We start from the raw sequence: 72,089 nt of genomic DNA on the forward strand, positions 1-72,089 counted from the left end.
TTTAAAATACATTTCTTGCATAGAGCCTATTGATATTTTGCCACGCCGGAGCCCCATTTGAAAGGATTTGTTGCCAGGGACCTCCATAGAGGATTTGTGTTGTTAAAATGTTTCAAAAATATAAATATTCAAAATGTGGCACATTTATTTCAAGATTTTCTTTCTGAAAATAGCAGATCTACAAGCAACACGTTAATATCTATCAGCTATTTTCAAACAGCTGATGTATATACAGTAGGGTTAAAGTGTTTAACCTATTAAGACCCTCAGAAAAAGAAAAGATTTGAGTTACAAATGTTCGCTTTAAAAAATATATATATATTCAAAGATTTGCACAACTTTTCATGATTTTTCAAAAGCCAAAGAAATCTAAAATGACACAGATGTGTTCCAGGTCTTAATGGGTTAAACTGATTTTGATGCTATATGAACTCATTTTAGTGGGGACCCCCTGGAACCCACTCGGCACCCTCAGGGGTCCCCAGGCCCCACATCTTTTTCTTTATTATTATTGTCTTCCTTTTTTTCCCTTTTTTTTTTTTTTTCAAAGAAATGCCACATATGAACCATCCAATAAACCCCACATTGGAACTGCATGGTGAGGGGTCTCTATAGCAAGTGTTCCCAAACGTTTCAGGCCACGACCCCCCCAAAATAATCATATTTGAACCGGGGACCCCCCACCCTGACAAGCACTTGGAATTGTAGGAATTTAGTTTAACTCGATTCCACAGATAAATATTGTTTGTCATTGTTTGCGTAGCTCTTTCTTACATAATATTTGACATTTTGGCCAATTTGGTATTAAAAAGGTCTTAAAAGTCATTAAATAGTAAGTTTAGAAATGTGCAGATATACCCTGTATACACTTATACTGTATGTTGGTTTGTTTACTGTTGAGTGAGAAAACAATGTTTATTAAGCTAATCATCTGGGGACCCCAGTTTGGGAACCACTGCACCTCCAAAAGCAATTTAGCTTCTGACCATAAGGGGTGCCACAAATGCAAAAAGTTTAACCTTATGTTGTAGAAACACTATTTCCGCTGCCACTTCCTCACTGAGGGAGTTGACTTATGTGCCTGGACAAGTGACTCACCCTGGGCAAGACCTGGGCTGTTGGTTGTCTAGGAAGTGACAACCGGAAACGGTTAAATTTTGGCGGAAGTACCGCCCAAGGAAACGACGTTAATGCTTTACAAATCTGTTAACATTCTCCATGAATGAAACGAGTGTTGTGATTGGTCAAAAAATATAGTTTCCGGGGGAAATCCTGCCCACTCAGTAATTCCTAGACACTCGCTGGTTTAGGTCGTGACCTAATCTGAGTTCCCAGAAGTTTTCGCCAGCTCTCGCATACAAACGGGAGGGGCGAGGAAACAGTCGTGACCAGGCTCTTCTCTTGGCAGATGAGTGAGGCTGGGACCGAGGCTACATGTGAATAGGAAAGTTACTAGTCTGAAGGAGAAGTGCCTCAAAAACTTAACCCATTAAGACAAAAATAGGTTATTTGTCATGGTAAGAAGGGGGCCGGACTAGACAAGCATTTGCTTCTTTCTGTCCCTTCTTGAACAAATGTTTTGAAATTGTGATGATGATGATGTATGGAGTTTTCTGTACTTTTAAATTGTTCAAGATAAATAAAGATCAAATCAAATCAAATCAGAAAAGACCTGAGGCGATTATTAAAAATGTTTTCTAAATCCTAACAGTTTAAAAAAAAAAATTGAATCTTTCAAAAATAGCAGATCTACAAGCTCATAGCGCGGAACTCGGTGCCGCGCTATGAGCTTGTATATCTGCTATTTTTGAATAGCCAAAGAAATCTAAAGTGACACAGATGCGTTCCAGGTCTTAATGGGTTAATGTCAAGCCTCGCCCCATTACGAACCTCTCACTCCGCTTTACAGCTCCGAGATGAGGTTCCACTGCGAGCTCTACCGGAATCAGTGGAAATCGCTCATTTATTCAGCCTGTGGCCATGTTTCCCATTCAACCCGGAAAACCCCCCTACTGTACGTCCGTGGGCCAGTACTGTTCCCGGTTCGGCTACAATGGGAAAACATGGAACACAGGCTGACTAAATAAGCGCTTTAAACGGGTTGTTTCGTGCCGGTCCAAAAAGTTAGGGTTCCGGAACATTCCTCAAACATCTAGCATTAGTCTTTTGGATACGATGTGGCGAAAAAAGGTAATCCGCGGCGGTCGTTAGAACCTCATCTCGGAGCTGTATAGCGGAGTGAGAGGTTCGTAATGGGGCTACTGTATGTCAAGCCCTGCTCAGGTCCTGACGGCTGCACCCCACAACTTACACAGCCCTAGATAGGCCACCCGGCCTGGCAGAGATGTGCCCTCCACAGAGCTCACATCCAAAAATATGCATGCATTCTTCAAGTTGGCCCATGGGGAGTCCTAGGAGCCTAAATTATGGGCATAACTTCTAGCCATAATTGTGACTAATATCCTTAAAAATGCCTCTTACATGCTTTTCTCTTATGGTCACCGCTCATAAACCTAACAGTGTTTTATCAGCGTGCTTTGTCATGATTTCATGGCTAAAGCAGGGAGACGCAACACAGCCTCCACCTCTCACAATGACGCTGTGCTCCAACTATAGTACATGACCCATAGAGTCCTGAATGCTCGTTGGACTTTGAGAGTGTACGACATGGGACCAGACGGACCGGACCCGTAAGGGTCCCGTTTGTACACTCTCAAAGTTAAACGAACACTCTGGGATCTAAGTAGGTGTTAAGTACATTTACTCAAGTACTGTATTTTAAGTAAAGTTTTGAGGTGTTTCTTACTTTACGGGAGTATTTTCCAATTTTCTGTACTTTTACTTCTACTCCACTACATCTCAGAGGAAAACATTGTACTTTTACTCCACTACAATTATATGAACACTTTAGTTACTAGTTACTTTGTAGATTTTGATTATTATTACAAAACTCATTAACCACTTCTTGAGCTTGTAGATCTGCTATTTTCAATGTTTTTTTTAATACATTTTGGACTTGTGAAATGGGACATTCCGCACAAGTGAGTGCTTTTACTTTGGGTTCTTTTGAGTACATTTTGATACCAATACTTTTGTACTTTCACTCAAGCACATTTTGAATTGCAGACTTTTACTTGTAACGTGGAGTATTTCTACATTGCAGTATTGATACTTTTACTTAAAGTAAAGAATGCGCAAGTACTTTTACCACCACCACTGCGGGGAGTGTGGAGGGAGGCCATTACTGAGTTAATTTAAAGGGGCGATGGAATGCCCTACATGGCCAAACATGGAGAGAGAGCGGGGGAGAGAGAGAGAGAGAGAGAGAGAGAGAGAGAGAGAGAGAGAGAGATGCCCATGTATGTCACGACTCTCTCTCTCCCACACACACTCTCTCTCACAGTGGTGGGCCCCTATTGTGTTGTCACTCTTCATTTTGACATCAGTACCGGGCGAACGGAGAGAGAGAGCAGCCTGAACAAAACCTCTCTGTCTCTCTGTATGCAGCAGCTGCAGCCTCTACCGAGGTGCACCACTACACCACGATGCACCATGACCTAGTGGTGGAGGAGGGAGGAGGAGAGACTGCATGCACATGGACCCCTCCAACCCGGCCCAGGGTGAAGGGGGGGGGGGGGAATCGTTTAGAAGGTGGGTGTTCTTTTTTTTTTTTTTTTACGTTTATGTGCTAACCCATTAAGACCGGGAACGCAGCTGTGTGTCATTTTTAAGATTTATTTTTTTGGCTATTCAAAAATAGCAGATCTACAAGCTCATGGGAGCTTGTATATCTGCTATTTTAAGTGCAAATCTTTGAATATATATATTTTTAAAGCGAACGTTTGTCACTCAAAAATCTTTGCTTCTGGGGATCTCTGGAACAACATATTTTGAGATATTTTTGTTTTTTTATATTTTTTATATTTTTGTAATGTTTATATGTTTTACATTTTTTGTTTTATATGTTTTATATTTTTTATATTTTTTTATATGTTTTATATGTTTTATATATTTTATATATTTTATATTTTTTTATGTTTTATATGTTTTATATTTTTTATATTTTTTATGTTTTATATTTTTTTATATGTTTTATATTTTTAATATTTTTTATATTTAAAAAAAAAAGGATTTAGAAAACCATTTTTAGAATCCGCCTCAGGTCTTAATGGGTTAATGTCACAGCTGTTACGGTGTATTTGTCCTCATTGGCTGAACGTGTCTGCTTGTCTTCTCTGCGAATTTGTGGAGAATTTGGAATGCCAGTGCTGCTGCGTGTGGTTGTTCCCGGACCCCCCCCCCTCACCCTGCGTCACATGGACTGTTCCGTTTCGCATCTGAGGAATCAGACAGTTCTTCAGAGCCGTTCATGCCAGGCAGCACGTAGTGCCCAACTAACAGGACATCTAAGGTAATATTAGAGCCTGTTATGCTTCTTCTTTCAGTGTCACTGTGATCATTATTATAACATTCTGTGTGGAATATTGTATTTATTCAAGACAGTGTTCATAATCGGCACTTAATATTATACAGTTTCAAAACAATGACACAGGCTACTTTTGAAAGTACTTTGTTTATGCTGTGTGGACACAAGTGAACGTCATTATTATTATTTTTCCATTATGACATGTAAGCAAACATTGACTGCTTTCCCTCCTTATCCCGTTGTTTATTGAACACATTTATCTAATGCACCGTGAAGCACATTAGATCCAAATCACTCTCAGTGTGCTGTCAGTCAGTTTGACTGCTCTCTACGCTGATGTAATTTTATGGTTCTTTTGTTACAGATAAGAAACATGGATAAGAAAGAGCTGAGCGAGCCGGTGAATAATGTCCCTCTCATTAAAGGTATTGCACACACAGCCTCTCTAAATGTTGATTTGACAGATGGAACTGGGGGGTGAATGACATGGCAATATTTGACTTATCTGATGATGGAGACTGTTCTGCCCTTTGACATTGGCTTTAAAACATGAAAATGAGATATAGGTGTCAGTCAGTACTCATGGAAATGACAGCGTAAATGTCTAAACTTTGGGAGCTCACACTTTGTGGGAAATTAGATTTAAGGCAATTCTTGGAAGGCTATCCTGGTATCGATTTATTTTTCTCGGAGGAGAGACTGTCTCCTAGCATAGGGGCCAACACAGATGCTTTTATTAGCTGCGACACTGTGGCTGTGATTGATTGTTGTTAACGCCACTTTCAATATAGAGAAAACAGCTTTTGATATACGGAAAACAGATTTTTGATATACAGATAACCAGTGGTGGAAAAAGCACTACATTTTTTTTTACTTAAGTAAAAGTAGCAATACTGCAGTGTAGAAATACTCTGTTACAAGTAAAAGTCTGGTCATCAAAACTTACTTGAGTAAAAGTACAAAGGTATGGGCATCAAAATATACTTAAAGTACCGTAAGTAAAAGTACTCATTGTGCTGAATGTCCCATTTCACAGGTTCGACATGTATTAAAAAACTTTGAAAATAGCAGATCTACAAGCTCGATGCGACGCATTGTGAGCTTGTAGATTGGTTAATTTCAAATGGCCGAAATATATATATAGGGCTGAAGTGCTTAGTGTATGTTTTTTGATAGTAATCAAAATCTGCAAAGTAACTAGTAACTAAAGCGGTCAAATAATTGTAGTGGAGTAAAAGTACAATATTTGCCTCTGAGATGTAGTGGAAGTAGAAGGAGAAGTATTGAAAATGGGAAATGCTCCAGTAAAGTGCTCTGCAGTACTTGAGTAAATATACTTAGTGACTTTTACACCACTGCAGAAAACATCTTTTAAAATACATAAAACTGCTATGATAAAAGGTTGAAATAGGGGGTAAAATTGGATAAAGGTGATGTAGACCATGTCAGACGTGTGGCTAAACACATTTTGTGTGAAGAATGAATTGGCAGCGCTGCCCTGCGATGGAACAGAACACAGGCTGTGTTCACAGCGTGGCATGTTTTGACCCGAGGTATGCACAGCAATTTCCTTTTGACAGAGATATGGCTTCAGCCGCAAATTACATATCACTCACATTCTGCAGCTGTAATCTGATGCCAGGGCTAATATTCTCCTCATCAGCTGCTGAGGAGAGATCAATGGTAGAATCTGAACCGTGCTGACACGGCCGTCCTCCTGACAAATTGGGGAAATTGGAAGAAGATTAGTTCCGCTTTTTTTACCCTTCAGCATGTTATGTGCTAAAAATACCTAGTACTGTACTTAAGTACAGTTTTGAGGTACCTTTACTTTGCAAGAGTATTTCCAATTGTCTATACTTTTACTTCTACTACACTACATCTCGGAGGCAAATATTGTACTTTTACTCCACTACAATTATTTGAAAACTTTAGTTACTAGTTGCTTTGCATATTTAAATTATTACATTATAAAACATACATTAACCACTTTAGCCCTATTTTATACCTAGGCTATCTGAAAATAGCCAATCTACAAGCTCACAACTTGTCGCATCGCGATGCGTTGTGAGCTTGTAGATCGGCTATTTTCCCCCCAAAAAAATTGCTTTTACTTTTGGTAGCCTACTTTTAAGTACATTTGGACCAATACTTTTGTACTTTTACTCAAGTAAATGTTGAATTCCGGACTTTAACCTGTACAGAGTATCTCTACATTGCAGTATAGATACTTTTACTTAAGTAAAAAATGTGAGTACCTTTTTCATCACTGCCCTTCAGCACATTATATGCTAAAAAGACCTGTTGTAGGGCTGCTACCGTTGATGATCTTCTTATTCTATCCATTACCTTGTTGAAGCTGATTTTTTTTTTTGATAAAAAAAATAGCCAATCAACAAGCTCATAACTCGTCATGGTGTGACACATCGTGAGCTTGTAAATCTGCTATTTATTTATTCGTATCAATTATTTCATTATTAACCCATTCAATCCGGGAACGCATCTGTGTCATTTTAAGATTTCTTTGGCTATTCAAAAATAGCAGATATACAAGGCAAGCTCATAGCGCGGCACCGAGTGCCGCGCTATGAGCTTGTAGATCTGCTATTTTAGAAAACTAATGAAATTGTTTGCAAATGTTTTAATTATTCTTTTTTTAAAGCGGACATTTGTAAACCCTTTTAAAGGGTTAAACTGGATCTTTAAAAACAAAAAGAATAGAGTAATTCAATGTGTTTGGTTGACTGTAGCACCTCTACACTGTGCAGTAAATGAAGTGTTGTTGCATCTTCTGTCTGTTAGTGTCTCTGAGGCTGTTATAAAGCTCAATGACCCAGCTACTCTGAGGGCTATTTTTAGACGCTGTGAAATCCCATTATATTGTCTGTGTCACGCTTTGACCCTTTGAACCCAGACATAATGGCCGTGTCATCCAAGATTAAAACACAAATTGACACGTTTGGTTGCAGTGGTGTAAAGTAAGTACTTTTACTCAAGTACTGGTACTTAAAGTACAATTTCAGGGTAGCTAATTTTACTTGAGTATTTCCATGTCTTGATACTACTTCTGCTACACTACAGAGATACATGCTCTACTTTTTACTCCACTACATTTATTTTTGCAGCTTTAGTTCCTAATTACCTCTCAGATTTAGATTATTAATAATTCATCAAATTATTAATTAATTATAAAAATCTTCTAAATATTTTCAAAAATAGCCGAAGTCGGAAATTGGGCTTAAGTGATTAACGATGGATATTTATAATCCAATAACATGATACATACGATTCTGAAATGGCCATTCTGCATAATATTAATTTTGTAAAAGTATCGCAGCGCATTGTGAGCTTGTAGATCGGCTACTGTGAGCTCACACTGGCTACTTTTGTACTTTTACTCAAGTAATTTTTTAATTGCAGACATTTACTTGCAACAGAGTATTTATACATTGCAGTATTGATACTTTTAAAGTAAATCATTTGAGTTATTTTTCCACCACTGGGTAGCAATTACTACTATTAGCTACCGTTGACAGAGACACACACACACACACACACACACACACACACACACACACACACACACACACACACACGCACACGCACACGCACACGCACACTCACACAGACGGCCTCTCATGCAGCCTCTCTTCAGTTTTGCATACGCATGTATTTGCACAAAATGCACACACACTCGAGGGCATTCATCTGTCACACACAGCACTTACAGTTAACCCACTCACATTCTGACGCACACACACACACACACACACACACACACACACACACACACACACACACACACACACACACACACACACATATATGTATGTTACTATACTGGTGAGGACATACAACATTTAGCACAGCATTGAAAGTAGCTGAAAATAGCCTAAAATAGGCAGATCTATAAGCTCATAGATAAGCTATTTTCTTTATAAGGAAAAACTCTAACCCCAACTCCTAAACCTAACCTCTAAATCAATCTTAGCCGTTAACTTCCCCTGATTGTGAACCTAACCTTTTTCTTTTTTTTTTTACTATAAAACCAACCTCTTGTGAGGACACAGGGACATTGGTCCTCAAAATATTTCTCAGATGCTGCTGTACTGGGGATAGGCTCTATGCACAGCAGCCATATTGGGAATGAATTGGGCCCCTTCCTTACTTCCTTCACAGGTGTTACCAATAATACTAATTAAGGCTCCGTTCCATTTAGTGTAGCTTACTTATTTTCAAAGACCCCCATAACTCTGAGAGTGTACAAATGGAACCAAATGGACCCTTACGGGTCCATTTGGTTCCATTTGTACACTCTCAGAGTTACACACCCACCATAAGGGGCCATTTGGGAACCAAAATGGAGTGTTTCTAGTGAGCCAACATGCACGATATCAGCACCCTGACCAGAATGGAACAGAGCCCTTCATTAGTATGATTGGTAACACCTGTGAAGGAAGTAAGAAGAGGCCCAATGTCTTTCCAATATGGCTGCTGTGAATAGAGCCTATTGGCCCTCACAAGTATAGAAATACAAGCACGCACGCACGCACGCGCGCACACACACACACACACACACACACACACACACACACACACACACACACACACACACACACACACACACACACACACACACACACACACACACACACACACACACACACACACACACACACACAGTCAAAGCCCTGTAGACAGCAGATCCTGAGGGCTGAACATTCTGCCCTCTCATCTTCAATCTGGCACACAGCAGGCCAGTCATGTGCTTGAGCCAGGGGGGGGCGCCACCAGCCTCCAGCAGTCTCTACACACACACACACACACACACACGCACACACATTTTAGATATGTCTATTAACATAAGTGTGTGTGTGTGTGTGCGCGCGCTATATCCCTCACAAGAGAAATGGTTTTATGGCTAAATAAATATTTGTAGTTAGACTTGCAATTAGGAGAAGTTTCAGATTTAGAGGTGTGTGTGTGTGTGTGTGTGTGTGTGTGTGTGTGTGCGTGTGTGTGTGTGTCTCCGACAGCGGTGGAAAAAAGTACTCAACTGTTGTACTTAAGTAAAAGTATCAATACTGCAATGTAGAAAGACTCCATTACAAGTAAAAGTCCGGAATTCAAAAGTACAAAAGTATTGGCATCAAAATAGTTATCAAAAATGTATATCATGTCTAAAAATCTTTTGAAAATGCCCGGAATGTATATAGGGCTGAAGTGGTTAATGTATGTTTTGTAATAATAATCAAAATCTACAAAGTAACTAGCAACTAAGGTTTTCAAATAATTGTAGTGGATTAAAAGTACAATATTTGCCTCTGAGATGTAGTGGAGTAGAAGTAAAAGTACTGAAAATTAAGTAAAAACACCTCAACATCGTACTTACTGTAAGTAGCAGCACTTGAGTAAATGTACTTAGTTACTTTACCCCACTGGTGTCTGGTTGCGTGTAGGAGAGAGGGTGAAACAGCTGTTTTCAGCACTAATATAGCATTTCACAGTGATGTCACAGACAGTGTGATGATGTGTCCATTTATGGTGTAAATACTTGACCTGTTCCGTCTCCTGTTTTCGCCTGCAGCCCAAAGGTTGGGCCTGTTAGCTGTAGAGTGAGCTCATCTCTGTTTCTAGCCGCAGCAGATTAAAGAGGGATAAAAACATCCACTGGGTATTCATGCGAAGCCTGCATGGGACTTCTCTCTCCAAGCCCTAGAAAGCACAGTGCATTCTCTGTTTGGCCCATTGTTCAACCTGCTCTCTGCTGTGTCTGAATCTGTGCACGCACACACACACACACACACACACACACACACACACACACACACACACACACACACACACACACACACACACACACACACACACACACACACACACACACACACACACACACACACTGCACCAGTGGTGGAAGAAAGGCTCAGATTTGTTATGTTTTAAAATTGTGAACATTTGTGCAAATCTTTGAATATATATATTTATTTTTTAAAGCGAACATTTTTAACTCCAGTATTTGCTTCTGGGGGGGGGTCCCTGGAACAAAATATTTTTATTTGAGGGTCCGTGGCCATATCATTTTGGGGGTCCTTCACATGGAACAGTTGGAGGACCACCACTGATATAGCAACATACTGTTAGATATGTATTTGGCCGCGGACCCCCATCTCAAGCATATTTTGTCCCAGGGACCCCCCCCCCCCCCAGAAAGAAAGATTTGAGTAAAAAAAAGGTTCGCTTTAAAAAAGAAAAAGTATTTTCAAAGATTTGCACAAATTCTCATGATTTAAAAAAAAGGCAGATCTACAAGCTCATAGCCGTGCTGTGAGCTTGTAGATCTGCTATTTCTGAATAGACTCAAGGAATCTAAAATGACACAGATGCGTTCCCGGATTAAGACCTGGAACTGTGAACTTTTTTAGATTTGAGCTAAAAAGCATTATTTTACACTTTGGGCTATTCAAAAATAGCAGATCTACAAGCTCATACCGCGGCACCGAGTGCCGCGCTACGAGCTTGTAGATCTGCTATTTTTGAAAAATCGTGAAAATGTGTGCAAATCTTTGAATATATATATATTTTTAAAGCGAACATTTTTAACTCAAATCTTTGCTTCTGGGGGGTCCCTGGAACAAAATATTTTGATGGGGGTCCGCGGCCAAATACATATAATTTTGGGGGTCCTTGATATGAAAAAGATTGAGCACCACTGATATAGAAACATACGTTTTTCAGAATACTGTTGGGATTTAGGAGACATGTAGAATGGGCTTCAGGTCTCAAAGGGTTAAAGCAGTACTCTAGTACCGGCTTGACCCTAATGCTCATTAGAAGACGACACCATTTCTGTCTCCTCACGCTGTGTCTCATTAGTGAGCTGTGGACACGTTCAGAAACCCGCCTACCAGTGACATCACCAAGCTAATAGAAGCTGCAGGCTTTCTCTATCTGGAACGTTAGCATGCTGAAATAGAAGCCATTGTGATGGATGATGATGTCACTGGTAGGCAGGTTTCTGAACTGTCCTCCTCCTGAGACACAGTGAATAGACAGACATGGTGCCATCTTGGAAATGGTGGTCCTTTAAGTAAGAGTAGTAATACCACAATGTAGAAATACTCTCTTACAAATAAAAGTCCTGCTTTAAAAAATAAATATTAAGTAAAACTACAAAAGAATTGCCATCAAAATATACTTTTAACCAATTTAGAACGGGAAATAATCGGTGTCATTTTTAGATGTATTTGGCTATTCAAAAATAGCAGATCTACAAGCCCATAGCAAACATGTGTAACTCAAATCTTTGCTTTTGGGGAACAGTTTTTCTGAAAAACGTATTTTCCTTGACCCAGAAGCAAAGATTTTAGTTACAAATGTTCCCCTTAAAAATATATATATTCAAATATTTGCACAAATGGTCAGCGTATAAAATTAAGTAAGTACCAAAAACATTTAGTGGTTAAGTACCAAAAGTCAAAGTGCTCAGTAATAAGCAGAAAGTCTCATTTCCAATTTGTCAAATTATTTTCAAAAATAGCCGATCTACAAGCTCAGGTGTGACGCAATTGGTTAATGTATGTTTTGTGTTAATAATCTACATCTACAAAGTAGCTTGTAACGGAATAAACAAGGAATTGTATTGGAGTAAAAAGTACAACATTTGCCTCTGAGATATGTAGTGGTGTATAGAAGTATAATAAAGTATTCAAAAAGGACATACTCAAGTAAAGTAAAAGTATCTCAAAATGATTTGAGTAAATATACTTAGTTACCTTTCACTGCTGCTGTCGGGGCAGAAAGCTCTTATCTCCATATTCTCAGCATCAAAAGTAGCAGATCTACAAGCTCGACACGCGGTGTGAAGCGGCGCGTAACGGTTCAGAGCTTGTAGATCTGTTACTTTTGCAATTTATTTTTATTTAAATCCTGAAAAGTAACTGTTTTGGACATGCAGTATGAGGTTTCCACCCAGAGACAGAGACAATATAACCGTCTATTTCTATAGGCTATTTCTGGATCAGCAATTAGTTTTATGTAATAGGCCCCCTTTTTTTTTAACCCTTTAAGACCGGGAACGCATCCGTGTCATTTTAAGATTTCTTTGGCTATATAAAAATAGCATTTTTCTATGCTATTTCTTTTTTAAATTGTGAAAATGTGTGCAAATCTTTAGGTTGAATATATATATATATACTTTTTTAAAGCGAAAGTTTTTAACTCAAATCTTTTTACAAATTGACTAAAAAAAAAAATTCTTGTAAATCCTAAGTTTTTTTTTCTATTTTTTTAATTTTTAATAATTATAATTCTTTTTACTTATGTTGCTCATTATTATTATCAATGGTTTTCAAACTTGTTTTTGTGTCAAGGACCCCCAAAATAATATGTATTTGTCCGCGGACCCCCTCCCATCTAAAAATATTTTGTTCCAGGGACACGATTTTTCTAAAAAATAGCAGATCTACAAGCTCATAGCGCGGCACTCGGTGCCGCGCTATGAGCTTGTAGATCTGCTATTTTTGAACAGCCAAAGAAACCTTAAAATGACACACGTGCGTTTCCTTCCCGGCCTTAAAGGGTTAAAACACCTTGGGAAATGATCTTAACATGTCAGCCCTGGCTAAATTTAATATTTAGGACTGAGCCAGAATGAACGGTCTAGAGAGCAAGGGGTCTATGACGTTCTTCAGCCCAATAAGGACCCCCCTAGCTGAGAGCGAGATGAAGCAGGGACCCCCCCACTACATAAATACAGTATAAAGCATGAAATTGTGTTGAGGATTAATATTTTTCATAGATAGCTTCATAGACTTGTTTGAATACGTCATGTTGGATTCATGTTAATGTGTATTTTCAAACAGTGAACCACTTAAACCCTCAAAACTTGTATTTGTTCTGCTCTTTTTTCCCCCTACACCAAGCCTCTTTGCTAAAAAATAGCCGACTCAGCAGACCTCGAGGCCAAGGAGGCGCGCCCGAGCGCCTCCAGGCGCGAGTGCATGTGACGACCGGCCGATGGTCTGCTAGTCGACTAAGCACCGTCCTAGTTATGTACCGATAGGCACAGAATCGTAAATGATGTTGTGGGGACTGCATTTGCCCTCTATGGTTTGCCCCAACTGCCACTCGCTGCACTAACATAGCCCGCCAGCCCGCCCCCTCAGGCTCGCCCCCTTGTGCTTCGCGCGCGCGCGCGTGTGTGTGTGTGTGCGCGCATGCATGTGTGCGTGCTCGTTGGTGCGCGTGTGCATGCGTGCGTGTGTGGTGTGGGACTCATGTCTGGCTTTTATTGCCCTCTAGCGTTGGTTCTACAGAATTGCCTGGGGGGCGGACGGGCGGTGAAAATAAGCGCTTCTTTTCCAATCTCCCTGGAATGCCAATCTCCCTGTAACATATATATATATATATATATTTTTTTTTAAAAGGTGCTTGTCGATTCTACAAAATGTCGTCTAAAACAGTTTTTTGGAAAAACATATGTTGCTCTCTGTGGTGCTCAAACATTTTCATGTTAAGGACCCCCAAAATAATATGTATTTGGCCTCGGACCCCCATCTCAAAATATGTTGTTCCAGGGACCCCTTCCAGAAGCACATATTTGAGTTAAAAATGTTCATTTAAAAATATATATATTCAAAGATTTGCACAATCTTTCACCATTTTTCAAAAATAGCAGATCTACAAGCCGCGCTACGAGCTTGTAGATCTGCTATTTTTGAATAGCCCAAAGAAATCTAAAGAGACACAGATGTGTCCCAGGTCTTAGTAATATTGTGGGTCTCAGCTGAGAACGTTTTGGTGGACCCCCCCCTCTGAACTGACCACTCCTCCTTTTCTGTTGTTGTTGTTCCTCTCTCTCTCAGAGGAGCTGAAGCGCTCCAACGATGTGGGCTCACCACCAGGGGGCGACCAGGAGAAGGTCATCCAGCGCTTGAACGACCAACTCCGGGAAGCCCAGGAGCTCGCCGGTTCCGAAAGACGCACGTGCATAGAGCTACAAGGTAATGCAAGAGGCTCTTAGATAGCACATAGCCATGTTGAAAAGACATTGGGGCCTCTTCCTTACTTCCTTCACAGGTGTCACCAATGATACTAATGAAGGCTCTGTTCCATTCTGGTACAGAGACAGAGTCAGGGTGTTGACTCACTGGAAACTCTCTGCTACACCAGTGGGTCTCAAAGTGTGGTCCAGGGACCCTCATGGTTCCTTTTCTTTTTTTTGTTTTGTTTTTCCTATAATTTTTATCCCGCGATTTTGTAACCCTTATTTTTCACCCGGTGCCAATTTTCTAAGTGATCCTGGGCGCTACACTCCCCTCACCAGCCTAGGGAGGCCAGGGCCGAGCTCATGCCTCCTTCAATGCATGAGAACCAACTGACCTTCTTGTCACCTGACAGGGGAGAGTTTCCCTGGTTGGACGTAGCGCTTGGAAGGAACACGTTATTCCAACCAGTTCCTTTCCCCTCCATCAGGCGCCCCGGCTGTCATGGGGGAGGCAGTACAGTGACCAGGATTACTACATGTTTTTGTGAGGGTATTAACTACCCTGGGAGACACGGGGAGAACATGCAAACTCCACACAGAGTAGGCCCTTTCGCCAACCCCACCATGGGTATGGGCGCTGATGACGCGGAGGAGAAGACACGCCCCCAGCACCCACAGCGTCCCCGGCGGGAATCGAACCCAGGACCTCCTAGCTGTGAGACCCTCATGGTTCCTTGAGGAGGGGGTTCCAAATGGCCTCTTATGGGCGTGTAACTCTGAGAGTGTACAAATGGAACCAAATGGACCCGTAAGGGTCCATTTGGTTCCATTTGTACACTCAGAGTTATGGGAGTCCTTGAAATTAAAAACCGGAGAACCACTGTGCTATAATAAATGGAACCTTCATTCGTATAAGTGGCATAAGCTGTGAAGGAAGTAAGGAAGAGGCCCAATTTTTTTCCAATATGGCTGCTGTGCATAGAGCCTATTCTCTCACTCACTCGCACGTGCATGCGTGCCCTCACACACACACACACACACACACACACACACACACACACACACACACACACACACACACCCACACACACTGACATGATGAAAACCTTGACCTTTACGTCCATATAGGTCACCTGGAAGACGAAAGACACGAGAACAAGCAGCGAGCAGACGAGTCTGCAAAACAGATCAAGCTTTTACAAGGTTAGATTGTTTTAAACTGTTGTTGTAATAATAATCAAAATCTACAAAGTTACTAATAACTAAAGTGTTCAAATAATTGTAGTGGAGTAAAAGTACAATATTTGCCTCTGAGATGTAGTGGAGTAGAAGTAAAAGTACTGACAATTGAAAAAAAATCCTCAGAATTGTACTTAAAGGGCAAGACCACTTTGGTAGAGGTTTGGGTTGTGTAGTTACCTTGCCATGATGTAACTCCAAAGGTGGGCAAGAAATCAAAAATAATTGCTCCATTGATTAGAAATTGATCATTCAAAATATGCTCCTCATTGACTTACATTGTACGGTAAAACAGCTCTCAAAGTCACTATTTTAGCACAAAAACGAACGCAGACAAAGTTGATTCAGACAATATAGAACATCACCAAACCCAGTACTGTTTTTTATAAAAATGCCAACTTCCTGTTGATTTTGCCATTTTTAACAAGTAGAAAACCTGGACGGCGGATCCGGATCCAGATCTTCAAATAGTAAAATATATTGTCTGAATCAGCTATGCTTGGGTTAATTTATGGGCTAAAAGAGTGACTTTGAGAGCTGTTTTACCGTACAATGTAAGTCAATGAGGAGCATATTTTGAATGATCAATTTCTAATCAATGGAGCAATTATTTTTGATTTCTTGCCCACCTTTGGAGTTACATCATGGCAAGGTAACTACACAACCCAAACCTCTACCAAAGTGGTCTTACCCTTTAAGTACAGTACTTGAGTACATGTAGTTATTTTCCACCACTGCAATTGATGATAATAAACATTGTCTCGGGTGCGTTGCAGGTCAGCTGAGGCAGCTCCAAGATGAAGTGGGAGGTCTCAAGCAGCAGCGCGACGACGCCGCCAACGGCTCGCGCAGGGAACTGCAGGGCGCCCAGGACGAGGTGAAGTCGCTGCGCCGCGCCCTGGAGGCGGCCGCCGCCGAGGCCACCGCCGTCCACGGTAACCTAGCAACCGTCACCAAGGACGTGGACAAATGGCGTCAGATCGCCGGCAAGTACGAGGGTGACATCGCGGGCCTCCAGAGTGACCTTCAGCAGCAGAGCAAACAGTGGCAGAAGACTGCAGAGATACAAGGTGCTACACTGGTCAAATACACTGGAAGCTGACACACACACTAGTGTTGATTTTGACAGCAAATTTCGATTCAGTTTTAGTCATAATGTCATATGAGATGTTTTACCGTTAGTCTAGTTTTAGTCGACTAAATGTCATCAGATTATAGTCGACTAAATCTACAGTTGATTCAGTCGACTGAAATGTATGTTGATTCTGATTCTGATTCTGATGTTGGCGGTGCCTTGATGGCGTCATAATGGCTGATTTTACACTTGGTTGCATGCTGAAAATAGCAGATCTACAAGCTCACAACACGTCGCGCTGCGACGCTTGTAGATCTGCTATTTTCAGAGCATGACACCGAGCGCAACCAAACATAAAATGACTTGTCTTTTAGTTCTACTGGATCTCTTCTCCTCTCGTCCCTCACTAACATTTTAGTCTAGTTTTTATTTGTTGATGAAATTGTCAATATATTTAGTCCTAGTTTTAGTCGTCATAGCCTAGTTTTCATTTAGTTATTATTTAGTCAGTGAAAAAAGTTAGTCGACCAACATTTTTCGTCATAGTTTTAGTCGACGAAATCAGCACTGTGTGTCAATGTATTGTCTTAAAGGGGCACGAAACCGCAAACCGTTTGTATTCCAGTTCAACTTTAATATCAGATTAAAATCATGGCAGGCTAGTAAACAACACAGCTGCAGCTAATCACATTAAAATATAAGAATTAAAATAAAATACACGCTCCTTTCGACATCCACACACTTTATTTTTCGGTAAAGGTAGGTGTGACGACTTCGTTTTGATATGGTTCAGCACCACCAGATGTCCTGACTGTATTCATAATTTGATAATTTTTGATTAGCCACAGCTGTGTTGCTTACATCATGGTGTGTACTGTAAGGTCAGCCTTTTAACCCATTCAATCCGGGAACGCATCTGTGTCATTTTAGATTTCTTTGGCTGTTCAAAAATAGCAGATCTACAAGCTCATAAAAGTTTGAGAACCACTGATATTATTATAGCAACGTACGTTTTTCAGAAAACTGTTAGGATTTAGAAGACATTTGTAGAATCCCCAGATGCAAAGATTTGAGTTACAAATGTTCGCTTACATTTTTAAAAATAATATATATTCAATGATTTGCACACATTTTCACGATTTTTCCAGATCTACAAGCTCATAGCGTGATGCCGAGAGTGCCGTGCTATGAGCTTGTAGATCTGCTATTATTTCAATAGCCAAAGAAATCTGTAAATGACAGATGCGTTCCTGCGGTCATGTTTTTGCCCTGCTGTAGTTTTTAACCTGAAAACTACATTTGACTTCATTTACATGCCACTTTTGATGAGACCATCTACTAAATACATAAAATGTAAGCATAATATGTATATCAATGATGTCATGGAGATAGTATCATAAGGTAGTGGTATTTTCTAGTTAAAATGTTAAATAGCTCTATATCCCATAGTTCTCATTGCTATAGTGTTAGTAATCATTGCTATAGTGTTTGTTCAGTAACACCAGGAACACCATACAATTGAAGCTGAATAATGGGTTATCCCAGCCGAAAATGTCTTTTCTGTTGGAGACCCCTGTTACTGAACAAACAGTCCTACTCCCAAAATGATATGTATTTGTCCGTGGACTCTACCCCCCCCATCTCAAAATATGTTGTGAAGCAAAGATTTGAGTTAAAAATGTATATATATTAAAAGATTTGCACACATTTTCACAATTTCATTTTCAAAAATAGCAGATCTGCCGCGCTACGAGCGTGTAGATCTGCTATTTTTGAATACCCAAAGAAATCAAAAAATGACACGAATGCGTTTCCTGGATTGAATGGGGATTGAACCAAAACATATCACTTACAGTTAGTCCAGGGGCCAACACTGATATTTTCACAAATTGGTACCACCTAAGGTGACCGTAAAGTTTTTGTAATTTTGTCTTCCTACATGTCTCTAGTTTATATTTTGGTATGATAACCCTTCTAATCTTGTAGCTTAATGGCAGTTATCACTACCTACCGGCTAATGTATCCGGTAGGAGACACAAAGTAGAATCTTTGTGTCTCCTACCGGAAATACACCCGGGCATCAAATTATTGCGACAAAAAACAAAATATATCCATGAATTCAAGGCTTCATGGGGTGTGCAATTGATAACTTCTCAGATTTTTGGTGTTTGCAAAAAGACTGCTTTCCATAAGCTTGTAAAAGTTGACCCTCCTTCGGTCTAGGGTGGTCATAGCTGAATGGGTAGAGAGTCCCCCTGGGAAACTTGAAGGAGGAGTTCACCCAAAAAATGATTTATTTTCTATCAATTGCACACCCCATGAAGCCTTGAATTCATGGATATATTTAGTTTTTTGTCGCAATAATTTGATGCCCGGTTGTATTTCCGACACAAAGATTCTACTTTGTGTCTCCTACCGGATACATTAGCCTTTAGGTAGTGATAACTGCCATTAAGCTACAAGATTAGAAGGGTTATCATACCAAAATATAAACTAGAGACATGTAGGAAGACAAAAAATACAAAAACTTTACGGTCACCTTAGGTGGTACCAAAATATGGCTTGGCCCCTGGACTAAGTGTCTTTTTAATGTTTCCCCTCTAGCAGGTGAATTGCAGTCGGTGAGCCAGGAGTGCTCTGGGCTCCAGAAGGAGTGCTCCGGGCTCCAGAAGGAGTGCTCCGGGCTGCGCTCGGAGAAGCAGGACATCGTGAACAAGTATGAGAAGGAGCTGGGAGTCCTGCAGAAGGAGGGCGCCGCGCTGCGGGCTGAGAAGGACGAGCTGCTCAGGTACGGGCGTCTCGCTTCGCGCCGCGTTCCCAGATTGTAGAGCAGCTTAAGTTTGATGCTTTTGTGTGAGAATGGTCAAGTAGGGCGAAAAAACACAAAAAAGTTTAAATGTGGAGATAAGAGGTTTCTGCCCGACAACGATATATCACCATTATTGTGGCCAATTTTTGTTGGCGATTAACAATATTATGGTGATAATCTAAATATGCTTAAAACTCTTAAAATGCCACTTTTGTTAAACACTTGCACCACAGTATCCACATTCTGGGGGGTAACATTAGCCAAACAGTACTGGGCCAACTCATGTCCAGTGTATGATGGACAATTTCACCATCAATTAAAATCTCTGTGATGTGATTATTGAGAGCGTTTCTTTTGTTATGGTGCTAAACGATAATAAGGATCATGGTCCCATCCTTATATCCTCAGGAGCCACCAGAAGGAGAAGGCCGCCCTGCAGGGTGACTCTGCAGCTCTGAGCTCTGACAAAGACTCCATGCTGAAGAAACAGCAGCAGCTGGAGAAGGACCTGGCCAGGTCAGTGTTCTAAAGCACTGGTTCTCAAACTTTTTCATGTCAAGGACCCCCAAAATGATATGTATTTGGCCGCGGACCCCCATCTAAAAATGTTGTTCCAGGGACCCCCAGAAGCAAAGATTTGAGTTACAAATGTTCGCTTAGAAAAATATATATTCAAAGATTTGCACAAATTTTCAAGATTTTTCAAAATAGCAGATCTAGAAGCTCATAGCGCGGCACTCGGTGCCGCGCTATGAGCTTGTATATCTGCTATTTTTGAATAGCCAAAGTATAAAAGGTCATCATTATTCTGATGCTATATTTACACATTTTGCTGGGTACCCCCTGGAACCCTCTTAAGTACCCCTGGGGGTCCCCGGACCCCACTTTGAGAACCAAGGTTCTAAAGCACTGGTTCTCAACTTGTGGGTCCCATGATTTTTTTTAACATTTTCAAATGACATTGAAGTGACATTTTAAGGATTACGGGCTACGACCTGAAAAGGTTGAGAACCACTGTTCCCAAACCATGGCTTTGGTACTTGCAGACCCATCTTTTATGGGTCACGAGTACAATTATTTTAAGTTTTCCTATATTTCAATGAAAAAAAGTATATATTTCAAAAGATGATTTTTTAAAATGTTTTTATTACAGATATAAAGAAAAACCTAAATCGTTTTTTTAAAACAATTCTATAAATTAAAAAAAAAAATCCTTTGGGAACCTGTGCTAAAACAACACTGTCATACACAAAACATGCATGTTAAAGGTCTTTTTTTTGGAGGGGGGCGGGGGTTATGATACTCAATTACACCCCAAAAAACTGAACTTTGAACATTCAGTGGATTTTCTGTGGTCTGGGGGTTTCTGAATAATTAGGCTAAACAAAGTGCTGGGATTGGCCCCTTGACTTTGATGTCATAGTCCCGTACAGTTTGTGACCTGGGTGGTGCTTGTCCTTGATGATGCGCTGGGCTACACACCTCTTTTTCTACAGTTCCTGGAGCGCGGGGAGCTCTCCTCACATTATGCACTCTACATTACATACAATGTACTACTAGGCAAACATAAATAAGTAAGTAGCCTTGGGAAACAACGGTTCCCGAGCCATGTGGCCCCTATATTGTACTTTTACGACACTACAATTATTTGAAAACTTTAGTTACTACAGTAGTTACTTTATCCCCTTTAGCCCTGTTTTATACATAGGCTATATAAACGATTGTTTTAATCGTACATAATTCCATTTAGGTTCGCTATACCTTCTCCCAGAGGGCAGCATTACGAACTGTCCATGTAGAACATGGGTAGCATCACTGACTATTTTCTGAGCCTGTCTTAGCGTGGCCTGCTCGTAAATAGACTGCAGAGAGGGGAGTTGTCTTACTCCTATGATTTTCCCTGCAGTCTGCACCAATCGGAGCAATTTGGACCTCAGTTGCACTGAGAGGTTGCCAAACCAAACTGTGATGCCAAATCTGACCAGACTTTCCAAGACCGCTCGGTAGAACACTAACATAAACTTTTGGTCAACACCATGAACCCTGAGACGGCGGAGGAAATGCAGTCTTTGCTGGACTTTACTACAGAGACTCACTTTTCAGATACTCACTTTTCGGTTATTGTATAGTCTATTTCTCACTTCAAATGTTACAGATACAGATACTTTTGTACTTTTACTCAAGTAACATTCTGAACACAGGCCTTTTACTTGTAACAGTATTTTTATATTGTGGTATTGCTACTTTTACTGTAGTAAAATATCTGAGTACTTCTTCCACTACTGGTAATGACCCGGCCACAGATTTGAACCCTGACTTCCCAACCTCAGGGCGGACACAGTAACCACAAGTCCACTGAGCTATACTAGTGAACAAGGCACTGAACTAGCCAAATATACCTAAAAACAAAAACAAAGCATTCTGCTCCCTCCGTCTTATCCCCGCAATACATCCACTTGATTTATTATTCAAACTTAGTACACAGCTTGGTTGAATGCTCGATTCTGATTGGTCAATCATCGGTCATTATTTCTGGATAATGACCGATGAGCTCTATAACAGACCTCTGTGTAATCAGAGACTCAGAACACCTGCTCATATCAACCTGCGCTGCTTGGTTTTATGCTTTATCCAACATGACAGCCATGTAAACAAGCAAACAATGTCATTTACAACTAAACGTTGCTCTCAAGAATGTTTTAGAAAACATTTGAAGTGAGAAATAGACAATGCAATAACCAAAAAGTGATTCTATTGGATCCTCTGCACTTCCTTGTTTATGGTTGCACACCAACGCAAGAATAACAAAACGCTCGCCACAAAACACAGTCAACCCGGGGCAAATCCGCCGGTATTATACGCAAATCTGGTGGTAAAGAACGGGGGCGAGTGTGTTTTGGGGCGAGTGTTCCGGTCTACTGTCATTTGTTTTCCGAGCCGAACTTCTCCGCCCAATGACACAATACTTATGGAATACTTTCTTTGCCGTAAGCAAGGAAATACTTTGTTTTGTTGTTACTTTTGGTTCAATTTATTAATTTATTTATTAAGTAGCCGTGTAATAAGCGGGATAATGTATGGGGAGGTAAATTGGGGGCTTTAAATTTCAATAGTGACCACCTCCCCATACATTATCCCTTGCTTAACCCCTGACCTGGTCTCCTCCCCTGGTTTCTGCCACAGTGCACGTGGTCAGAACGCGGAGCTGAGCGACAGCCTGAAGGCTCTGGAGAGATCCCAGGAAGAGCTGGAGAAGAGGCTGGCCGAGCTCAGGGCCCAGCACCTGGAGGACAGCAGCAGGTTCCAGGCCAAACTGGACGAGGCCGACAGCCATGCCAAGGAGCTGCAGAGAGAGGTAGGCCAAGGGGGGGGGGGGGGGGGGGTCATTTGGGGGGTTCCAGGGGATGGCAATATAGGCTCTGTGTGCACGCATTGGTGGAAAGTAAATAAGTGCATTTACTTAAGTACAATTTTGAGGTATTTGTACTCTACTTGAGTATTTCCAATTTCCAATACTTTTACTTCTACTCCACTACAGCTCAGAGGCAAAGATCCACTACAATTATTTGAAGACTTTAGTTACTAGTTACTTTGTAGATTTTGATTATTATTACAAAACATACATTAACCACTTCAGGCCTTTAGATATACATTTCGGCCATTTGAAAATAGCAGATCTACAAGCTCACAATGTGAGCTTGTAGATCTGCTATTTTCAAAAGATTTGAATACATTTTATACATTTGAAAACTTGTGAAATTCTACTTTTGGTACTTTAAGTACATTTTGATACCAATACTTTTGTACTTTTACTCAAGTCAATTTTGAATTCCTTGAATACCTTTCTACTTGCAGTATTGATACTTTTACTTAGGTAAAAAAAAAAAGGTCTCTGGGTTTGTCATAGCTTCCTTTTGATTGGCTCAGCGGGAGATTTGAAGTGGAAACACACAACATGCTTCAGAAGTGTTTCCGGTTCAAATCCGCCGCTGAGCCAATCACATGAAGCTATGAGGAACCGAACAGGAAACAGGAATGCCACCTTCTGGAACAGGGAACTACCGTCATGCACAGAGGCTGTTCATAACCATCCTCTAGCTTTCATATTTAACCTCAAAATGCAGGTCTTTTATTCGTATTTCATCCACCTCTGAATGTTTGCTTTTGCAGATTAATCTGATTTTCAGATTGACCCTCTGCAACCGTACATTCATTAATCACTTTAAAACGGGCCTCCCTATCTTGGGAATGCCATTACTTTTTTTCAAATATTGCAAAAATAGCCGATCTACAAGCTCACAACGCATCGTGATGCGTTGTGAGCTTGTAGATCGGCTATTTTTGCTATTTTTCAAATCCAGGTTTACTACCCCGCATTTGAACCCGGTTTCCTGCGAAAGTGCTGACATTGTTACCGTTGAGCTAATTTTACCATTCAGCTAAAGCCGGCCTAACCGGACTCCTCCAGATAGAAGAAGCTTGTTGCGTCACATTTGTTTTTTGAACATGTGAAAGTCAATACCGCCCCATCTGGCGGAGTCGGGTTAAAGCCGGCCTGCTTGCTCAGGGGATAAATGTTATCTTGACCATCGGGTAAAAAAAATCGTGTCAGATCCTGTGTCTAGGTGAGACATGACCTTTGACACCATCTAAATGTCTGCCTCCCCTCCAGCTCCATCTTCAGATACTTGTCTGTCTGTCTGTCTGTCTGTCTGTCTGTCTGTCTGGGCTAGTTGCTGTGCATTCACCCCAGCTGTCTATAACAAGCATCTTATGTTCTCCAGGTCATGTAAAGACATTGTATGGACTAAGGAATACATTTGGGTCATGTGTGTAACTGACACCCGCTCTGTTGTTCCTTTTAATGCAGTGTGAGGACGCCAAGACAGAGCTGTCAGACATAAAGGAGAAATATGAGACGAGCGAACAGGAAAAGCAGTCCATCACAGACGAGCTTCAAGAATGCAAAGCCGACATGAAGGTCCTACAGGATGGAGGAAGCAAGGTGAGCTGTGTTGCCAGGTCTGCTAATTATATGTTTCCCCCAAGATTTATTTGAATATAGCAGACACCACGGACCTTCGACACCACGGATCAACGTTTTGACCGATATTTTGTAAAAGGAAAAGAAAGTGCAAAATCTTGAAATCAATTAGAAAAGAAGAAAACTAAGAGAAACTTAGAAACTAATACATTATTGAAAAGTACAATTAACTGTAGTTATACAATGAACACGCAAGCAATATAATGCACATAATATACTGATTTTTTATTTTATTTAATCACTAAAGTCCTGTTCAAAAATGTTCATGTTAAAACACTGGACACATTGGCTGCATAATTGCCGATACTGATGTTGTCAAAAAAGTTAAATAATGGCAGATATTTCGGTGATATATCATGTCATAATTATTATTCTCTAGTGCTGTTGTCATGTCTGGTACTGCAGAACAACACCATTTATTATTATTGAAGCAAACTAGGGATGTTCGATATTGACTTTTTTTTACCGATATCCGATATACCGATATTGTCCAACTCCTAATTTCCGACACCGATATCAACCGATACCGATTTATGAGGGCTTTTCCACCAAAAGTCAACTTATTGTCAGGTAACAACATCACATATCTGATAAAATAAAATAGCTATAATATCTAATAAATCTAATGTAATACAGTGATGTTGTTAGGTTTTCAATAAAGTGAGGACTCACTGGTGGTCATTTGAATGAGTCACACTAATCTTAGATTAGATGTTGTCCTATTTGACAGTGCAGAAGCATAATTGCCTCTGATGCCTATAACATTAACGAGCGTCAACGAGCATCAGCTGGACAGACACCTGCCCTCTGCAGTGTGCTAAATGTAAGTCTAAGTTTGGGACGTAATAAACAGAACTTGACCGGACAATAATATCGGCCATCCCTAAAGCAAACCATTTGTAGTGTTGTGAAGTCTGGTGGCTTGGCTGTACCGTAGGTACGGAGAGAGAATCCTATTATCTGAATGGTCATTCCTATGCAGTATATTAGTATACAGTACAGTATGCAGTATATTATCTTAATGGACAACCTGATAGATAGCTCGTCAAATTATAGTACAATTAAGTGCTTTCAATCCGCAGTCCCTATTTTGAACCACAGGCAAAACATTTAAAGGAGACACACCATGAATTTAAAAAAAATATTTGATATTTAATATCATATGGTGTATGTCCCTCAAACCATTTTCAAAAGGTTTGAGCCTAAATCAACACTCAGATATACTCATCCCAAGTCAATTCTCTCAGGCTTATAAAGCACTTTCAGCTGCAATACCAAAACGTCCTGTTGGGCAGAGGGGTGCTGTACTGCGGTACTGAGCAATTCTGTCTGTCAAAATACATGGGCAGAAAGTTTCGTGAGGTAAGCAAACTTGCCATTCTGAGATGGCCTGTTCAGACACGCCCATTCTGAAAATCTCTGAAATGAGAATGAATGACTGAATGTTAAAAAAATATAAAAAATTGGGGTACAAGATACACTGGGGAGCCCAAAAAATAATGAAATTCATGGTGTGTCTCCTTTAAAAAATGGAAATAGGGCTTGAGTGGTTAAACTGATCCTAATTTTGCCGTGGGCCCCCTGGAACACCCTCAAGGACACCCGGGGGGGGGGTCCCCCCAAACACTGCTCTATGTCTGAAGCAGTGTGAATCTGTGCATGGATTCACAAGGACATTCTGTCATCCACTGCCCCTTGATCACTGCTTTTAAACCCTGTCACACATATTTTTTCGCCCAGAGTAAAAAAAAAAATCTTCACGTGTGGAGTGGGCCGTCCATGCACGGCCAGTGAGACTGTGCATTTATGCTTGCACACCTGGTGGGTTCCAAGCGTAAAGACAGTAGTTGTGCTGGACAACCAGCTCCCAGGTGTGAATACCCACTGTATGTGTCACTGTATGAATGTGAATCAGGCCGTTGCTGGAAAAGAGCATGCATGCTCGGCTAACCTACCCTGGTCAACCCATTTAGACCTGAGGGACCATTCTAAAAACGCCTTCTAAAGTTTTCTGAAAAACTATAACAACATAATATGTTGCTATAGCAACAGCTAATGTTACACAAAGGGGCTCCCGGCTTGAAAGGTATAACAACGAATAGGTGTTCCAGGTCTAAATGGGTTGGAAGGAGCTGTAAGTGATGTGTTTTGGTTAAAACAAAATTACTTTTTTGGGGATAAAAACTATATTTTGATAGTAAACACTGTTATAGAGTGTTTGTTCAGTAACAGGGGTCTCCCCGACCGTCTCTCCAGCTCTTTAGTAAAGAGCAAACACATTTTAAGTCTAAGCTAATCAGGAGAGAACCCCACAAAGATCATTTATCAGAGCCTGTGTTCTAGTTCCAGTTTAGTCTGCTCATTTGTGCTTTTCATGACTTCTGTTTAAACCTGTTTATTCTGTGTCCTGTTTGAGTTCTCTCTCATACAGGATACAGGACTGGATGAAAAAGTGTTTTCTGTTTGCTAGAGAGCTGTAGAGATGGGGAAAGCCCTCCAATAGAGCAAACACTCTATTAGGATACAGAGCTATTTAACACTTATTTTAACAAAACAAATATCACTTACAGTACAACACCTTTAAATAATGGTTACATCTATTTAAAATGTTGACTACCGACCAAAGAGTCAAATATTATATCTATATCCAGTGGTGGAAAAAGTACTAAAATGTTTTACTTGAGTAAAAGTATATCCGCAATGTAGAAATACTGTTACGAACATTCAGGGCATACTGAGGAAACATTCAGGGCATAGTTGCCAGCAATAGCCTATATATGGAGATCCCCATAGATGGAGATAATAGACCTGCAAAGTCGTCATAGAGACCCAAACGTGCCATATGTATGGAGTCTGACATCAGCGAACCCTTTCCCGAAACTCCATGTATAGACATAGCCATCACGTCCAGGGCTGAAGTCTTGATCCCATATTTGGCCATAACTAACATCGGCAGCTCCATATATGGAGACGTCTGACACTATCTGACATCATCATAGTGATGTCAGGACCGCAAGCCAGCATTATAAGAAGAGGCTCGAAACCTCTCAGATGGACATTCCAGAGCGATTCCGAGAGACATCTCAACTCTCTCCCGAGTACCAGGAGGTTGGCTGGCCTTACAACCCAGTTAATCACAGATTGCATATTCAGGACGACTAGCTGGCCTTACAACCCAGCTAGGCCTTCAAAGTAGCTCTTGAGTCCGGTTCTAAAGAACCAGTCGATTATCATTGTTATAAATACTCTGTTACAAGTAAAAGCCCTGTGTTCAAAATGTTACTTGAGTAAAAGTGCAAACATATTGGCCACACAATATTAAAACCAAAAGTAAAAGTACTAAAACGTTTGAAAATAGCAGATCGGCTATTTTCAAATAGCCTATATGGGCTAAAGTCGTTAATGTGTGTTTTATAATATAATAATTTATATCTACAAAGTTTCAGTTCAGTTTCAGTTTCAGTTTCGAGATGTAGTGGAGTAGAAGTATTGAAAATTGGCAATACTCCACTGAAGTAAAAAATACCTCAACATTTGACTTAAGTACAGTACTCGAGTGAATGCACTTAGTTACTTTACACCACTGTCTATATCCAGTGGCGTGCACAGACATTTTGAGGGGCAGGTGCTCAAGTAAATTATACTTTTTTTTGTTTACTTGGTCTGCTCTTTTTTCCCTCTACACCTATACCTCTTTGCCAAAAATAGCCGATCTACAAGCCCACAACGCCTCGCAGCGTGAGGCGTTGTGGGCTTGTAGATCTGCTATCTTTGGCTAAAGTTCTCCTCAGAAAAGGGATCCTAGGTTTCGAGTGGTTATGGTAAAAAGAAAAATCTCACATATAGATTTGGCAGACCCCCTGTAGTAACTCTGAGGACCCCCTAGGTGTCCCGGACCCCCTGTTGAAGACCCCTGCTGTAAACTGAAAAATAAAAATTCCCCCCCTTTTTTTCAAAAGGGCACTTCTGGTCAAGAGGGCAAAGGGCAGGTGCTCGAGCACCACCTAGAGTCTATCTGTGCACGTCCCTGACTGTCTGTATCCAACCATACACAGTATTGTCCTTTTTGTAGTTTGATTACTGTAATATATCCCTTGCCTCCTGTAGACGTCCTTAATGCTGCCCGTTCAGGCCACACTCATCGGCCTGATCCTGGCTTTGCTGTTGTGGTGCCTCGGCGCGTTGTGGTAGAAAGGTACACAACTCTCCCGTTGCGTCGGCCACGCCTGCATCCCCTCATTTTCCATCACGTCTTCTCTTTGGAACGTTTTGCATGAACGTGAGAAATTAACCCCCTCCTGCTGCCCTGGAGGGGGAAAACGATGTCTTAACCTTCTCTGAATCATAACAGTGTCACCATCTGACATCTTGCTTGTCTTGTTGTCTGGATGGCTAAAATACTTAACAACTGTTTCTCTCTCTCAATGTGTTTGGACTTTTTCTCCTATCGGCAGTGTCTCCTGAACCCGGCCGGGCGTTGGCAGTGTCATAACCATGTCGCGTTTTAGCCACAGGTTGCGTTATTTAGGTGTTAAATATGTTTAACCCATTCAATCCGGGAAGTCATTTTAACACATGGGGCGCCAAAACCGTATATAAACGGTTTTGCAAAAGGTGCAAAAAGTTATGCGGAGTGCCATAACCGTATTAAAACGGTTTTGGTGTCTTTTTGTTTTCTATGTTTTTTTCCACACGGGAGGGGCTAGAGCAGCTCTGGGAGTACCCATTGTGGTCCTGAGAAGGATAGGCCAGATGGATCGCCGGAAACAAAAACATGGCTCTCCATCCGCTTCCTGTCTATTTCCTTCTTTAAAACGCCTATATCTCCGAATCTGTTTCCGGTGGGGAAAACCGGTCATGCGCGATGCGAATGACCGGAACAAAAAACGTAATATAATACCATAATATCAGTGGTTCTCAAACCTTTTTCATGTGAAAGGCCCCCAAAATGATATGTATTTGTCCGCGGATCGTCAATCAGATTGTGTGACCTAAAAAAAAACTCCCGGATTGGAAGCCTCGTAGAAGTAGACCCAGAGCCATAAAGAGAGTTATGACACTAGCGTTGACTCCCATTGTAAGAATGGAACGCGGAAGTGCTCTGTCTATGTCAATGAGATAGTTCCAATGTTTGTAACTATATTAGCCCATAGAGGCCCGCTTTGCGGCGATATCAAAGCGCGGCGTTACTCTCTTTTCTACACACTCTGGAACTACCGTGTTCAGGAGCCACGGCACGGTTAATGTTTCTATTTGTGCCAGCTTTTTTTTTAACCCTTTGTTGTCTTCTGTGAGCTGCTGCGTGCTGCGGTGGTCAACATGGTGGCTGCTTCTCTCTTGAACCGTGGGCCAGTTTGTCTTAAGAGGAGCAGTTTGGTATCCCTGACGTCTGTCCACTTCTGTGTCACCAACCCGTTTCAGAAACCGTGGATGATCTGGGGGCCAGCGGTGGCCGTGGCTCTGACGGCTGTGACCGCCGCCATGATCTACAGGATCTGAAGGCACCACGCGCACGCACACACGCGCACACACACACACACACACACACACACACACACACACACACACACACACACACACACACACACACACACACACACACACACACACACAATACAGTGTTTGTATTACTATACTTGAGGACATCAACACTTTACATCAACACTTTAGGACAGCCATGTTATGAATGCCATTTAAAAATAATAATTGCCATTTTTAACCGTAAGCCTAAAGCCGAAAAACAGCAGATCTACAAGCCCACGACGCGTCGCGCTGCGACGCGTTGTGAGCTTATAGATCGGCTATTTTTCGGTGCATGACACTGGCGCGCAACTAAGTATAAATCATGTTGAACTCTAATTCCAATCCCTAAACCTAACCTCTAAGACACCTAAATGTCTAATCCTGAGCTGAATGTTCTTCTAATTGTAAACGTATCTCTAAAAAATGATTTTTTTAAACTATAAAACAACCATTTGTCTTGTGAGGACCAGGAAAACGGTCCTCACAATGTATATTTCTTCAAATTCTACTATACTTGGTCCTCGCAAGCAGTGTTGTGTTCTAGGTTTTTTCGGAGGGTATACGCTACGATACGATGCGCGTGGCCGTGGGTATACGCTCTTGCGTTTTCAATGGATGAAATGGTTATTAGACTGTATTACGCTTCTTCCCAAAATAATCTGGACTGTGTACGCCGTATACAGCGTCTGATGGTAGAACACACCACTGCTCGCAAGTATAGTAATACAAACGCACACGCACAGAGCAAAGTCATCCGAGTGTCAGTTAGTTTAACCGCGTGAAACCTAGTGTCCCTGTTCTGTTCTGGACATGTCATAATAGACATACAATTCTTCTTTTGGTTAATTCCCATCGGGGGGGGGGGGGGGTAGCCACAGCGGATCATCTCATTTCTCATCTGGTTCTGTTTTCTCTGCGTCTTCCTCTGTGACTCCTCTTGCCCACCTGCATGTCCTCTCGATTTTTCAAAAATAGCAGATCTACAAGCTCATAGCGCGGCACTCGGTGCCGCGCTATGAGCTTGTAGATCTGCTATTTTTGAATAGCCAAAGAACTGATCCAAAACAAAACTATATGATATTTCTTCATCATTTCACCCAAAACGTCACAAAAACATGTGACTTAGGCCCAAAAAAAAGCCTATTTTGGCCCCAAGTCACACTATGGAGAGAGGCCATTATACTAAAAGGGGAGGAAACAGCATGAACCCTTTTCAATTAGGAGATTACCAGAGGTGGCCAGGGTCATGAGGAGCTGTCTTAGGCATAAAAAATAACATTTTCCTCAAAACAAGTCTCCTTTGTGTCTCCTACCGGAACCGCTTCATACCGGTCCGCTGGTTATCTTAATGATTGGCTTTTTTTGGGGGGGTGAACTACCCCTTTTAAGTGGTTAATTCCGGGGGGGCAAACTGACACTCTGGATGTCTCTGTCCACATACTGTACTCCCTTGCAGAAATACACCTATGCCAGATTTCTCCACAAGGAAACTGAAACACAATTTGCCACTTTATATCCGTTTACCAGTATTCATTATTAAGGCTCATATTTAAAACTGACCGCTACTGTATATCTTTAGATGGAAGTGAAGTCAAGAGAATGAATGTCAGTCACGTGTGAAAATGATCAAGTTTGACACTCCACCATTTATCTCAGTTCTGGTGTGGTTCTATGTATTTTTTTTCCACACACGCACACGCACACACACACACACACACACACACACACACACACACACACACACACACACAGTATTTTGCAATAGAACACATACAGTAGGCTAGCGTGACTGTCGGGCAGAAACCTTGTATGTCCAAAACCGTTACTTTTAACACATCGGGTTCCAGCATTTTTTCATAACAACTTACCGTGGGTGCCAGCATTCTCCCCATTGACTGCGCTTTGCTGTTTAAAGCTTCCGCGTGCGTTACAAGCAAATCCACGCAAAAAAAAGCATCGATTCATGTTGTGCCATGAGCCTGGCTACAGCCTGGAACCATAACATTTCCCTCGGCAGTTACAACGGGGGGGATCGCGCATCGCGCATGACCGGTTTTCCCCACAGGAAACAGATTCGGAGATATAGGCGTTTCAAAGTAGGAAATAGACAGGAAGCGGATGGGATTATTATTTATTTTTTCGGTGAGCGATCTGGCACTTCCTTCGCAGGATTACAATGGGTGCTCCCAGAGCTGCTCTAGCCCCGCCCGCGCGGAGAAAAACGAAAAAAACAAAAAGACTAAACTCACGGTTCAGACCGTGTTCGGCACCGAAGCGCTACTATGTAAACACACGGTTCAGACCGTGTTCGGCACCCGATGTGTTAAGCAGTGGTGGAAAAAGTACAACATTTTTTTGACTTAAGTAAAAGTATCAATACTGTAATGTAGAAATACTCTGTAAACGTCCGGAATTCAAAATGTTACTTGAGTAAAAGTACGAAAGTATTGGTATCAAAATACACTTAAAGCACCAAAAGTAAAAGTACAAAATGCTTGAAAATAGTCGATCTACAAGCTCACAACGTGACGCGATGCGACGCATTGTGAGCTTGTAGATCGGCTATTTTCAAATAGCCTACAGTAGGTATAAAATAGGGCTGAAGTGGTTACTGTATGTTTTGTAATATTATCATTTATTCGTTATTGGATATTTCTATTTCAGTCAGATAACTCTCGAATAGATTGAACCAATATTATAAAATGAACACAAGTGTGGATGTGATATTTTATCTTGGCGTTCAGGCTCTGCTACATTTTTCTCCCTGCTCAGCACAATTATACAACCATCACTAACCATTAAGAGCAGGGAGAGAGAAATACAATAACACACCCCCTCCCATGGGGAACAGACCAATAGCAGAGCCCACTGGTGGTGCTGGGGTGGTGGTGGGAGCAAACGCTGCATGACAACAACCATAACACACAAAGTGGAAGGTCTTGCATGACGCTGTGTACAGCCACATAGTAATGAGCATGTATGTAACCTCTCCAGTGTATGCTGCCTGAACTAACCTCGCAGGCTACGTATCATTTATTCCCTCCCCCCCTTTTTTTCTTTTTCCTTTTTTCTAAAAGAATAGCAGATCTACAAGCTCACAACACGTTCTGAGATCACAGGCGGCTATTTTCGCGACTTTTACCGTGCTGTCGTATGGAGATGCACGCTTTCTCCCCGACAGCAGCAATATCCAATAATGAATGTAACAGTGTATTCTCTCCACTACTACATACATACATACATGCATATACATTCATACCTACATACATATATATATATACATACATACATACACTAAATACCAGTCTGTAACTCTGACAGTATACGAATGGAACCAAATGGACCCGTACGGGTCCATTTGGTTCCATTTGTATGCTGTCAGAGTTAAGGGAAGACCTTGAGATGTAAAAGTTTGAGAACCACTGGACGGACACACACACACACACACACACACACACACACACACACACACAGACACACACACACACACACACACACACACACACACACACACACACACACACACACACACACACACACATACATACACACACACACACACACACACACATACATACATACATACATACATACATACATACATACATACATACATACATACATACATACATACATACATACATACATACATACATACATACATACATACATACATACATACATACCATGATGCTGCCCTGAACACATCAGTCTGATCCATTGTAATGATGTCACATGAATATAAATTAACACATGCTCTTAGATAGCTAATGAATGGTTATTAACTGGTGGTGGTGGGCACTGATCCCATGAGGCTTTGCATGGTTCAAGTTACAATGTACCAGTGGTGGAAGTGCTTGGATAGTTTACTGTAAGTAAAATTAGCGATACCGCGATATATATAAAAATACTCTGTTACAAGTAAAAGGCCTGTGATCGAAATGTTACTTGAGTAAAAGTACAAAAGTATTGGCATCAAAATATACTTAAAGGAGTAAAGCTACTAAAATGTTTGAAAATAGCAGATGTACAAGCTGAGCTTGTAGATCGGCTATTTTCAAATGGCCTGTGTATAATATAGGGCTGAAGTGGTTAATGTACGTTTTGTTTTGTAATATAATACTTTATATCTACAAAGTAAGTAGTAACTAGAGTTTTCAAATAATTGTAGTGGAGTAAAAATACAATATTTTCCTCTGAGATGAGATGTAGTGGAGTAGAAGTAAAAGTATTGCAAATTGGAAAGGTTCCAGTCCCACAGCATTGTGGATCAGTTGAAGGGGTTTGAGTGAGCATGACAGCAACCAGCAAGGAGGGAATTGCAAGCTTTCATGGGTATACCTTTTATTTAATGTATTTATTTTGTATTTAATTTATTTATTCACAAAGACTACAAGAAAGTAGCATTTGGTCAACACTGTAACCTATCAGATTAACATAGCTGTGGACCAATAAGTCGTTGCTGTTTTCTGCACTGTGTTTTGGTTCCTTTGCATCAGGGTAAACTCCAGTGTCTGTCCAGCATACAGTAAAGTGTGCCTATATATATATATATATATATATATATATATATATATATATATATATATATATATATATATATATATATATATATATATATATATATATATATATATATATATATAGCTGCCACGTACCACAATATAGGCTGATGATTCAACGCTGTCAGTGCCGTGCATGTGGACATTCTGTGGCCTTGCAGTGAATCAAAGGTACATTTGAGCTCACAATGTGTATTATAACATAATACTCTGCCTTAACACAAAGGAAACACCACAAAAAAAAATATTCTACAGACCCACATAGACACACACACATATATATATATATACATTAAATACACAATGACATTACAGTATACAGTAACCGTGTGTGCGTTGCATATGGGTACGTCAGCTGTTCAGCGACCTTACTGCCTATGGAAAGAAGCTGTTAGTGAGAAGGATGGTGTGTGATGTGATGCTCTGGTGGAGTTGTTTAGATGGAAGCAGTGAGAGCAGACCATGAGCAGGGTGGCTAGTGTCCTTAAAGTTGTTTAGATGGAAGCAGTGAGAGCAGACCATGAGCGGGGTGGCTAGTGTCCTTAACTCTTTGACTGCCAGAGTAATTTTGTAATAGTGTCACCCCAGTGTTTTACCTACCTTTGAAAAAGCATGGAATATTTTCTGTGAACGCTGTCCGCATGGTGATCCCCTCATTACACGCACAGGGGTCTCATAGAATTTTGGGGGAAAAAACTATCCGATCGTGGTAATCCGTTCCATAGTTGCGGCAAGTTGAAAATGGCATGTTTTGCCAAAAATACATAGTAAAACACAGGAGCCGAGATACAGAATATTTCCAAAATACTTTAACCAGGAAGTGAATCTTTGGATCGCGTTATCTCCTGGTTCTGTGTGAACGAAAACGTCAAACGCGTCAATGGCATTGTGGACCAAGTACCAACGGACGCGAAAACGCGTCCATGGCAGTAAAACAGTTGTTATGGCAGTGAAAGAAACTGTTAGTGAGAAGGATGGTGTGTGATTTGATGCTCTGGTGATGTTGTTTAGATGGAAGCAGTGAGAGAACAGAACATAAGCAGGGTGGCTAGTGTCCTTAATGTTGTTTAGATGGAAGCAGTGAGAACAGAATATAAGCAGGGTGGCTAGTGTCCTTAATGTTGTTTAGATGGAAGCGGAGAGAACAGACCATGAGCAGGGTGGCTAGTGTCCTTAATGATATATGAGGGGATGGCTCAATGTTTTATTTTTCTGTATCTATACACATCAGCCCCTTTGATATTATCCATCGTCTGTAGTCAAAACCTAAGCCTATTATTCAGCTTATGTGTGTTATACATACAGACAGAAAAGTATGAAGTTTATCGTTACTTGTAGCCTATAGCTAGCAATAGCATATACCATTTTGGGGTCATTATTTTAAGAGTTAGGGCTCCCATATTATTTTTTATTTTTATTAATTTAACAACCATTTTCTGACTAGCTAGCAATAATAATAATAATAATAATCTCCCTTTGCACATTAATGTATTAATGCACATTAATGTATCAATAAACAGACTAAAATTGCAGCTACTTACCAGGCATGTTAATGATTACTCAGTCATATGGGAATTTGCTTGTTGGTAGAATTTTTAAAGGAAAAAAAAAAGAAAAAAAGCTGAAGGTATTTATTGATATGTTACACTAAACACTAAATGCAGCCGATGTGAATATGATGTCAGTGCCCACCACGCTTAACTGATGTTATGATGTATACTGTATATGATATTATGATATATGTTGATGATATGTCATTTATGGGCTTGATGTAACACTAATCTATACCAGTTCATGTCTCGTTGAAGGAGCTTTTCACCCATTTTCAAATGTATCTTCATGTAATTGGTCCTCACTAATTATAACATGGCACCGTTTCTGTCGGCTCACTCTCTGTCTCTCATTGGTGGGCTGTCGACAGTTCATCTGCCTACCAGTGACATCATCGATGGGGATTCCAAGCTAATAGAAACTACAGCCTTTCTCTTCCTTGAAAGTTAGCATGCTGAAATAGAAGCCGTTGTTGTTTCCTTAATAAAAAAAACGTAAACATATTTTTTAAAATCTTGTTTGAAATGACCAAACCTGCCTACCAATGATGTCACTGGTAGGCATGTTTTGTTTAACTGTCCACAGCCCTCCTCTGAGACACAGAGAGAGTAGACAGAAATTGTGCCATCTTCTATTCATAATCACAATCGTAACAAAGATAGGTTGAAAATAGGCGAAGTGCTCCTTTTTCTCAACTATGTGTCCCTTCACTACTTTTTTGGGGGTTAATATTTTGTTTTCCATTAATGAGTGAAAAACATCTGTTCTTTATCAGGAACGATCTTAATTGACAGCAATGTGTTTAATTTGGACATTGCTTATTCCCATGTAAATAATTGTGAAGAAATTGTATTTTGTAAACAGATGGAAAGGTCTAGTTTTCTTGGGTTCAGATTATGACTAACTGGTCTAAAAATGTAAGTGTGATGATCTATTAAACATGATGAATCTCGTAGTTGCAGTTTATTTGGTCGTCGTATGTGTGTGCGTTCCAACTCATCACAACATGTGTGTACGCTGTGAGGATTTCCATCATTTTCATCTTCATCGGGGCTTCTCAAATGTCTCCATGCCAATGACCCCAAAATAGCCATAGCCTCTGATCGTGGCCCCCATCCTATATTAATCCATTAAGACCGGGAACGCATCTGTGTCATTGTCTCCGCCAGGCCGAAAGGCATGGCGAGAGAGTATGTTTTACCCTCTGTCCGTCCGTCCTTCCGTCCTGTCTGTCCGTTAGCAGCTAATCTCTGGCACCGTTGGCCCGGTCGCTGCGAAACTGTGCACACACACTCCCTGGATGCCAATTCAGATGTTTCAGATTGGCCTGTTATAGCGCCACCAGGAGGCCAATATGTGCAAAACACATTTATTGATACTACTCCTACAGATTTTGTCCAAACATCACACAAATCGGTACACAGTATCTCTATAGTCATGTGATCAACACGGATTTATCCGATTTCCCATATTCCATCCTGATTGCCTAAGATTGACTTTTTCAAAGTTTGCAGGATTGGTCCGTTTTGAACAAAATGCCTTACATCATGAACGCAGCTTGCGATTTCCGTGAAATTTCACACGCACATTTCTATTAGGCCGAGGAATAAATGCCACCCTTTTCGCATTGGCCTGTTATAGCGCCACCAGCAGGTCTAATTTTGCAAAACACATTTTTGGAACAAAATGCCTCAAACCATGAATGCAGTGTCCGATTGCAGTGAAAAGCCCTTGAACAAATGGCACCCTTTTCACATTGGCCTATTATTTTATGATTTCTTTGGCTATTCCAAAATAGCAGATCTACAAGCTCATAGCGCGGCACCGAGTGCCGCGCTATGAGCTTGTAGATCTGCTATTTTGGAAAAATCGTGAAAATGTGTGCAACTCTTTGAATGTATATATATCTATCTATCTATATATATATATATATATATATATATATATATTTAAAGCAAACATTTTAAACTCCAATCTTTGCTTCTGGGGGGTCCCTGGAACGAAATATTTTGGGATGGGGGTCTGTGGCCAAATACATATAATTCTGGGGGTCCTTGACATGAAAAAGTTGGAACACCACTGACATACTGTTAGGATTTAGAAAACATGTTTGGATCCGTATTTGGCTGCGGACCCCCATCTCAAAATGTGCGGCACTCGGTGCTGCACTATGAGCTTGTAGATCTGCTATTTTTGAATAGCCAAAGAAATCTTGAAATGACACAGATGCGTTCCAGGTCTTAATGAATTAAAATTGCCTAGAGGGTGCAGGTGGACGTCACAAACGTAACGTCCGGACCCGATACGCACCGAATAGCCACCAGGGGCAACAATGTGCACCAAACTCGCCACAGACACTGTTCAGGAGTCTGCCATGACAACAGTGACACCAGGGGCCACATGGCCGCCCCCTAGGGGCCACACAGGTGCACTGATGCTCTAATCTGCACCAAACGTGGCACAAACGCTGTTCAGGGGGTCTGGCATGAGAATAGTCACCACACAAGAATGTGTAATTGAACACATATGGGGCACAAGTTCCAGTGGTGGAAAAAGTACTCAAATGTTTTACTTAAGTAAAAGTATCAATACTGCAATGTATGTACTCTGTTACAAGTAAAAGTCCGGATTTCAAAATTGACTTGAGTAAAAGTATAAAATTATTGGTACCAAAATGTACTTAAAGTACAAAAACTAAAAGTACTAAAATGTTTGAAAATAGCAGATCTACAAGCTCACAACGCATCGCATCGCGACGCGTTGTGAGCTTGTAGATCGGCTATTTTCAAATAGCCTATGTATAAAATAGGGCGAAAGTGACTAATGTATGTTTTTATAATGTAATATATTTATATCTGCAAAGTAACTAGTAACTAAAGTTTTTAAATAATTGTAGTGGAGTAAAAGTACAATATTTGCCTCTGAGATGTAGTGGAGTAGAAGTAAAAGTATTGAAAATTGGGAATACTCAAGTAAAGTACAAATACTTCAAAATTGTACTTAAAGTACATGTACTTTGTTACTTTACACCACTGGGCACAACAGCTGTGTTACAGCAATGTTTAACCCTTCAAATGGCCATAGCATGGTGACCATCGTTTGCTCTGATCAGCGCAATGTAGGACTAGATGTGAAGACCGTGTTGAGGGCCATCAAACCCATGAAAAGGCTTTAAAACCCATTAAGACCTGGAACGCATCTGTGTCACTTTAGATTTCTTTGGCTATTCAAAAATAGCAGACATACAAGCTCATAGCGCGGCACCGAGTGCCGCGCTATGAGCTTGTAGGTCTGCTATTTTTGAAAAATCGTGAAAAATATTTTTTTGTATTTTTTCCCGAAAAACTGTTAGGAGTTAGAACATTTTTAGAAGCGGCCTCAGGTCTTAATGGGTTAAAAAAAAAGGGAGAAAGAACATATAGCTGATCTTATTATCTTTACAATGACATTCTTTTCATGATTTAATTATGTATTTATTATCATTTCCCTCTCCTTTCCCCCAATTGCCCCCCCCTGGGAGCCCATTTTGAAAACCACTGATAGTGCACCATGAGCAGAAATCCTACACCAGGTTATCTGTGTGTGTCTCTCTCACACACACACACACACACACACACACACACACACACACACACACACACGCACACGCACACGCACACGCGCGGCATGGAGGACTATATATTGCATGTTAAAGCCTACAGACTGCTTTCTCCTCTTCAGAATATGCATGTATGGTGTTCTGGTCAGAGCAGATGTGGATGCCATAGTTATTATGTAATCTCCATCTCTATCATGGTCACTTGACCTCAGCTGAAAAGAAGAAGAAAAAAAAAACAACGCACGTGATCAGAGCTCTAGTTACGCCAATGTTTAGATTCCCAGCATGCACTTCACCTTCACGTGGAAAACAAATTAAATGCTCAAATGAGGAAAAAAAAAGGAAAAAAAATACCTGATACCTTGGGGGGATTTCTCACCAATGACATCCCTCTTTGAATGAGTCATACCACGTTCTATTCTGTAACAGGGAAACTTAACCCATTAAGACCTGGCACGCATCTGTCATTTCAGATTTTAACCATTATTTTACACTTTGACTATTCAAAAATAGCAGATATACAAGCTCATAGTGCGGCACTGCTATGAGCTTGTAGATCTGCTATTTTTGAAAATCTGTAAATGTGTGCACATCTTTGAATATATATATATATATATATATATATATATATATATATATATATATATATATATATTTTTTTTTTTTTTTAAAGCAAACATTTGTAACTCAAATCTTTGCTTCTAGAGGGGTCCCTGGAACAAAATATGATTTGGTCCGCGGCCAAATACAAATCATTTTGGGGGTCCTTGACATGAAAGTGTTTGAGAACCATTGATATTATAGCAGCATAAGTTCTTTAAAAAAAAACTGTAAGGATTTAGAAGACATTTGTAGAATCCCCCAGAAGCAAAGATTTGAGTTAAAAATGTTCGCTTTAAAAATATATATATATTCAAAGATTTGCACGCATTTTCACGATTTTTCTAAAAAATAGCCAAAAGAAATCTTTAAAATGACACAGATGCGTTCCCGGTCTTAATGGCTTAAGGACACATTGAGAGGCCATCAAAAGAATGTGGTGTAATAACATCGCATTCTCGTGCACGACAATGAATAAGGTCAAAACACAAGGCAGGAGGTGTAAAGGAATGAAGTCAGTTTAGCTGAGGCCCCCGGATAGGGGATCAGCTTTAAACTCCCTCCAGGCTGAAGGATACTCTTACTGACCTATCCTGTAAGACGCCGCTAACATCCAGCAGTCCCAATGAATGATGTCATCGCAACCTGCTTCTTCCTTTTTTTTTGGTGGGGGGGGGGGGGTATATATATACACACACTATATTGCCATTAACCCTTTAAGACCGGGAATGAATCTGTGTTCATTTTTAGATTTATTTGGCTATTCAAAAATAGCATATCTACAAGCTCGTAGCGCGGCACAGAGTGCTTGTTGATCTGCTATTTTAGAAAAATTGTGAAAATATGTACAAATCTTTGAATATATATATATATATATATATATATATATATTAAAGCAAACATTTGTAACTCAAATCTTTGATTCTGGGGATTCTACAAATGTCTTCTAAATCTCAAACCTTTTCATGTCACGGGCCCCCAAAATGATATGTATTTGGCTGTGGACCCCCATCTTAAAACATTTTGTTCCAGGGACCCCCCAGAAGCAAAGATTTGAGTAAAAAAAAGAATTGCTTTAAAATATATATACAAAGATTTGCAAAAAATGATCATGATTTTTCAAAAATAGCGGATCTACAAGCTCATAGCGCAGCACTCCTACGAGCTTGTAGATCTGCTATTTTTTAATCGCCCAAAGACATCCAAAAAGGACGATGAGATGCGTTTCCCGGCCTTAACGAGTTAAAAGGCTCCATATGACCGGTGACAACACTGTTGTACATATTTCAGAGGTCCTGTTTCATCCCCCTGTGTGCATTGTGCTGCCTCAGAGACCTCCGCTGTGTTTTTATTGAAGATAGCAGTTGGAAGGGGGGGGGTGGGGGGGGGGATATTTTGGCCCTCCCTCCCAGCCAAAAACTGAACTTGTGTGAGGTTTTCAGCGTCTCATATTCCACTCATAGTCCTGCCCTGCCTTTTTAAAAAGCCCCTTGCTTTGCACTACGGGGGAGCTTTCGCTCGCTCGCAGATCACTGGTTCTCTAAAACAAACCTGTGTAGGATATATACGGTACACAGGACGACGACAATAAATGGTGCATTTATATAGCGCTTTTTATCCAAAGCGCTTTACATAGATTGTGCATTACATTCACACACACATTCACACACACACACATTCACACACACATGGCGGAGGAAACCTACTCATCTAGGAGCAATTAGGGGGTTCAGCGTCTTGCTCAAGGACACTTCGACACACGGGGAACCCGCGGGATCGAACTGGGAACCTCAGGGTTTGCCATCCGGGGGCCCCTCTATACCGGCCCCACTCTACCCACTGAGCCACACTGCCGACGATGATGATGGCGTCGGCGTCGGAGCGAGAGGTCTTCCCGGCCGAGCACAGCGTTGGCGCGGCCGAGAGCAACCTGGCCGAGGACGCGGCGTGGAAGAAGATCCAGAAGAACACCTTCACGCGCTGGTGCAACGAGCACCTGCGCTGCAGCAGCCGCAGCCGCGGCGGCGCCGGCGCCGGCGCCGGCGCGGAGGTCAGGGAGATCCGCGACCTGCAGTTTGACCTGAACGACGGGCTGACCCTCATCGCTCTGCTGGAGGCGCTGAGCCACAAGAAGATGTGCCGGAAGGTCCACGCGCGGCCCACCTTCCGGCAGATGAGGCTGGACAACGTGTCCGTGGCCCTGGAGTTCCTGGACCAGGAGAACATCAGGCTGGTGTCCATAGGTGAGTCGGGGACCCCCCAGAAGCAAAGATTTGAGTTAAAAATGTTCGCTTTAAAAATATATATATTCAAAGATTTGCACACATTTTCACGATTTTTCAAAAATAGCAGATATACAAGCTCATAGTGCGAGCTTGTAGATCTGCTATTTTTGAATAGCCCAAAGTGTAAAATAATGCTTTTTTAGCTCAAATCTAAAAATGACAAAGTTCCAGGTCTTAATGGGTTAATGTAGCATCAAAATCTGCTTAACTATTTTAACCCTATATGTGCATCGGCTGTTGGAACATATCTGCACATACATATCTACAAGCTTTGAGCTTTAACTCTTGAACACGTTTTGAAAAGTGTAGAATATCTTTGACACAAATCTTGTATGGGGCTCAACTGCAGAGGAGGAAAAAGTACTCAAATGTTTTACTTAAGTAAAAGTATCAATACTGCAATGTAGAAGTACTCTGTTGCAAGTAAAAGTCCGGAATTAAAAATTTACTACAGTGAAAGTATCAAAATGTACTTAAAGTAACAAAAGTAAAAGTGCAAAAATGTTTGAAAATAGCCCATCTACAAGCTCACACCGCGTTGCGATGCGACGCGTTGCGAGCTTGTAGATCTGCTATTTTCAAATAGCCTATGTATAGAATAGGGCTAAAGTGGTTAATGTATGTTTTATAATGTTATCATTTATATCTGCAAAGTTAATAGTAACTAACATTTTCAAATAATTGTAGTGGAGTAAACGCACAATATTTGGCTCTAAGATGTAGTGGAGTAGAAGTAAAAATACTGAAAATTGGACATTTTCTAATAAAGTAAAAAATCCTCAAAAGTGTACTCAATTACAGTACTTGTAAATGTACTTAGTTACTTTAAACCACTGGTCAACTGCCACAAATAGTTTTCAGATGGGGGGATCTGCAGTCAACTACCTACATATTCATTTGGTGGTCCTTGACAATACGTTTGAGAACCACTGCTCTAAACAAAAACTGCACATACAGTAAACAGCATATAATATTATACAACATAATATTGTCATATGATACAGACTTCCTTGTCATTTTGAAGTAAGTAATAATGGTAATAAAGGAGCCTTTGTGGCATTTAGAGAGTGTCAAGTTATTGTTCAGTGTCGTATTCATTACACATTTTGTTTTTGTAATGACTACTGAGCATTGAAAAGTGCATCTTGCTCATAACCAGTGGTGTAAAGTAACTAAGTATATTTACTCAAGTACACTTTTGGGGAATTTTTACTTTACTGCAGTAATCCCCATTTTCAGTACTTTTACTTCTACATCTCTGAGGCAAATATTGTACTTTTTCTCCACTACAATTATTTGACAGCTTTAGTTACTAGTTACTTTGCAGATTTAGATTATTATCGCAAAACATTAACCACTTCAGCCCTACGTATATACAGTTCGGCCATTTGAAAATAGACAATCTACAAGCTCACAATGCATCACAATGTGACACATTGTTAGCTTGTAGATAGTCTATTTTCAAATGATTTTTATTGAAAACTTGTGAAATGGGACATTATGCATAATGAGTTCTTTCTACTTTTGGTACTTTAGGTACATTTTGATACCAATACTTTTGTACTTTTACCCAAGTCAATTTTTAATTCCGGACTTTTACATTGCAGTATTGATACTTTTACTTAAGTAAAAATTGTGAGTACATTTCCCACCACTGCCACTGAGCATTGAAAAGTGCATCCTGCTCATAACGCCATCCATCCACCACTGCTTTTAGCTCATATAGCCCCCTGTCATGCCAGGCATCAATGCAGGTCCAACGTGGCTCGGCCCCCCGGTGTGAAAGGTTTGGAACATGGGTTATTCCACCCAGGATTCAGAGCATTAAGTACAGCAAAACAATAACACAAGTAACACGAAAACGTTTGAGAACCACTGCTCTATCCAACAGGAGGAAGTGTGTTATTGGGACATTCCGCATAATGAAAATGGACCCTTCTCAGGTTCTACAGTAAATGGTGCATATATATAGCGTTTTTATCCAAAGCGCTTTACATAGATTGTGCATTACATTCACACATTCACACACACACATTCACACACCGATGGAGGAGGAAACCATGCAAGGCACTGACCTGCTCATCGAGAGCAATTAGGGGTTCAGCGTCTTGCTCAAGGACACTTCGACACTAACTCTGGGGGAGCGCCCCAGCCTGGGATCGAAGTGAACCTTGTGGTTTCCAGTTCACTCTACCCGGCCACTCTACCACTGCCGCCGTGGCTCAGGGGTAGAGTGTCAACAAGCTTTGAAACATCTGTGTTAAATGACATCATCCGTGTTCAATGACATCATCCGTGTTCAATGACATCACCTGTGTTCAATAACATCATAAAAAGCAACAATCAGCTATGATGTACACTGTCCTATTATACATCAGTGGTTCTCAACCTGCGACCCCCCAAAATAATCATATTTGAACCCCCCACCCTGATATGTACTTGGAATTTAGTTTTAGTCAGTTCCACAGATAAAAAATGTGAAAATAGCCGATCTACAAGCTCACAACGCCTCGCAAAGCGAGGCGTTGTGAGCTTGTAGATCGGCTATTTTCACAACGTTTGCCTCTATTATGTGACTATTTTGACCAGTTTTTATAGTATAGTTTGTTTATTACTTTTGACGCAGTATTGGTCTTTTCCTTTTCTATCTTTCTTTGTTTTTTGGTATTAAAAAGGTCTTAAAAGTGCTTAAATTGTCAATTCACTGTCAAAAACTTGAAATGGGACATTCTGTATAACAAGTACTTACTTTTGGTACTTTAAGTAGCTACATTTTAATACCGATACTTTTGTAGTTTTACTCAAGTACATTTTGAATTCCGGACTTTTACTTGTAACGGAGCAGTTCTTACCTTGCATTATTGATACTTCTTTTACTTAAGTAAAACATGTGAATAATACTTTTTTCCACCGCTGGCCCTTCCCAGACAGTAAAGCCATCGTGGACGGCAACATGAAGCTGATCCTGGGCCTGGTGTGGACCCTGATCCTGCACTACTCCATCTCCTCCCCGCTGATGGCTGAGGCCAACGGGGGGGCCAAGAAACTGACCCCCGAGCTGCGCCTGCTGGGCTGGATCCAGGACAAGGTGCCCGAGCTGCCCATCACCAACTTCAGCCACGACTGGATGGACGGCAAGGCCCTGGGGGCGCTGGTGGACGGACTGGCACCAGGTATACGCTCCAGGGTTGATTCTGTTTTAGTCATAGTCAGGGGCGTCACGGCCATTCACTGTGCGTACGACGTGACACCCTCACTCTCACAGATCTGTGATTTCATACCCCCCACTTTTTGAAAAAATAAAAAAATATATATATTTTTTGATAATAAATCGGTAAGATCAGGCAAAAATAAGAATTAATTAAATAACATAACCCTAACCCTAAAACCGAAATAAAGTAACCAAAACACAAATCCGCCCAAAAAACGCAAGATTTTGAAAATACAGAATTTGTTTACATTACAAATGTTTTTCACGCTTAGCAGAAAATAGCAGATCTACAAGCTGTATATCTGCTATTTTTGAATAGCCAAAGTGTAAAGTAAGGGGTGGTATACCACCGAAAGTCCCCCCCCCCCCCCCCCCCCGCGCCTTCTGAGAGCCCGTGACGTCCCTGGTCATAGTCCTTTGAATAAAAATTTTAGTCATCTGAAATGTTTTAGTTTTAGTCGACTAAATCTACAGTTGATTTAGACTAAAATGTGTTTTGGCGGTGCCTTGAAGGCATCGTAATGGCTGATTTTACACTTGGTTTGAATGCTGAAAATAGCCGATCTACAATCTCACAATGCGTCTTAGCGTGACGCGTTGTGAGCTTGTAGATCGGCTATTTTCCACCCGAGCGCAACACCAAACATATAATGACTTGTCTTTTAGTTCTACTGGATCTCTTCTCCACTCCCTCACTAACATTCTAGTCTAGTTTTTATTTGTTGACAAAATTGTCAATATTTAGTTTTAGTCATCATAGCTTAGTTTTTATTTCGTTTTCGTCAGTGAAAAAAGGTAGTCGACCAACACTTTTTGTCATAGTTTTTAGACCACAGTACTTTGAGTCAAAGTATAGATACTCCTGGTCAAGCTTTTTTTTAAATTCCTGGTTAGACACTTTTGGCAGGAGGTTAGTGTCGTCACCTTCTTAAACTAATCGCCTACGTCATGTTTTGAGGAAAATTCAGCTCCTCATGACACTGGCCACCTCTGGCCTACAGTATCTCCTAATTGAAAAGGATCATGCTGTTCCCTCCCCTTTTTAGTATAATGGCCTATCTTCCTAGAGTGACTTAGGCCAAAATAGGCCATATGTCTGGCCTAAGTCACATGTTTTCGTGACTTATATTAATAGTCATCATTTGTTATAAACATTTTGGGTGAAATGATTAAGAAATGTCATATAGGTTTTTATTTTTTTTATCATTTTTTATTTTTTTCTGACAAACAAAAATAAAACAAAATATATCGTAGGCCATTAGTTTAAGAAGGTGACGATGTGGTTGTGCCTGTAGGCCTGTGTCCTGACTGGGAGAGCTGGGATGAGGTGCAGAGAGTGGATAATGCCAGAGAGGCCATGCAACAGGCTGACGAGTGGCTAGGTGTTCCACAGGTGAGTCTGACAACAACAACAGGCTGACGAGTGGCTAGGTGTTCCACAGGTGAGTTTAACAACAACAACAGGCTGATGAGTGGCTAGGTGTTCCACAGGTGAGTTTAACAACAACAACAGGCTGATGAGTGGCTAGGTGTTCCACAGGTGAGTCTGACAACAACAACAGGCTGATGAGTGGCTAGGTGTTCCACGGGTGAGTCTGACAACAACAACAGGCTGATGAGTGGCTAGGTGTTCCACAGGTGAGTCTGACAACAACAACAGGCTGATGAGTGGCTAGGTGTTCCACAGGTGAGTCTGACAACAACAACAAACAGACAGTTTAGTTACTTCCGACCCCGACCACGGCCCGACACACCATCACGACAGAATGAAATGTTTGGATCGGGGGGAGTCTGGTTCAACGCTCAGGTCCTGGACCTGGTGAGATGAAGGAGGAGCCCACAGAGCCTAGTCCCTCCACGTGCCAGAGCCTCTCCTCTCCCCCAGTTCCGGTAGAGTAGTACCGGAGAAGCGGACTGAGTGGCCCTGTCTTGCCCTGAGAGGACTGACCGTGGGTAGCTACTGGGACGTAAGTCGGGGCTTAATCAACCCCGGCTGGGTCACCTGGGCGAGGGCGTATGTTGTTGCGAGACCCGAAACACCCGATGACCCCAGCCAGGCTACAACACTGATGATACGTCCCAGGTGCATCCATGTGATGTTTTTTCCTTATAGTTCCTTTGAGGCAAACCAAACGTCATGAACACGCATTGGATTGGACATGTTAACCCATTACGACCGGGAATGCATCTGTGTGTCATTTTTGGGATTTCTTTGGCTATTCAAAACCGAGTGCCACGCTGTGAGCTTGTAGATCTGCAATTGTTTTGGAAAAATCGTGAAAAAAAAATCCTTCTGGGGGACGCTACAAACGTCTTCTAAATCCTTACAGTTTTTCTTTTTTTTTAAAAACTTATGTTGCTATATATCAGTGGTTCTCAAACATTTTTTGAGAACACCCAAAATGATATGTATCTGTCAAAATATTTTGTTCCAGGGACCCCCAGAAGCAAAGATTTGAGTTAAAATTAATATATAGATATATTTTCAAAGATTTGCACAAATGTTCACGATTTTTCAAAAAATAGCCAAAGAAATCTAAAAATGACACAGATGCGTTCCCGCTCTCAATGGCTTAATGACGGCACACTTCATTCTCATTTCATCGGTTTTATTTCTCTTCTAACATAATAACCGCATTCTCCTTGGATCTGCCCTGTGCCATGTAATATACTGAATGTTTTCACCACACATGTTTCTACTTATCTGGTCTTGCCCATAATAATATCCAGCGTGCATCATCATCTATTAAGGCACTTAAAGGCTTCTCTTTTTTTTTAACAGAACAAAATCCATACGGTAAAAAAAAAAAGACACCGTATCGAAGGAATGATTTCTCAAACTTCTGCATCAGTCAAACCCTGGGTTTAGTTCTGCAATAGATTATGACATGTTTGGCAGTCCTTCCCTCAGAAAGGCCTCTGGGAAAGGAAAGGCTCGAGGTTGACCTCATCATCCAACATTATCACAACATTTAGCACAAAGCAGCCCCCCCCCAAACCCCCCCCCCGCACGCGGTATCCGTTCCCAGAGTTAACTAGTGTCACGTACAGCTCTCTAGCCTTAATGATTGTGGAGAGATGACATCATGCATGTCACACACACACACACACACACACACACGCACACACACACAAACACACACACACACACACACACACGCACACGCAGGCTCGCGTTAGCTTAGATCATCCGTGTTATTGCGACTTGCCGGGGTGACTTCAGCTCTCACTGGGAGATTATAAGGTAGGAGGGCAGGCTGAACGCTCAGCAGAGCCGCACCCTGTGCAACAACATGGAGAGAGTGTTTGGATGAGAGAGGAAGCAGCTTATTCCTTCAGGACAATGACTTGTTTGTTGTGTTGCGCAACATCGTAAGCTATGTAATCGGGGGGTCATCAATGCTGTGTCCGAACACGGACACATGTGTCTGTGGATAAACTCTTTGATTAAAAACAACATGTGCAGTGAACGCATATTGGCTTTACTGATAACATCCAATTATTGAAATCCCAAACACGGAATAGACTTGGACCATACTACATTGATGCATGTATGCCAGTGGTTTAAAACCCTTTTCATATCAAGGTCCATCAACGTACCACCGTTTGATGAGCGTGTGGTGAGTGTTTTCTCAGCGTCAGTTGATGCTTCATATCCATAAGAGTCGGGATCAATTGTTTATTTTTGGAACACAGTTCTTATTTGACGGTATATTAAACACATCTATGAGAATTCAGAATGGGGGGGAAAAAACGCGACCCAGGTAGGATGTGTAAATTACGTCAGACTTCGGTGCTCTATTACATTGGTTCTCAAAGTGGGGTCCGGGGACCCCCAGGGGTCCTTGAGGGAGTTCCAGGGGGTCCCCAGCTAAATGATAGATTAGGCACCAAATGGACCCTTATGGGTCTGTAACTCTCAGAGTTAAATTGACATAGATTTTACAATATAAATTGCGGTCCAAGTGATAGAAATGCCATTAAATAGGGGTCCGTAGCCCTAATGCATGTCAAACTGGTGATCCTTGAAATTAAAATGGTTGAGAATCACTGCTAGAGCCGTAAAAGATCTTCTCTTATGGGGGTCCCTGGCATATCTTTTGAAATGGGGGTCCGCGGGCTAATAAGTGTCAATTTGGGGGTCCTTGACATGAAAAAGTTTGAGAACCACTGCTCTATTATATATACTCTGGTATACATTTAGGGCTATATAGGTCTATGTGTTTCTGCTAATATTATTGACCGCTCATGTTGCATGTCCGTGGCAAACATAAAGTTTGAAAATGTCTCATTCCAAGCCAGCATGGTGCTGACCCCTGACCCCTGACCTCTGCGTGTGTTCAGGTCATCGCTCCAGAGGAGATAATGGACCCTGGCGTAGACGAACAGTCCATCATGACCTACCTGTCCATGTTCCCCAAAGCCCAGCTCAAACCCGGAGCTCCCCTCAAACCCAGATCAGGTGTGTGTGTTCTCCTGTCCTAAAGCATTTGATACTCAACCTTTTTAGCTCATTAATGACCGCGAAAGTATCTGTGTCACTTTTAGATTTCTTTCTTTCTTTCTTTTTTTTAGATTTAGAGAAAATGTGTGCAAAGCTTTGAATATATATAAAGCGAACATTTTTAACTAAAATTTTTGCTTCAACACATGTTGACATGGGGAGGTCAGCAGCCAAATACGTATCATTTTGGGTGTCCTTGACATGAAAAAGGTGAAAAATGAAAAATATGTTTTTGTCTGCCGACCCCCATCAAAATGTGTTGTTCCAGGGACCCCCAGAAGCAAAGATTTGAGATACAAATGTTGTTTCAAAAAACATACAGTATATATTCAAAGACGAGTGCCGCGCTATGAGCTTGCAGATCTTCAATTTTTGAATAGCCAAAGTATAAAATAAACATTTAAATGACATAGATGCGTTCCCGGATTGAATGGGTTAATTTCAAGGACCCTCAGTTTGATAACAGTTGTTTATCTGTTTAAGCTGACCTCGGTCCAGGTGGGATAATCGATCACATGATCATACCTGGAACTATTTCAATTACAGTAGCTCATTGTAATGAATTATACCGTATTGTTTGATGTAGGTGTGTAGTAAACCTGTCCTTACGTTGACCGGCAATGTTCTTGGCGATTAATTTATTTCAACGGATGAAAACGTGTTTCAATTACTTTGACTTTTTTGTTTTTTTGTCAGTCTCCAAACCCAAGGCGTGCCGAGCCAGCGGGCGCGGTCTGCAGCCCAGGGGGGTCCGGGTGGGCCAGGTGGCCCACTTCAAAGTAGACACATGCAGAGCTGGGCCTGGCGAGCTGCAGATCCACGTCAAAAGACCTGGTACGTCTTGTTTCTGTCTATATTCTATCAGTATCCTGCCTCCTTTTCTGTTTTTTGTCTGCGTGTGCGTATGCGTGTGCGTGTGCGTGTGCGTGTGCGTGTGCGTGTGCGTGTGTGTGTGTGTGTGTGTGTGTGTGTGTGTGTGTGTGTGTGTGTGTGCGTGCGCGGGTTCTGGGTCTCTGTCTGTCTGTCTGTAACCAGTGTTGGAAAAAGTACTCTTTTTTTTTTACTTTAGTAAAAGTATCAGTACTGCAGTGTAAAACACTACACCAAGTAGAAGTCCGGTAATCAAAATTGACTTGAGTAAAAGTACAAAAGTATTGGCATTAAGATATACTTAAAGTACCAAAAGTAAAAGTACTCATTGTGCAGAATGTCCCGTTTCACAAGTTCAAAATGTATCAACATCTTTTGAAAATAGCCGATCTACAAGCTCACAATGCGTCGCATTTTGAAAATAGCCGATCTACAAGCTCACAATGCGTCGCATTTTGAAAATAGCCGATCTACAAGCTCACAATGCGTCGCATTTTGAAAATAGCCGATCTACAAGCTCACAATGCGTCGCATCGCGACGCATTGTGAGCTTGTAGATCGGCTATTTTCAAAAGCTGAAGTTGTTAATGTTTGTTTTGTGATAATAATCAAAATCTGCGAAGTAACTAGTAGCAAAAGCTGTCAAATAATTGCAGTGGAGTAAAAGTACAATATTTGCCTCTGAGATGTAGTGGTGTAGAAGTAAAAGTACTGAAAATGGGAAATACTCCAGTAAAGTAAAAAACAAATCTTCAAAAGTGTGCTTAAGTACAGTACTTGAGTAAATGTACTTAGTTACTTTTCTGTGTGTGTGTGTTGTGTACAGATGGCTCTGATGTGCCTGTGAAACAGAGAGAGGATACTGAAGGCATTCACATGGTTCAGTATGAACCCGACACAGTGGGCGATCATACGATCGCCATCACATGGGCCGGGGAGGACATTCTGAAGAGGTGAGGGCTGAGCCCAGTCCAGGTTCAACAAGAGATTCTTCACGCTTTCTAAATATAGTGTTCTTCATTAAATGTCTCCATGAAGAGAGCTGGTGTTTTACACCGCTTTGGTTGATTTGCATTTGTTTCAGTGTTGATTTTGACAGCAAATTTTGATTTACTTTTGGTCATAGTCTATTGAATAAAATGCCATTTGGTTTTAGTCATATTTTAGTCAACTGAAATGTTTTAGTTTTTGTCTAGTTTTAGTCGACTAAATATCATAAGATTATAGTCGACTAAATCTACAGTTGATTTAGTCGACTAAAATGCATGTTGGCGGTGCCTTGATGGCGTCGTAATGGCTGATTTTACACTAGGTTGCATGCTGAAAATAGCCGATCTACAAGCTCACAATGCGCTGCGACGCGTTGTGAGCTTGTAGATCTGCTATTTTCAGAGCGCAACACCCGAGCGCAACAAAACATAAAATGACTTGTCTTTTAGTTCCACTGGATCTCTTCTCCACTCGTCTAGTTTTTATCTGTTGACGAAATTGTCAATATATTTAGTCATAGTTTTTTCGTCGTCATAGCTTAGTTTTTATTTAGTTTTCGGTAGTCGACGAACAAAAAAGGTAGTCGACCAACATTTTTCGTCATAGTTTTAGTCGATGAAATCAACACTGGTTTGTATTAGTATTCTCTTTTCTTTTTTGCCAGCCCGTTTGAGGTTGCGGTGGGGACTAGGGCAGGACCTCAGGTGATCCGGGCTTGGGGTCCAGGACTGGAGCATGGCATAGTGGATATGTCAGCTGACTTTGTGGTGGAATCTACCGGCACTAACGCAGGGATGCTGGGTAAGGGTCCATGGGGAACGTGTTTTTGGGGGTCCCACAGCGGGTGGGAAACCCTTAGAGTTATTTGCATTTAACCTCACATTCATTTATTTTATGTGTATATTGTTGTATACGTTTTTTTGGATTTGTTTTTAAAATAGGGCTTTAAGTGGACAATTTTGCTTGCTAGAGTTAGTGACTTTAGAATGGTGACATCACCTTAACCACTCACGCCCTGTTTTATAATTCATCATGAGATGGGGGTGGGGTGGTCAAAATAGCTGATCTACAACTCACGTTGTGACCTTGTAGATCTGCTTTTTTGTGAAAATGGATTTTGAAACGGGAAAAAAAACAATAAACAAAACTCAACCATAACGACATGCCCAAAATAGGGAAATTCATGGATAAAAAGTCGGGTCAGTCCAGCGCTTCTGTGACTGTGGAGAGAGAATGTTTGTTTCTCAGTGGATGTGTCATCTATGAAGGTTGAGCCCCCCCATGCCCCTCACAGTGTCATCTATGAAGGTTGAGCCCCCCCATGCCCCTGTAATAGCAATATTATTAATAATAATATTCCATTCGGATGAAGTTGTAGCTCATTTATTAGGAAGAGTTTCAACAGAGAGACAGCATACACGGATCGGTAGAGCCAGGCCTCCTGGCCTGACCAACAGCCCATTCGGGGCACAAGCCTCCTGAAGTGTCATATGCGACACCTTTTATACACAAAGATCTCTCCCCTAAATGTAGATAAATATAAACAGGCTATACTAAGTAACAGTACCATAGAGCTGACTGGTTAAATTAGCAATGACCATGTATAGTATCACAGGACAGATTATTTGCTGACACAGAGAATAATGTGGAAATAGACCGTTGTATCAGTTGTTGAATGACAGGAACAGAAGCTGTGAAAAGGACCCTGCTGTGTGGCTACCATTCTAGGGCCAAAATACATATAGATACATATGTGATTTAGAACAGGTTGGCATTCTCAAAATAACCATTACACCCCTCACAGAAATGTGGGAAAAGGTTGTGAGGTCCGGGTCAATAAGAAAATATATTGATTCTGGTACCTCTGAATGCCAACGTCCAAAACCAGACCACCAGAGGTGAGTGACGACCGTGGGTGCCAAGTAATGGCTGTGCTCTTTGGTGTAAAGTGCACATATTCCCCTCCCTCACAACAGTGCAATATAACATCTTCAGCAAGAAGGTTGTCTCAGCTTTGTCGCTTGTAAACGCCTGAACGTCTAAATCCCCAACTCAATCTGCTACAGAGGTTCACTGTCATAGAGCACGCTGCCAGATTATGGTCTGGATGGGGAAATATAAAAGGGTATCGATCACTGGTGGAAAAAGTACTCACATTTTTTACTTACGTAAAAGCATCAATACTGCAATATAGAAATATAATAGTTACAAGTAAAAGTCCATAATTCAGAATGTACAAAAGTATTGGCATCAAAATGTACTTAAAGTACCAAAAGTAAAAGTACACATTATGCAGAATGTCCCATTTCAAGTTTTCAAATGTATAAAAATCTTTTGAAAATAGCAGATCTACAAGCTCACAATGCGATGCATTGTGAGCTTGTGAGCATTGTGAGCTTGTAGATCGGCTATTTTCAAATGGCCGAAATGTATATAGGCTGAAGGGGTTAATGTATGTTTTGTAATAATAATCAAAATCTGTAAGTAACTAGTAACTAAAGTTTTCAAATAAATGGCTTAAAAGTACATGTACTGAAATGTACTGTAGTGGAGTAGAAGTAAAAGTATTGGAAATCGGAAACACTCAAGTAAAGTGCAAATACCTCAAAATTGTACTTAAGTACAGTACTTAAGTAAAATGTAGTTACAGTACTTTCCATGGCTGGTATTGATGCCATGAACTGGGGGTGGAACCTGCAGGATAATGGATTCATCACTCTGACTGTAGCTAAGACAAGAACGAATGCTTCTGCAGACAGTCAGTCTCTTGAAGGCCATTCCTTGTAATACTGCTCTGCCTGAGTTTGAGACACTCAGGCTGCTCTGGTAGAAGGTATGGACTAGGGGTGTGGGAAAAAAAACAATTCGAATACGAATCGCGATTCTCATGTTGGACGTTTCAGAATCAATTCTCATTTTCCAAAAATCTATTTTTTATATAAAAAAAAAGAATCAGTATTTTTTTTGATTAGGGAAAAAAAAATCGAGAATCGTTTTGAATCTGATTTTTTTTAAATTTTGAATCAGATTTTTTTTTTCTTATCGAGAATCGTTTTGAAAAAAAACGTTTTTGAATCGAGACTCGTTTGTTTAAAAAAACACGGGGAAAAAAAGGAATCGTGACCCCAAGAATCTGAAGTGAATGGAATGGTGAGATAGCAGACGATTCACAGCCCTAGTATGGACTACAATGCATTACCGTCTGTGGTCCGTGACACCTTGAGGGACATGCCGATCCACGTAGCAAGCTTCTTCCAGAGGAGTCGGAGGATGGTGATGAATACTAGTGACTATGTAACACAAGTGCGTACAATGGGCTGGTAAACATGGCTTATACTCGATTACTGGACTACTTTGTGGTTATTTTAAGTCATTTTATAAGTAATAGATGCATGTTTTCTAACAATAGATTCATGCTTCCTGTTTACCTGTTTTTTACAATAAATGGGACAGTTATTGTGTTCATAAACAAAATAAAAAAGGTTAATTTGTTTTTAGCAATAAATATTGAACTGATGGTAATTTCACTGATTCAGTCACATTCCTTAAGCCCTAAAACCTAGGGTTACACTCCAAAACCACCTTTCTAGGTTGAATAATAATTGCGATTTAGCCACTCTAAGCTCCTGGCCGCCATCTTGGACGCCATCTTGAAAATTACGCCTTTCCAGAAGTTAGATTTTTTTTTGTTGTTGTTATTTAACCTTCATAGATGACAAATCTACTGAGACCCTTACCTTCGCTCTCCACGGTCACGGATGTACTGGAAATGACCCGACTAGAAGGTGAAGTGGATGTGGACAGAAGAAGAATTTACTCGTGATAATGAGTAATCCACGATGTATGAATAGTCACTAACACGATAAATTGAACACCACTGTGTCTATCAATGTCATTCCTCTACTGTAGGCATTGCCATCGAGGGCCCGTCTCAAGCTAGGATTGAATGTAAGGACCATGACGATGGCTCATGTGATGTCAAGTTTTGGCCCACAAAACCAGGGGACTATGCTGTGCATGTGACATGTGACGAAGATGAGATCCAGGACAGTCCCTTCATGGCCCATATAAGTCCAAACAAGAAGAAATGCTTCCCACACAAGGCAAGTCAGTGCTCTGAGTCGCTGTGTCCATTAGTTATTCTGCTCCACTTTTTTACTAGGTCATCTGTAGTTGTCCAGGGATGTAGTAGCCGTGCAACTGTTTGTGGCATTTATGCCGTTTAAATTCAAATCTGAATGAATGTGTGTGTTCTTTTAAATGCGAAAACATTGTTTTAAATATCAGTTTTAAATATCAGTCAGTGGTGATATGGTGCAGATTGGTGCACTCGCATCAATTCATTCAAAGCTAGAGAGACAAACATCTCACATTTCCACCAATGAATTCGTCTTTCCCTATTTTCAAGCTAAATAAATTGGCAACATTGTTCAGTTTGTGTCCTGTGAGCTTTTAATTAATGTGAGTTCACCTAAGTTATGTGCACTCACATTAATTGACCTAAACCCAGAGGTAGTTGGGTTTCTAAATAAAATCTACACTGAACGCTGCCTTTCAAAATACTGTAAGTTGTTACAGTGCTCCACAAGTTACTAAAAGTAGCTATCTAATGCTACTTTGTATCTAATGCGGTTGGTAGTTGGCAAGATGGCGGATGTTATGACATCAAGTGATGTCAAAAAACAACTTTGTAATCTTTTTTATGAAGTTAGAGATTCTCTCCTTGATGTGATGACAAACTGCATTCAAAACTCATCGGTTACACTATTTTATGTTGATGTGCCACTGAAAATGTAGTGATGTCGTTTTTTGTCAAGCTACATGGTTAAAAGAAATGCTTAACGACTGGAAAGCTATAGTCATTCTGAAAGTAATGAAGCTACCCTACTGGGAAATGTAGTTCAGTTAGTAGTTTACCTAATTATAGCTAAGCTCTAGGCCTACTGCCAACATTGGAATACAGGATTTGAATGGTCAAAACCCACACATATAATTTCTGTTTTAGGGTGACTCTTCACTTTGAATGTGTTCAAATACATTGCAGGTAAAAGTCTTTGGAAAAGGAGTGAGTCAGGATGGCTTCATTTTAAACACCTCAATGGACTTCACAGTGGATGCTCGCTTTGCTGGGGATGGATCTCTGGCAGTACAGGCTCAGGTACTATATGAAAGAGGACATACACTCAATTAGCATGGTGTATCAAATCATACACAGACGTGTTATGAATAAACAGTGGTGTAAAGTAACTAAGTACATTTACTCAAGTACTGTACTTGAGGTATTTTTTACTTTACTGGAGTATTTCCCTCCTACTCCACTACATCTGAGAGGCAAATACTGTACTATTACTCCACTACAATTATTTGAAAACTTTAGTTAATAGTTATTGTACAGATATACATTATTATATTATAAAAACATACATTAACCACTTCAGCCCTATATTTCATACCTAGGCTATTTGAAAATAGCAGATCTGCTATTTTCAAATATTTTAGTACTTTAAGGTACTTTTGGTACTTTAAGCATATTTTGATGCCAATACTTTTGTACTTTTACTCAAGTCACATTTTAAACACAGGCCTTTTACTTGTAACAGAGTATTTTTATAATGTGGTATTGCTTCTTTTAAACATTTGAGTACTTTTTCCACCACTGTGACTAAATCTACAAAATGATCTAATCCTCAACACACACTGTAGAGCCGTGATGGAAAGGCTGTCACCGTGGAGACCATGCGTAAAGACACAGGCCTCTACAGCTGTTTCTACACGCCCACAACCCTGGTCAAACACACCATCTGTGTCTCCTGGGGAGGGGTCAGTGTACCTGGGAGCCCCTTCTCTGTAAGTACTGTATTTACTTCAGACATCGTCACCTTCTTAAACTAATGGCCTGAGTCATGTTTTGAGGAAAATGATATGTTTTCCTAAGTCAGCTCCTCATGACACTGTCTGGCCACCTCTGGTAAAATCACCTCCTAATCTCCTAATTGAAAAGGATCATGCTGTTCACTCTCCTTTTAGTATAATGTTCTCTCTCCATAGTGTGACTTACTAACCCTTATTGTTGGCCTAAGTCACATGTTTTTGTGACTTAGGGCAAAATAGGCCTAAGTCTGGAGTAAATCATTAAATCATTCGGCCTAAGTCAGGTTTAATCCTATTTAAACCTATTCAAATCTCTTATACCCGTTACATAACTGACAGACAGTGTTATTTTTATGCTAATAGTCATAATTTGCTATAAACGTTTTGGGTGAAATGATTAAGAAATATCATATAGTTTTGTTTTGGATCAGTTTTTTTTTCATTTTTATACTTAGGCCATTAGTTTAAGAAGGTGACGACATTTTAGTTCATATAGATTAGAAGCACTGTAATATTTATATTGTGGCTTTTGAAGTAAAATAAATATTTTTTTATGTTTGGAATGTGTTTGGATTTACTGGTGAGAAGATGATTTTGATATTGAATTAAATAAATTGCCATTTGTCATTTGTTTTGCTGCAGGTAACGGCTGGAAGAATTAGAATAGAGCCTGTGGGGTCACATCAGAACGGTGAGGTGGGAAACACCAGTTCTCCTTCCAAGCTGGATCTGACTGTCACCAGCCCCATAAAGACGCCCGCTAAAGGCAGAAAGGTACTACGAGGTTCAGGGCGTCACTCCCACATGCACATACTGATGCATGCATGCACGATCACATGCAAACACACACACACACACGCACACGCACACACGCACACACGCACGCGCACGCGCACGCGCACGCGCACGCACACACACACACACACACACACACACACACACACACACACACACACACACACACACACACACACACACACACACACACACACATGCGCGCACGCACGCACGCACGCACGTGCACGTACACACACACACATGCACGCACGCACGCACACACAGGCACACCCTGTGTGTGCGTGCAAACCAGTGGAAGAAGTACTCAGATAGTTTACTTAAGTAAAAGTATCAAAGCTGCAGAATACTGTAGAAATACTCTGTTACAAGTAAAAGTCCGGAATTAAAAATGTACTTGAGTAAAAGTACAGAAGTATTGCTATCAAAATATACTTAAAGTACCAAAAGTAAAAGTACAAACATGTTTGAAAATAGCAGATCTACAGTACAAGCTCACGACGCGCTGTGAGCTTGTAGATCGGCTATTTTCTTTATAGCCTATGTATAAAATAGGGCTAAAGTGGTTAATGTATGTTTTATAATGTAATAATTTATATCCGCAAAGTAACTAGTAACTAAAGCTTTCAAATAATTGTAGTGGAGTAAAAGTAGAATATTTGCCTCTGAGATGTAGTGGAAGTAAAAGTACAGACAATTGGAAATACTCCAGCAACGTAAAAATACAAAAAAAATTGACTTAAGTACAGTACATGAGTAGCCTACATATACTTAGTTACTTTATACCACTGGTACAAACACAGACACAGTGAAATCACTGTTGAGTGTTAATCTAACAATGAACACTGGGGATGTTACAGTGCAGATGTGTTCAACGTTGACACGGTTCCCTCCCTCAGGTCTTGGCGTACGGACCGGGGCTAGACGGTGGATTCGTGGGCGTCCCGGCCGACTTCGTCATCGACACCAACGACTGTGGCAGCGGGCAGCTCTCCGTGACGGTGGAAGGCCCCGGTCGTCCCGCACGATTCAAATGCTGCGACAACGAGGACGGCACCTGCGCCGTGACCTATCTCCCCGCGGAGAGCGGCGAGCACGCCATCAACGTCCTCTTCAGGGGCGCGCACATCCCGGGCTCTCCGTTCCACGTGGACATCCAGCTGCCCTTCGACCCCTCCAAGGTACAACATTTTATATTTTGTACACTCTCAGAGTTATGGGGGTCCTTGAAAATAAGACAACCACTATGCCACACTAAATGGAACAGAGCCTTAATTAGTATCATTGGTGACACCTGTGAAGGAAGTAAGGAAGCAAGGGGCCCGATTCAATCCCAATATGGCTGCTGTGCATAGAGCCTATTCCCTATGTTCCGGCCTTAGCAAAAAAAGTTTTATCCTGTCTTCCATTAGTTCAGAACTCTGCCGCTAGGCTGTTAACAAACACTAAGAAGCGTGACCATATCACCCCTATATTGTCAGCCTTCCACTGATTACCTGTAAGCTCCAGAAGCGATTTTAAGATTTTACTCATCACGTTTAAAGCCCTGCATGCATGGACAGGCTCCCAAGTCCGTTACTGATATGCTGGAGCCCTACAAGCCGGAGCGTAACCTCAGATCCTCAGACGAGGCTCTGTTGGTCGCCCCTACGGCAAACCTCGCTACTCGGGGTGAGCGGGCTTTTTTGGGGTCCGGGCCCCTGGGCTCTGGAACGGAACGGCCCTCCCTGAGAAGCTGAGGCTATAGCACAATCGCTGCTTTCTTTTAAATCTCTTCTGAAAACACACTTGTATGCTAAGTGCTTTTCTTAACCCATTGAGTCCTGAAGCCAATTCTACAATATATCTCCTAAATCTCAACAGTATTCTGAAAAACGTATGTTTCTATATCACTGGTGCTCAATCTTTTTCATGTCAAGGACCCCCAAAATTATATGTATTTGGCCGCGAACCCCCATCAAAATATTTTGTTCCAGGGACCACCCAGAAGCAACGATTTGAGTTAACAATGTTCGCTTTAAAAATATATAATTCAAAGATTTGCACAGATTTTCACGGTTTTTCAAAAATAGCAGATCTACAAGCCCGTAGCGCGGCACTCGGTGCCGCGCTATGAGCTTGTATATCTGCTATTTTTGAATAGCCCAAAGTGTAAAATAATGCTTTTTAGCTCAAATCTAAAGATGACACAGTTCCAGGTCTCAATGGGTTAAGTCTATCTGCTTTTAACTGGCACTTCTACTTCTACTGCTGTATATTGTTGTCTTTATGTTGTTTTTTATTGCTTGTTTTTGACATGTCTGTGAAGCACTTTGTAGCATTGTTTAGAAAAGCGCTATACACATAAATTCATTGTCATTACAGGTGGTGGTGTCAGGGCCCGGGCTGAGGAAATGCAAGGTGGGCGAGCCCTGCGTGGTGACCATCGACTGTGACCTGGCCGGGCTCGGCGACCTGTCCGTGGAGGCGGTGTCCGAGTGCGGTCACAAGGTGGAGACCAAGGTCCAGCCCAACAAAGACGGCACTTACACGGTCGTTTACGTGCCCCTCGCCGCCGGCATCTACACGCTCCGCTTGAAATACGGAGAGAAGGTGTTGGCGAACCTTCCCTCTAAGGTCATAGTGGACCCGGCCGTTTATAAGAGCCAGGTCAAGCTCTGTGGGAATGGAGCCCATAGAAAAGGTGGGAGTACTGCACAATGTGTGACAAATGATGTCAGAGTTATGCTCATTCGTACGGTGTGTATTAGCAGTATTTGATGTTTTACACAATGGTCAGGGTGGATAATTTATTATGTATTCATTTGCAGTGGTGTAAAGTAACTAAGTACATGTATTCAAGTACATTTTTTTTTGTGTCTTTACTTCACTGGATTATTTCCAATTTCCTTCTACTCCACTACATCTCAGAGGCAATTTTACTCCACTACAATTATTTGAAAACTTTTGCTACGAGTTACTTTCAAGATTTTGATTATTATTACAAAACATACATTAACTAGTTCAGCCCTAAATACATTTCAGCCATTTGAAAATAGCCGATCTACTAGCTCACAATAGGTCGCGATGCGATACATTGTGAGCTTGTAGATCTGCTATTTTCAAACGATTTGTATACATTTGAACTTGAAATGTGACATTCTGCATAAGGAGTATTTTTACTTTTGGTACTTTAAGTACATTTTGATGCCAATACTTTTGTACTTTTACTCAATAACATTTTGAATTCCGGTATTTCTATATTGCAGTATTGATACTTTTACTTTTAAGTAATAAATGTGAGTACTTTTTCCACCACTGTTCATTTGAAGGACAACTGAAGGGACAGCAGAAGCCTGCGTCAGTCGTTGCCAATGGGGTCGGACTCCTTCAGGGAATCACAGGAGAGAGAAATCACTTCACTGTCACAACAAGGTGCATTTCATAAGCAAAAAGCATGACATTTAATTCATTACAAAGCAATGTGTAATCTCATGTTCATGCTGTATACCTGCTGCTAATGTGGACCTACCAGTGTCACCACCTCTCACAGGGGCGTCACGGCCATTCACTGTGCGTACGACGCGACACCCTCACTCTCACAGATCCGTGATTTCATACCCCCCACTTTTTGAAAAAAAAAAAAAAAAAAAATATGAATTAAATAACCTAACCCTAACCCTAAAACCGAAATAAAGTAACCAAAACACGAAAAAAAAACTAACAAAATCCGCCCAAAAAACACAACATTTTGAAAATACATCATTTGTTTACATTTGACAGTTACAAATGTTTTCACGCTTTTTCAAAAATAGCAGATCTACAAGCTCATAGTGCGGCACTCGGTGCCGCGCTATGAGCTTGTAGATCTGCTATTTTTGAATAGCCAAAGTATAAAGTAAGGGGTATAGTCCACCGAAAGTCCATCCCCCCCACCTTCTGAGAGCCTGTGACGTCCCTGAGTCCTCTCACCTTATGTCTGACCTCATGTACATTGCTATGTGTGCATGTAGCAATAATCAAACATATCCACATACATTCACTGTATGTTGATATGTTAGATTTTTGCAAAAACAACGGAACTTGCACAAAAAACAAAAAAGTTTTTTTTTTTAGTATGGCAGATATTATAGTATTCAAGTGATGTCAAACAAACAACTTTGAGTATTCTCTCCTTGATGTGATGACAAACTGCACTCAAAACTCATTGCTTATACTATTTTATGTTGATGTGCCACTGAAGAAAATCTGATTTAGAATCTGAATGAAAATGAATTAATGTGAACGTTTTTTTCTACAGAAATGGTGGAGCAGCAGGTATCGCCATCACTGTGGAGGGTCCGTCTGACGCCAAAGTATCCTGCACCGAGAGCAAAGATGGCCGCTACCACGTCCAATATAACCCCAGTGCACCAGGACTCTATGAGGTCAACATTACCCAGGGAGGGGAACACATTGAAGGTACCATTAGTGTCATTTTTAAGATGTCTTTCTTCTCCAATATATTATACCTTCAAGCAGTGGTGGAAAGTAACTAAGTACATTTACTTAGGTACAATTTTGAGGTATTTGTACTTTACTTGAGTATTTCCAATTTCCAATACTTTTACTTCTACTCCACTACATCTCGGTTCCAAATATTGTACTTTTACTCCACTACATTCGTTTGCAAACTTTAGTTACTTGTTACTTTAAAGGTATAAATGATTCTGTTATAAAACATACATTTACCACTTCAGCCCTATTTCATACCTAGGCTATTTTCAAACATTTTAGTACATTTACTTTGGTACTTTAAATATATTTTGATGTCAATACGTTTTGTTCTTTTACTCAAGTAACATTTTGAACACAGGCCTTTTATTTGTAGCAGAGTATTTTTATATCGTGGTATTGCTACTTTTACTCAAAGTACTTCTTCCAGCACTGCCTTCAAGGTATGGAATATTAATATCAAGTCAATTGTGACTCCCTTCAAATCAAGGAAGTCCGTTCCAGGTTCCAGTGAAGGACGCCTCTGATAAAAGAGATGTTGAGATCTCTGGAGCGGGCCTGGAGTGTGGGGTCCGTGCCAACGTCCCCCAGACCTTCACCATCGACTGCAGTAAGACCGGAGAGGCCCCGGAGGCTGTGGCTGTCATGACTCCCAGCGGTGAGTCGGTTCACTAAAGACTAAGGAAAACTCTTCTCTTATTATAAGACCGGGAACGCATCTGTGTTTCATTATTTTTTCTTCTTTGGGCTATTCAAAATAGCATCTCGGTATCGGACTTAAAAAAATGCAATATCAGTATCGAACCAATATCAAAATAATATATTGGTTTAACCCGCATTTATAATATTTATGTTTTAATGTGAAAAGCCTTTTGTAATGATGAAGACTGCAGATACAATGAGCATTTTATGGAGAAGCTTTCAAACGGGTCAACAAGCTGGAAATATGTTAAATGAAAATACTGCGTTTACATCAAGGGTTCTCAAACCTTTTCATGTGAAGGACCCCCAAATTGACACTTATTAGCCTGCGGACCCCCATTTGAAAAGATATATGCCAGGGACCCGCATAAGAGAAGAATTTTACAGCTCTAGCAGTGATTCTAAACCATTTTAATTTCAAGGACCCCCAGTTTGACATGCATTAGGCTATGGACCCCCATTTAATGGCATTTCTATGTCTGGGACCCCAATATGTATTGTAAAAACAATGTTAATTTAACTCTGAGAGTGTACAAATGGAACCAAATGGACCCGTTTGTACACTCTCTGAGTTACAGACCCATAAGGGTCCATTTGGTTCCTAACTATCCATCATTTAGCTGGGTACCCCCTGGAACTCCCTCAAGTACCCCTGGGGGTCCATGGACCCCACTTTGAGAACCAATGGTTTACATTGTTTGAACTAGCATGTGCATCAGTATTCAGTAGGTCATATCAATCAGGTAATAAGAATATACTGTTTGTCAGAATTCTGCATCTGCACACAGAATCACAGTTACTGTATAATAAGTGTAAGGTAAACCCTACTGGAAACTTGTAATGCAATACCTGTTTGGGTCAATTTCACCATGCAAATAATAAGATATTGGATATCTATAGATATAAAATGCAGTTATTTAATTCATATTTCCTCCACCTCTGAATGCTTTTAGCAGATTAATCAGATTTTAGATCCACACGCTGAAACAGCACGACTTGTAGTAGTTTATAATGGCATATGGTTATATATCACATTTCACAAGACATAGTACGTGTAGTTAATAGAAATCAATTGGCTGAAAATGCTCTAACAAGTCTTAACTTCTGTAAGCAATATAAAGCTGGAAGTGAGATTCCCCATTCTAGTGAATGCAGCAGCCTAGAGGGTGGAGCCAAAGAGTACTCCGTCAGTGCCAGCTGTGTTAGTGCACTGCACCGTCAGTATGTCACTGATGATCACATGACCCAACAATCAATTTTCCAGTTCTAGGCAACACAGAAGGATGAGGCTTTTTCTTTTTTCCACACAACAGCTCTAAGGTGTATTAAAGACATAGTTCAATGTTGAAAATGAGTGGTATTCCCCTTTAAGTGGTACATTTTTTTGCCTCTGTAATTCTTTTTAATAAAATTACGTCTCTGGTTCAAATTGTTTATTTTTTTCTTTTGCACAGGAAAGATAGAGCTTGTTGAAGTCAAAGACAATGGTGATGGAACATACTCCTTGGCCTACGCTCCTTCCATGGCGGGCGATCATTCTTTAGTGGTCAAATATGCAGACGAAGATGCATTTTCTAAGTGAGTACGTAGCCTTGGGAGCCAGCTGTTCCTGAGCCATGTGGCCCAGTCTTTGTATGATTTATTACTAATTAACTAGTCATTAATTACATTCATTTCCTACATCTCTCATCAAACAAAGCCCGATTGCATTCAAAGTGCTGCCCAGTAAAGATGCCAGCCAGGTGAAAGTATCAGTACCAGGACTGGAGTCAGGAGTGTGTGCCAGAGTTCCTCAGACTTTCACTGTTGACTCTAGCAAGACAGGGGAGGCCCCCGAATCTGTGGCCGTCATGACACCTGATGGTAAGCAAAGTAACTAATACATGGTGAATGTAACGCACATTGCAAAGAGCTTTAGATGAAGGCGCAGTGTTGATTTTGACAGCAATTTTTTTTTTTGTTTTAGTCATAGTCTTTTGAATAAAATTCCATTTAGTTTCAGTCAAATTTAGTCATCTGAAATGTTTTAGTTTTAGTCTAGTTTGAGTCGACTAAATACCATAAGATTACAGTCGACTAAATCTACTGTTGATTTATTCGACTAAAATGTATTTTGGAGGGCCCTGAAAATAGCCGATCTACAAGCTCACAACGCGTTGCAGCACGACGGGTTGTGAGCTTGTAGATGTGTTTTTTTCAGAGCACAACACCCGAGCGCAAGCAAACATAAAATGACTTGTCTTTTAGTTCTTCTGGATCTCTTCTCCACTAGTCCCTCACTAACATTTAGTCTAGTTTTTATTTGTTGATTAAATTGTCAGTATATTTAGTCTTAGTTTTAGTCATCATAGCTTAGTTTTTATTTAGTTTTGATTTAGTTTTCGTCAGTGAAAAAAGGTAGTTGACAAACATTTTTCGTCATACTGTAGTTTTAGTCGACGAAATCAACACTGTGAAGGTGCCATAGAAATACAGGCAAACAGTGAATCTGCTGGCAGAGACAAATACTAAGACAAAAACGGTGACGTTTTGAACCAAAGGCTCTACCTTCGTCCGAGGAAGAGCCTTTGGAGCTGGATCCAGTGTGTTTGTGCGGACCATGTACCATATTTATCATGTTATGTTCAATCTGTAAACATGTCCCACTCCTCCTTACTAATGTTGTGATGTTGTTCATCTGGCCATGCAGGTAGAATGGAAGTGGTTCCAGTGACAGATAATGGCGACGGCACATATTCAGTGCCCTACACTCCCTCAATGGACGGTGCTCACTCTCTGGTGGTTAAATACGCAGATGAAGACGAGTTTCGCAGGTGACTACAGAAATCCAATGCATTTAGCATTAATTAAACGTAAGGTAAGTGATTTTCTTTGGTCAAAATAAGTGTTAAATAGCTCTATATTCTGATAGTATTCATTGCTATAGAGTGTTTGTCCAGTAACAGGAGTCTCCATGTCTCTCCAGCTCTTTATTAAACAGAAAATGCATTTTCAGGTCAGGATACCAATTTTATCCAATCAGAATCGAAAGATATAGATTACAGATTAAATAAGTGAAATTGGAAGTGAAGACACAGAGAAATGAGCAGACAAAATTGGAACTGGAACACTTTAAAAATAAAGCTGATAAATGGGTACTCTCTCTCCTGTGAGTCTGCTGACATTTTGTCACCTACCTGAAAATGTATTTTCTGTTTAATAAAGAGCTGGAGAGACATGGAGACCCCTGTGACTGAACAAACACTCTATAGCAATGATTACTATCAGAATATATTTAACCTTTTAATACAAAACTTTTTGTTTTAACCAAAAAATATCACTTATAATAATAATTGAAGGCCCTCATTTTGAGTGCTGACAGAGCAAGAGAGAGGATGAGGTCTACTAAGGTCTCTTCCTCCAGAACAACGTGCCACTTCCAACTGATAATGTACAGTGTGCGTTTGTTACGTCACAAGTTGGATGACTGCCAAGTTTATTCATACACGCACGGTCGCACGCCATTACAGATGAATGCACACCAGAGCACATGAATAGACCTTCACAACTCCATGCAAATTGTTGCCATTGAAAACAATGCTTTTGTGCACAATGTCAACGACGCCGATGCATTGCGGCTGTACGGACAACGTAAAAGTTACTATTATAGACAATGCAGGCACACCTTGAGCACCATGAGACGCGCCCGAGCAAGGCATAAGCCGAGCGAGTGCCCGTGCACATACATGGACATCGTGCTCTGGATTTATCCCTCCTAACTATTAGTGGCAGTGGGCGCTATTTAATTTACAGTCCCTGGGGAGCAATTAGGGGTGAAGTGTCTTGCTCAGGGACACAATATACCGGGCAGACGATGGGGATTTAAGAGTACTCTCAGTGATATTCTATTTCAGTTATAATCTCCTCTGCCGGGAGAGGGAGACAACGGACATCAAACTTAAGGATTGTAGCTTTAAATATCGCTGGGAGTTGACTCTTATTTTTGACTGTATTACATTTTACATTGTATTAATATCTTCAAAAGTAAGAAATATATTGACACATTGAAAGATAACCTCCCAATTTAGTTTGCTTATACAGCTCTTAACCCATTAAGACCTGGAACTGTGTCATTTTTAGATTTGAGCTAAAAAGCATTATTTTACACTTTGGGCTATTCAAAAATAGCAGATATACAAGCTCATAGCGCGGCACCGAGTGCCGCGATATGAGCTTGTAGATCTGCTATTTTTGAAAAATCGTGAAAAATGTTTAACTCAAATTTTTGCTTCTGGGGGTCCCTGGAACAAAATATTTTGATGGGGGTCCGCGGCCAAATACATATCATTTTGGGGGTCCTTGACATGAAAAAGATTGAGCACCACTGATATAGAAACATAAGTTTTTCAGAAAACTGTTGAGATTTAGGAGACTGCATTGTCTATATCTTCAAAAGTAAGAAATATATGGACACATTGAAAGATAACCTCCCAATTTATTTTGCTTATACAGTTGGCAATGCACCTGAACCCAGTTGGGTTAGGGTTAGGGTTCACATCATTTCACCTTTTAAATTGTCTTTATATTCTAACATTTTCCATTATAAAAGGCCAGTTCAGTTCCAAGTGCTGCCTACCAACGATGCCAAGACGCTGCAGGTCTCTGGACCAGGTCTGGAGTCAGGAGTGTGTGCCAAAGCCCCTCAGACCTTCACCATCGCCTGCAGCCAGAATGGAGAGAGCCCAGAGTGTGTGGCTGTCATGACACCACATGGTAAGCATTAGTGTGTGTGGAGATAATTGTCAAAATAAGAGCAGATGTGTGCAATCTAATCCATGGGATCTCAAAGTGGGGGTTGCGGCCCCCACAGGGACTCCCAGGGGGCACTAGGCGGGCCAGTTAGAAAGTTACAAATATTCTCATTTCAATTCATAAGACTTTTGACCCAGTTTAACCACTTTGTTCTTAATGTTCAAACAACTAAATTAGACACAATAGTAGATCAGATAGTTTTGTCTCCGCCAGGCCGAAGGCGTGGCAGAGACTATGTTTTGCACCCTGTCCGTCCGTCCGTCCGTGTGTGTGTGTGTGTGTGTGTGTGTGTGTGTGTGTGTGTGTGTGTGTGTGTGTGTGTGTGTGTGTGTGTGTGTGTGTGTGTGTGTGTGTGTGTGTGTGTGTGTGTGTGTGTGTGTGTGTGTGTGTGTGTGTGTGTGTGTGTACGTGCATGTATGTGTGTGTCCGTCTGTCTGTGAGCACACAAACTGTGCACACACACTCCCTGGATACCAGAGCAGAACCTCTGCCCCGAATTCTTCAGATCGGCCTGTTATAGCACGACCAAGATGTTTTTTTTTTTATATTACTCCTACAGATTTGGTCCAAACATTATCTCTATATAGTCATTAAACGAAACAGGTCTTTCAGATGTTTCATATTCCATCTTGATTGGCTAAGATTGACATCTAAAGTTTGCAGTTAAAGTGGCCCGTTTTGAACAAAATGCCTCAAATCATGAACACAGCGTCCGATTGCGGTGAAACTTTGCACACATTCGCACTACGTTGAGGAACAAATGCCACCCTTTTGACATTGCCCCATTATAGCACCACCAGTAGGCCCATTTTTGCAAAACAAATTTGTTTTAATACTCCTACAGATTTTGTCTGTCCGATTCTTCATATTCCATCAACATTGCTGGCCCACAATAACCAACCTGACCTGGCGGAGACCTGTGCTCTGAGGAGCACTTTTTCTAGTTGCTATTGTTTTTATTTACTTACTTACTTACTGTACTTACTTAAAGCCATTTTGCAATAGTTGGGCGGCAGTCTGATGCTGTGGCTATTTAGGGTTCCTTGGCATGAAAAGGTTTGTGAAGCTTGATCTAATAACTGATTAATAAAACTATCCACCAGGTAAGATGGAGCTGGTGAAGGTGACAGACAATGGAGACGGGACATACTCCGTGTCCTACACTCCTTCCATGGAGGGCCCTCACTCTCTGGTGGTCAAATATGCAGATGAAGAGGAGTTTAATAGGTGAGAACATGAGAGTATCTAATGTATTTTACAAGACAATGATGGCCATAAAACTGTGCTGCAATATATAAATGTACTTACTTATTGTCTCCGCCAGGCCGAAAGGCATGGCGAATCGGCGAGAGAGTTTGTTTTACCCCCTGTCCGTGTGTGTGTCCTGTCCGTCCATTAGCAGCTAATCTCTAATCTCCCTGGATGCCAATTCAGAACCTCTGCCCCATATTTTTCACATGGGCCTGTTATAGCACCACCAGGAGGCCGATTTGTGCAAAACCATTTTTTTTATATTACTCCTGCATATTTTATCCAAACGTCATGCAAATTGGTACACAGTATCTCTATAGTCAGACGATCAACACGGATCTGTCTGATATTTCATATTCCATCCTCATTGCCTAAGGTTGGCTTCCAAAGTTTGCAGGATTGGTCCGTTTTGAACAAAATGCCTGAAATTATGCACGTAGCTAGCGATTTCCGTGAAATTTCACACGCATATTCACACTAGGCCCAGGAAGAAATGCCGCCCTTTTCGCATTGGCTTGTTATAGCGCCACCAGCCGGTCTAATTTAGCAAAACACATTTTCGGAACAAAATGCCTCAAATCATGAATGCAGTGTCCGATTGCTGTGAAAGGCCTAAGAATAAATGGCACCCTTTTCACATTGGCCTATTATAGCGCCACCAGGAGGCCACAATAACGTGCCTGACCTGGCGGAGACCTGTGCTCCGAGGAGCACTTTTTCTAGTTTACATATGTTTCTGTTTATTCAATTTGTGGATTTATTCATTACTTCACAAAAGGCCCTTCGACTTCAGCGTTGTGGAGTCAGGACTGTGCGTGCGTCAGGCCCCTCAGACCTTCACTGTGGACTGTAGTAAGACTGGAGAGCCACCGGAGTTTGTGGCTGTTATGACACCAAATGGTGAGATGGTCTATTCTGATTTATTTGTTTTGCCAATCATGGTGCGTTTTAACGGCGGGCGATCAGGATAGTATTTTCCGGAAGTGCATTATATGTCTATGAGAGCCGGCAACTACTGGCGATAGGGCGAAGTGGGCGGGGGGGGGCGATGAAAGATGGATTTTCTTTATCTTTTGGACGATGTCGCCCGGCGATCGCCCGAGAGTCGCCCGCTGTTAAACTCTCCATAATTAGTAAATTCTGACCGATGTCGGCTCTGTGCTTGTGTAACTCAAGTACAAATATCAATACTAGTAATGTAGAAATACTCTGTTCAAAGTCAAAGTCCGTTTACTTGATTAAACGTACGCAGTATTGGCATCAAAATGTACTTAAGGTAACCAAAAGTGGAAAGTACTCATTATGCAGAATGTCCCATTTCACAAGTTCTCTAATGTATAAAATGTATAAAAATGTTTTGACTCACAATGCGTCGCGATGCGACGCATTGTGAGCTTGTAGATCGGCTATTTTCATATGGCCGAAACGTGGACACCACTGCTGATAATAAATCTCCTTCAATTCCTACTGATTCAGGTAAGATGGAGCTTGTTCCTGTGACAGACAATGGAGATGGGACGTGTTCAGTGGTCTACACTCCTTATCTGGAAGGTGCTCACTCTCTGCTGGTCAAATACGTTGATGAAGATGAATTTGTCAGGTATATATATTCAACAAATTCAAAATAATGTTTGAAATGTTTTATACATTAAAATAGTGTGATATGCATTTGCAGTATGTTTGATTTACATACATATTTCAGTCCTCACCAGTTCCAAGTGTTGCCTGGTGATTCCAGTAAGAAGGTGAAAGTATCAGTACCAGGACTGGAATCAGGAGTCTGTGCCCAAATCCCTCAGACCTTCACTATTGACTGTAGTAAGACTGGAGAGACCCCACATTCTGTGGCTGTTATGACACCCAGTGGTGAGATCTTTGTTACAAATGTTCCTGGTCTTGTCAAGTGAAAGTGTAACTTAATGAAGTAGTAA

The 72,089-nt window shown here is 40.9% G+C and overlaps 1 protein-coding gene across 2 annotated transcripts; it reads left to right on the forward strand.

Annotated features, from left to right (window-relative positions):
• The first annotated feature begins 4,301 nt into the window (after positions 1 to 4,301).
• Positions 4,302 to 31,057, forward strand: slmapb (sarcolemma associated protein b). 2 transcript variants are annotated; one of them, XM_084068215.1, is made up of 11 exons: positions 4,302 to 4,411; positions 4,791 to 4,851; positions 14,293 to 14,430; positions 15,543 to 15,617; positions 16,430 to 16,723; positions 19,333 to 19,516; positions 19,946 to 20,053; positions 22,721 to 22,892; positions 24,408 to 24,542; positions 28,689 to 28,776; positions 30,003 to 31,057. In XM_084068215.1, the coding sequence occupies exons 2-10, from the start codon at positions 4,800 to 4,802 to the stop codon at positions 28,770 to 28,772; spliced, it is 1,242 nt and encodes a 413-aa protein (XP_083924341.1). In that variant the 5' UTR covers positions 4,302 to 4,411; positions 4,791 to 4,799; the 3' UTR covers positions 28,773 to 28,776; positions 30,003 to 31,057. The 2 variants fall into 2 exon arrangements, with proteins under 2 accessions (XP_083924341.1, XP_083924342.1); XM_084068216.1 differs by lacking the exon at positions 28,689 to 28,776.
• Positions 31,058 to 72,089: the final 41,032 nt, after the last annotated feature.

Source organism: Gymnoscopelus microlampas, assembly GCF_963454915.1.
Source record: "Gymnoscopelus microlampas genome assembly, chromosome: 10".
NCBI classification, from domain to species: domain Eukaryota; kingdom Metazoa; phylum Chordata; class Actinopteri; order Myctophiformes; family Myctophidae; genus Gymnoscopelus; species Gymnoscopelus microlampas.

What these genes read in the sequence shown, in the direction of transcription:
- slmapb (XM_084068215.1), top strand. Translation starts at nt 4,800, where the DNA reads ATGGATAAGAAAGAGCTGAGCGAGCCGGTGAATAATGTCCCTCTCATT. An exon ending in CACGTGCATAGAGCTACAAG is followed by an intron (nt 14,431 to 15,542) that starts GTAATGCAAGAG and finishes ACGTCCATATAG; the next exon opens with GTCACCTGGAAGACGAAAGA. An exon ending in CTGGAGAAGGACCTGGCCAG is followed by an intron (nt 20,054 to 22,720) that starts GTCAGTGTTCTA and finishes TTTCTGCCACAG; the next exon opens with TGCACGTGGTCAGAACGCGG.